The 72,089-nt window shown below is 36.0% G+C and overlaps 2 protein-coding genes, 1 long non-coding RNA gene and 1 other non-coding gene across 14 annotated transcripts; 1 reads left to right on the top strand and 3 right to left on the bottom strand.

Moving 5' to 3' along the window:
* Nucleotides 1-8,679: 8,679 nt before the first annotated feature.
* Nucleotides 8,680-8,787, bottom strand: LOC122293114. The gene has a single exon (XR_006237169.1). It is a non-coding gene; the product is annotated as a small nucleolar RNA R71 (small nucleolar RNA).
* Nucleotides 8,788-26,107: 17,320 nt separating this feature from the next.
* Nucleotides 26,108-28,645, bottom strand: LOC122292000. Its single transcript, XR_006236835.1, has 3 exons — nucleotides 28,260-28,645; nucleotides 28,097-28,175; nucleotides 26,108-26,697 (listed from the first exon to the last, which is right to left on the bottom strand). It is a non-coding gene; the product is annotated as an uncharacterized LOC122292000 (long non-coding RNA).
* Nucleotides 28,646-28,823: 178 nt separating this feature from the next.
* LOC122291999 lies at nucleotides 28,824-49,439 on the top strand. 11 transcript variants are annotated; one of them, XM_043100131.1, is made up of 16 exons: nucleotides 28,834-29,061; nucleotides 30,902-31,015; nucleotides 34,010-34,252; nucleotides 34,667-34,944; nucleotides 37,121-37,288; nucleotides 37,447-38,199; nucleotides 38,310-38,404; nucleotides 38,894-38,956; nucleotides 39,327-39,415; nucleotides 39,507-39,575; nucleotides 39,788-40,414; nucleotides 40,593-40,661; nucleotides 40,919-40,989; nucleotides 41,083-41,141; nucleotides 42,419-42,682; nucleotides 48,605-49,439. In XM_043100131.1, the coding sequence occupies exons 6-15, from the start codon at nucleotides 38,048-38,050 to the stop codon at nucleotides 42,421-42,423; spliced, it is 1,299 nt and encodes a 432-aa protein (XP_042956065.1). In that variant the 5' UTR covers nucleotides 28,834-29,061; nucleotides 30,902-31,015; nucleotides 34,010-34,252; nucleotides 34,667-34,944; nucleotides 37,121-37,288; nucleotides 37,447-38,047; the 3' UTR covers nucleotides 42,424-42,682; nucleotides 48,605-49,439. The 11 variants fall into 11 exon arrangements, with proteins under 11 accessions (XP_042956072.1, XP_042956065.1, XP_042956063.1 ...); XM_043100129.1 differs by lacking the exon at nucleotides 48,605-49,439 and adding an exon at nucleotides 42,941-42,987 and having other exon boundaries at nucleotides 30,902-30,991; XM_043100132.1 differs by lacking the exon at nucleotides 48,605-49,439 and adding an exon at nucleotides 42,941-42,987 and having other exon boundaries at nucleotides 34,010-34,246.
* A 15,138-nt stretch (nucleotides 49,440-64,577) lies between these two features.
* Nucleotides 64,578-65,363, bottom strand: LOC122291087. Its single transcript, XM_043098733.1, has one exon. It carries the CDS (start codon nucleotides 65,361-65,363, stop codon nucleotides 64,578-64,580), a length of 786 nt encoding a protein of 261 aa, XP_042954667.1.
* Between the last annotated feature and the right edge of the window lie 6,726 nt (nucleotides 65,364-72,089).

Genomic DNA, 72,089 nt, shown 5'->3' with positions numbered 1-72,089 from the left:
TCCACTAACTAACCAATTCTCTTCTAGTTTTTAGCTAATTCCGAAAACCACTAGTTCGTTCCATCAGTTACTGCTCACTTCTAATGGCCGAGTTCATTAAGGAGCAACTGGTGACTGACAATAAGAATGAGAAGATAGCAATGATTGCCTTTTTCGATGGGGTATGGCTCAAAAGTCTCCTTATGCTGGAGTTAGCTTGAAAGACATTGATTGCCTTGTAAGAGTTCATGAATCGAGTAGATGGTTTTGTCAGTGTTCAAGATATGCTAAAAGTGTTGACTAATCGACGTAATGCGGAGGTGGACGACGTAAAGAAGAAGGCAAGCAGTCAAAATATAAAGCAACCAATAAACAAATGAGGAAATAGAGAGAAGGAAGCGGACAGGATGAGTGAAGCTAAGAAAAGGCTTTGTACACCTTTAGTCGGCACGTGAATGTGCAAATGGGCGGTGTAGGGCTTCTTTGTGTGAAGCCTAGTTCTAAGTTCAATTTGATGACCCGACTCGACAAGGATCCTTTACAATTTTGTGTAGATTTTCAATGAGGGTTGGGTTATTAATTTGACCCGATCTGCTAATTTGGGTTTACTATATATTGTATTAAACACTTGTACAATTGTCACACTGTATAGTTAATTATCATCTTAAATAAAATAATCATTAGCTTCATTGACGTAGGCATGTTACTAAACCACATAAATTTTATTATTTAGGTTTGGGTTTGAGTAAGAGTTATGGTCGAAGAAGAAGTGAAGGAATCTGAAATCGAGAAGGCTGAGGACACATATTTCATGTATTGGATGATGCAAATCAAGTATTATTACTACGAGGAAAGACTTCATCTTCTTTTGTTGGGGAAAAAGCCAGATAACTTGGAAGATGCAGATTGGAACCTATTAGATCGACACACGTCAGAGGCGTGTGGTGAAGGCTTCATTGTTGCATTTCTCATATATTATACATACTTTAAAATAAATAATTATAGTATCAGATTTTAATATTATTATATATGCTTCCTTGATATAAACTTACTCTTATGCATGAATATTAATATTGATTCCTTAATAAATGATTTATCGTTACATTTTAAGTTACATGCTTATATATACAATATAACCATAATATATAAATATATTATATAGTAGTTAGTGACTTTTACATTGTATTTATTGAATTTATCAGACGACTTATATGTATGTTTCATGCTTTTAGCCCTTAGGTATGTTGTTATATGCATGTCTTTTAATAGGTCTTTTAGGCATTTATATGCATGTGTTAGACTAATTAGTGCATTTTGGCTAATTGTATTTTAGCCTTTATATGGTTATATGATATTTTAGGCTAAAAATAATGTTTTGGACTCTAAAAATCATATTTGGTCTGAAAACATTATATATTTCAGTAAGAAAACTAGCCAACCTGATAAAAATTTCAAAATTGAATCATCATTGTAAAATCACACTGAACCAAAAAATTTGGTAAAGTCAAAAATATCGACTCTTTTGGTGGACCAGTTAGTTTTGGTTTTGATAATTTCAAAACTGAATGAATCAGTTCGGTTTGCCAATACCCATCTAAGGCAAGTAGGTGATTGAGTTTGAAATTCCTACCGCAAACAAGCATCAAGTATAATGCTCGCTCTACAGGATAATGACTGAAGTTACCCCTTCAATGGTTCCCGCCTAAGGCGACCTAACAATCGAGTTCAAAACTACTACATAAAAGTGATCAAGTCAAATATTTAAGCAACTTGTAGACAATTGAGCTCAACACTCATGTTTCAAGCCACCTAAAGTTACCCCAACACAAGACCACCACAATTGCAACTAAGCGCTTGAATTGACACCATCGTGGTAGAGTAACAATTGGTGCAGCCTTTCTCGATCTAAAGCAGCCTAACACTAGCAATATTCCATATAGTTGTGCAAGCGGCGTGCAATCGCTTTGAAAAAAATGAATTAATATGGGATCCATATGAAAAAAAAACTAACTTTTTAATCGTGGACCCTACTCTTTTTCAAAGCGATTGCGCGGTGTTTGCAATTCCACGACTGTATGTAGCATTGCCGAAAAAAATATGAGGAAAAAAATATTGAGAAGGTCACCAAGACAAAAAGCGCCAACTGAAAAATGACAGACATTAAAAAACAAACACCATAATGTAAAAGGAGAGAAAATTCATACCAAATCTAATTATCAATGATCCAGTACAAAGGAATGAAAACAATTACAAAATAAGAAGCTCAAGCTTAAAAGTAAGCCCTAAGGTCATCATCGGGTGGTGGTGGAAGTTGTTGAGCAGAGAAAGTATGGGTATCACATGTACCCTAAAAGAATCCAAGTTGCCAAAGTAGCTTTTTTTAGGGAGAAGACCGTGCAAATCAAAAGCCCCCATATCTGTCCCAGGGTTAAGTAGCAAGAATCTCCTTAGTGTTCAAAGACCAATGTTGCAACCGATTTTCCAACTCAATTATGAACCTGAAGGGTTGTGGATAGTTGGGATAAAGGCGGGTTGCCTCATCCCTTGCCTCCTGTAGCTAATCTGTGACTTCATTAGCCCATTAAGCATCTTTTACGAGCTTCCTCCACGACAATTGGTGAACTTTGCCAACTTAAGGTGATTGGTGTCGGCTTTGCAAAACTTGTTCTAGATGGACTAATACTTAGCCGTAAGTACCTTCAGCTCGCTCTGGTTAGTGTCATTCTTAATGTGGCATTTTGGCTCTCAACTTCTCACTTGAAGTCAACATCTGCACATAGGTACAGCAGCAATCCTTCTCAGCTTGTGTCACTATGTACCTCTTCTAGCTGAACCCGTAGCTCTCTGGTAGCTTGAGCTCGGTGTCCAGTTCCTCCTCATGCTCCAGAGCTTGATCTAATTCATTTTTGGTCTTTATGAACGAAGACCATTCTAAGGCCAAATAATGTTTTAACTCCATACCCCATCCTTTAGGATGGTAATTTTAGCATTCTTCACGCGTGAGTGTTTGCCCAAGCAAGAATAAGCTTCTTCTTATCACTACTTCTCCTTCAATGCTTGGGACACAGCTTGAACTCCCTCCTCCATAAATGAATGAGAGGTTTGTACATTCTCTTTCAGGTTAGACAAGATTTGGGGGACTCACCTAGCTAGAGTGGATAAGCCCTACAGAGAATGACTGTTAGATCTATCAAGTAAAGGAGAAAAGTTTAGTTAAATGGGCAAGTATCGATCTTGGCAACTAGAGGTCAGAGGCCTTTCCCGCCTTATATTCAAATGGTGGTATCCCGCTCATGTTGGATGTTTTGGGATGGGGTAGCGTAACCTGAGGGATGACTTTGGAGGAGAGAGGTACCCTTAAGTTGCAAGGAAGCACCTTGAACCTACAAGGAGGCTTTCAACCCAACGACATTCCTTCACGAGGGACTTCCCTTGGGGGACAAATCATGGGAGAAGACACTCTCCTAGGCAGAGAAATTACCTTCCCTAGTAGGATTAGAGGTGAAAATTTAAACCAAAAAACTGAAGAACCGGCCCGAACTAGACTGGACTAGTTCCCAAATGTATACTGGTTCGATTCCAAAATTTGTACAAAACCGGACTGGTTACACCCTTAAGTAGGACCAACACCCTCACCCACCAGATCAGTTGATGCAACATCATTACCTTAGCTAGCAATAGAGGTGCCACGCATGTCAGAACTAGCGTCAATCAAGATCGTAGCTGCCAACACTACCCTTTCTTCCACTTTGGCACTTGCAACGGAGGCTATTTCTTCTTTAGGCGTCACTTCCCCTCCTACATCGGTACTGGTGCCCAATAGAAATGTTAGAATTGCAATTCTTCCATTAGGGGTAGCTGAATGCATCTGCACCTTAGCATCCTTGCCATGCCCCTTGGGAGCATCTAGGGTATTCCCTTCATTGTTCTCCTAATTGCGATGGAAATAATAGAGTTTGAAAATAACGAGGTCGATCGATGGAGAAGATCTCACGAACACAGAATCAGGAAGGGAGAGCAAAATTTCGAAAGTGCTTTCCACCTCGGCGAACACCTTGGAAGGCAAAGTGCTTGCCCCCCACTAGGGCACCTTGGAGAGCAAAAGTGCTTCCCACCATGGCGAGTACCATGAAGGAGAAACTCTCCACTTAGGTAATCATGATGAACAACAAATATGCCACCTAGGCGAGCACCACGGAGGCAAAGTGCTTGCCCCTCAAGCGAGCACCATGGGAAGCAAAATGTTTGTCATTATGGTGAGCACCATGGGAGGAAAAGTGCACGTCATTGTAGCGAGCAATGTGAAGGAGCATGAAGCTCGCCACCTCAGTAAGCATCATGCAAATGAGAACAAAAGTGGTCGCCCCCCATGCCAGCACCAAAGAGAGTAAAAATACTTGTCACCTAGGCAAGCATCATGGGAAGCAAAGAGCAAAAGTGATTGCCACCCCAAGTGAGCATCATGGAGAGCAAAAGTGCTCTCTACCTTAGTGAGCACCATGGGAGGCAAAATGCTACTCAATCTAGAAAAATGGTCAATCCTTGGGTCGATCTAGATGCACAACAATGTCATGGTCCATCCCTAAGTTGATCTAGACACACGACGGTGTAGGGGTCAGTCTCTTGGTCGATTTGGATGCACGGGAGTGTAATGATCCATCCTTGGGTCGACCTATAACCACAATGGCACCGCGGGTCGATATTGCATCGTTGTGGGTCATAGGTTGGATCTTGATTGTCTAGTTTGTTTTTTATAAGGGATATTCCTATCCAATTTGATCTGTTGTAAGGATATTTTAGTCAAGTTAAATATGTAGCAGTGGTATTTTAGCCTAACTTAGGAGAACAAGGGATTTGTGAGTGGCATTCTGGTACAAGCCATCACGTGAATTCCTACGCCTTACTCTCTAAACTCGCTCTTTTATTATATATAGATTTTCTTTTTTTCAAAAGTTTACATAACAATCTAAAAATTCATAAAAGGAGTTAATTACTAAAATAGTTATAAAAAAAAAAAAAACATTCTTCTCATTGAAGGACTTCAAGAGATTGATAGAAACCCATAAAGTAGGCCCTACATTTATCATCGTCTGTGTAGACGTTTATAGAACATTGATAAATATTCAGTAAGAGATGAGACTCCCAATTGAAACCTACCTAGTCTTTGTCAATTGGCTCTATTTCACTTTTGATTTGTTGGAATCAAGCTTTAAATTGATTGAAAATTCCTTTGAGATCAATGTGCAGCTAAAATCTTTGGAGGTAGCACAAACACCCACTTTCAAATTTTTGAGTTCAAAACTTCAATGTGGAGACATAGGAATTAACTAGTTGGGTATTCTTAAAAGACTACTTAGTGAACTGCCATCCACACACTTCAATCAGGAGCCTCTTAGGTTGGCCTCATCTTACAAACTAACCTGTGACTGGTGTAATGATCTTTTAAGGGGATTAAAATTACAGAAATGATAGTATGTTGCCCCAAGTGTATCGCTCCAGTTGACCGCTCATCAATTTTATTTTATTTTTTAATTTTTTTAATTTAATAGTTAATGAAGTGACTATTTGTGTATTAATATATTTTATATATTTTTAAAATGATAAAAAAATATGAATAAAAAATTAGAAAAAAATGAAAAGTTGATTTTAGCCTAACAGTAACTTATAGCAGGCAGCGGCAAGCGGTAGAGTAGCGTTGCTCTTAAAATTATCTGTAAGGTCTGTTTGATGAGCACAATGGTACCTACATTTTCATGTTGAACTTGTTTCTCCCTCAATTGCATAATTAATTATAATACCTCTCATTATCCCATGTTGTATTGAGCTGTCCCTATTCTTAATATATGTTTCTTCTATATTTTTATTTTGTTTTTAAATAATTTTTACTTCAATTTTTAGTGTTTCTATTTCTATAACTTCTAATATATATATATATATATATATATATATATATATATATATATATATTATTTTATATTTTCTTAGACACGTGAAACAGCATGTGCATACGACTACACGAAACTCACAAAGATATTTTTGTAAACATGAAATTCAAGAATCAAAAATATTTTTTTCCTAAATACAATGTCAAAGGTGTTAGTTCAAGAACTAACTTTGATTTTTAAAAAAAAAATTATAAACCTAAAATATAAAAATATAACTTTTTCATTCTTCGGTCCTTATTAAAATTTTCACAATCATCATTAATAAAGGATCAAGCTATTTGACATCTCATTTAAAATCACTTTTCACAATCATCAATAATAATATTTTTCGTTTATTTTAATTTTCCTTTAGAATATTTTTGACAAATGTTAATAAAATTATTTTTGTTTAACGAAAATATTATGGATGTAACCGGTTCAGTTAGGTCTGGTTTTGTACAATTTTTTGAACATAATAGGTTATACTGATTTTACATTTTCAAAAACAGATTCCGCACCGATTACCCACCTAAACCAGTACTTCCGGTTTTACTAGTTCCGGTCTGGTTTTTCAATTTTAGTATAACTATATTATTATAAGTTAAAGTGATTTAATATAGTATTAGTATTACTATATAAAATTGATTTAATATAGTACTAGTATTAATATTAAATCACTAAGTACTAATATAGTATAGTACTAGTACAAGTATCATATTAATATTAATGTAGTACTAATATTAATATTACTATATAAAAGTGATTTAATATTAATAAGTTATAGTGATTGATGAGTGCATGAAAGTGCACTCGAAATACCTTACTATTAGATTAAAATGCTAAAATGTGAAGAGAAATAACAGAAATTAATGTGTATTCTTTAATTGAGTTTCTATTTACTTTGAAATACTCTTAAGTAGATTTTTATGTTTAATTTCATAGTTTATAAAAAAAAACAAGTCAAAGCCTAGTAAAATTCAAATGAGAACTTTCATGGGGTTTGAGAGCAATTTGAATCAAGAAAGAAAAGAAAAGAAATCACAAAAGAAAATTACAAGAAGTCAAAGTCTGAAATTCACAAGGAGACAGCCTTGATATATTTTAGTATTTTAATCGTAACTTTTCACTTACATGTAGGATTGATGTGATTCTTGTTACGTTGGAAACATATCTTAAAAAGCTATAAATTTGTTTCTAATAAGGATTTTCAAATTCAAATCCTGAAGCACATACGTGACTGTCAAGATTAGTACTAAAATTTAGGTAATTTTTTTACACAGGAATCATGAAAACATTAGGGTTTCTTTTCTACCCTATATAAGTATATCATTAGTATGAAATTGAGAGGAGGAGAGAGGAGAGACACAAGAGGACGGACTGAAGAATGAAGAGATTAAATTAATTCCCATGGATGTCGTTTGCTTTATTTTTCTCTTGACATTTTTGTTGTCCATTATATTAATGGATAACTAAATTCTCAAGTAGGGTTAGGGATGAACTTCCACATTAGATGGTATTCTTAATTTATGTATTTGATTTTCAATTCTCAACTCATTATTGATGTTTTCTTCTCTGAATAATCATAAAAGTTATTCTTTTTATGGATTCAGTCATACTTTTTCTATTAAATGGATTAGTTCTTTAATTATATTTGGATCAATTATTTATCTATATTGATTTAATTCTTTACTGCAATATTGCTCCCTCAATATATTGTCATCGTTGGATTTTTTCAATAGTGATAATAATTTACGTATTTTAAAAGTGGTGAATGATTTTTCAAAGGGTTACATTTAATTTATAATTGTATACCTTCCAATTGGGAATTGAGTTCTCAATTGAGTTATTCAATGAATTAAAAGTAATTAAAATAACGAATTTGTGCAAGAAATTCACAACGCTTTACTGCTCGTCAAATTTGAGTACTTTTTCCGTTAGTCATTTTGTTTCACTTTAATTTATATTTAAAATTAATCTTTATTCTCCATTAATCATTTAAAAATTTTCTTTAGTTTCTTTGTTCTTTTTGCTATTCTTTTAATTTGTCTCTCTGTGGAATCAACACCCCAAAACTGTGCTACAACTACCGTATTATTCTTTAGACGTAATCAAATTTTGGCACCATTGTCGGGGAGACAATAGAAGAATTGTTAAATATTTTTTCTTTTTAGCAGTTTGTAAAGGCGATAAATTCGTTCCCTTTTTTAGCTTGCTGCATCTTTATTTTCTTTTCTTTTTCTTTTTGTAGTTTTTTTTTGGTATTGCATTTTTCTCTACCTTGCATGCACAGATATAGAAATGCCTTGGATCGGTTTGCTGGTAGACCTATGTTATAGTCAGAATCAGAGTCTAATTTTTCTAATTATTTGTTTGATAATTCTTCTAATTCTGAGAAAATGAGTGAACATGGAGATCAACCCACTAGGACCATTCAGAATTACCTCCACCTTACACGCACAGACACACCATCTTGCATCATGTTTCCAGCTAATACTTGCCAACTAGATTTTAAAACAATGATAATACAGTTACTTCTTACTTTTCATGACTTAAAAAATGAAAATTCATATGTGCACATTAGGGAGTTTGTGGAAGTAGTTGTGATTTTTCATAGTCAAAATGCAATTGATGACGTTGTGAAACTTAATTTCTTTTCTTTCTCTTTGAAGGATAGAGCTAAGAGTTGGCTCTATTCGCTGAGACCACAATCTACTGAGTCATGGAATGAGATGACTCAAGTCTTTTTTAATAAATACTTTCCCTAACATAAGACCAAAGTTTCAAAAAGGAAAATTTCCATATTTGCACAAAAGGATAGTGAGACTTTGTATCAATCTTATGAGAGATTTAAGGAGTTGTTGAGTATATGTCCTCACCATGGGTATGAGAATTGGCGTTTAGTGAGCTATTTTTATGAGGGACCTACACCTAGAAAGTGCCAATTTGTAGAGATGATGTGTAATAGTTAGTTCTTACAGGAAGATCCTGATGAGGCCATAGAATACCTCAATGAGTTTGCTGAAAAAGCTCACACTTAGACTGGATCTAATGTTGCTAAGAGCACAAATAGGTCATGACCTGCAGGAAACCCAAATGATGATAGAATTTACCATCTTAGGGAAGAAGATAACCTCAAGGCTAAGGTTGAATGCTCACTAAGAGCTAGAGGTGTTAAAGACTAAGGACTTAAAGCCAACACAAGTGGCTAATCATGCAGTCTTTTTGACCGTGTTTTTTGTGTGGCGGGGTAGATCACCTTGCCCAAGAGTGTCCCACATTTGCTGAGGTGAGATGGATGTATGAGGAACAATATAATGCCTTAGGTATGTACAATAAGCCTTTTACACATTTCTTCGATACCTATAATCTGGGATGGCGCAATCACCCTAATTTTAACTAGTAGTCTAAAAACCAGCCTCCTGTATAACCCCCTAGATCATATCCTGCACCATATCATGCATCTTCATCTTCTAGGAGTCTTTTAGAAGATACTTTGCATGCTTTAATTGAGGCATAAGGTAAGACTAATCAAAAGTTTGAATTTTTGATTACATAGGTTGTTGAAGAAAACAAGGAGATAAAGAGCCAAGTGTCTAAATTAATGAGCTCCTTGAGTGTGAATAAGTGAGGTAAGTTCCCTTCTCAAACTCAGTCCACACCCCATGGTCAACACATGGCACAAGAGAATTTGAAGGATGTGAATGCCATTGTGACACGATGGTAAGTCATTACACATCCCAACAATGAACAAATAAGAGGATGTGGAAAAGAATTAAGATAGTAGTGATCCCGAGCTGCCTAAGGAACCTGAGGTGACAAAGAGTCCTGTTAAGGTACCATTCCCTCAAACTTTAAAATAAAGCAAACGAACTCTAGATCCTAACAATGAAATCCTAGAGAATATAAGGCAAGTAAAAATCATACTTCCTCTTTTGCATGTGATTAAACAAGTTCCTACTTATGCAAAACTTTTCAAGGATTTGTGTTCAGTTAAGAGAAAACACCATGTGAAGAAGACTCCGTTCTTGACAGAGCAAGTTAGTGCTATAATTAAGCAATGGATTCCTCCCAAGTACAATGATCCTGATTGTCCAACCATTGCATGCAGTATTTGAAATAATGAGTTTGTGCAAGTTTTGCTAGATTTAGGAGTTAACGTGAACCTAATGCCATATTCTATTTATTTGCAGTTGGAGTTGGGAGAAATCAAACCAATCACTGTGGTATTGCAATTAGCTAACTGTTCAGTCAAAGTACCCCAAGGTGTGGTAGTGGATGTTTTAATTCAAATTGACAAATTTTATTATTCTGTTGATTTCCTAATCCTTGACACTAGCTTTGCTGTTGATACTACTTCTAAAATTCCTTTGATTTTAGGTAGGTCTTTCCTTACCACTGCTAATATTCTTACTAATTGTAGGAATGAGCTTATGAAGCTATCTTTTGAAAACATGACTCTCGAGGTGAATATCTTCCATATTGCACAACAACCAGAAGATGCTGACGAGAGACACCAAACATACATGATTGACTCACTCATGGATATGGGAATTTCTATAGCTCATGATTTTGATCCCCTTGAGTATTTTCTTGTTAATTCTTAGTTTGGTTCTATCAGTGATCTATCTGATATAGTTGATATTTGTGCTAGTTTTTATAGAACTCAGGATTATGGCACTCAGGCATCACAACTGAAGTTTGAGGAGTTGCTTGAGAAAAGTAAAAATAAATTCCTTCAAGTGTGGAAGCACCCAAAGTTGAATTGAAGCATTTGCCTAAGGGTTTAAAGCATGCTTTCCTTGGTCAGGATGATACTTTTCCTATTATTATCTCAACTGAATTGTCTGAGTCTCAAGGTGAAAAGTTAATTTGGACCCTAAGGTATGGTTTGGTAGTAAGATGAGAATTTTGAGTTTTAAGATAAAATATTAAAATATTATATTTTAATATTATTATTGTTTTGGGATTTGAAAGAGTTAAGAAAAAGTTGAATTATTTATTATATTTTATATGGAGATTTGAAAAATTTGTAATAATGAGATGAGAACTTTAAGTTTGAGATGAAAGTTTCGATGGGTCAAACCGAACCTAAGTGAGCATAAATCAGCCTTCGGTTAGAGCATTGCTGATATAAAATGTGTGAGTCCCTTGGTCTGTTCTCATAAAATTAATTTGGAGGAAGGAACTAGCCCTCACAGAGACCTCCAGTGTAGACTTAATCCCACTATGAAAGAAGTAGTGAAGAATGAAATGTTGAAACTATTACATGTAGGAATCATATATCCTATTGTTGATAATTAATGGGTAAGTCCTACGTAGTTTGTTCCTAAAAAATCAGGTGTTACTGTGGTGAAGAATGACCTGGGGTATTTACTGCTCTAATTTTGTCTTTAAGGTTTATATCAATTGCTAACTATTTTGCTATTGGTGCTGTAAAAATTATTTGGATTTTTATTTTATTTCCAATTATGTAGGACTTGAGTACAAATAAGGAACATTTGTACATTTCCAACATATAGTCGGTCAATTTGGTGATTCACAAAGAACAATTGAAGAGACTTGAGTGTGGCTATCATGACATTTGGGTGATGCATATCTCACCACTTTCAATATTGGTTCATGTGTTCATGGTTGATGACCATAAGAATTTCCTTATTCACATTCTCCATTGCCAATCTTGCCACCTACGATTTCTTAGAGAGTTTCTTCTCAAGCCTAGAGTAACTATTTCCATCTCTTCTCTCAACAATATATATATATATATATATTTCCGTCTTTTCTTTTGTTAAATTATTTCTAGGATGCAAGCTACGAGGTATTGGGGTATATGCTATAACAAAAGGTTTAGAAAGTTTGTGTTGCTCATGACGGCAGAAATCCCAGTTTCTCATAAATATTTTGTTTGTGTGTTTTCCCTGCATGCATCCCAGTTTCTTTGGTGTTTAATTTACTTCAAATATGATGATATGTATTAATGTATTTGCCTTTATGGATAATATTTTTCCCAAATTAAAGTAGACAAGCTCTTTATGTGCTCTCTGCTTGTTGCTCTTTGTTACCCTCCAAAATACAGAGTGCAAATCTCCCTTCCTAAACTCGAAGTAGTTTGAAACAGTGATACAACTTTCATATTTATTTTAATACGAAGATAATGTTTGTTGAAATCATTAACGATAAATAATCCTGCATTTAATTACCTAGAATGATTGCAATAGACCACACTCATGTAGAACTCATTTGAGCCATACATATATTTTATATACATTTCTCTGTGTGCGTGTGTCCAGGTGTACATATTCCATTCATTAACAATGAATAATCCTGCATTTAACTGCATGTAATGATTGCAATTGGGCCACACTGCATTTAGTTACATTGCAAAAGGATATATAAATATATTAGAACCTTTCAATTAGAAAAGATCCTATAGTTGAAGGATATATTGTGTTTTTAATTAATTAGAGTTTCCTGCTTGTAAAAAAATTGTTAAATTAATAATTCCTTCCTAATAGTTCGTGTTGCATATCAGGAACGTATCTCCCCTTCTTGACTTCCTTGTTCCCATTCTCTTTCTATATGGTTTGCAGCTGCAAATTCCTGCTTCGTGTGTATGATAAGTGTCATGATTAATATATATTTTTTAGTTTCCTTGCTTGTGACACAAACAGCCACATTAAAATTTAATTGTCCATTCTCAGCATTTTCAGCATTTTCACAGGGCCATGGGAGGCATGTAACATTGTAGTAAAAAATGCAGTTTCAATTCTGTAGTTATATTTTGGGAGGTTGCTCCCAAAAGGGAAGAAAAGTTTCCACTGGATTTTGGTGAATATGCATATAATTTTGTTTAACTTGTGTTGGTGATTTAGCTAAGAGCTGCAAGATTTGGAGGTCCTGGTGGTGGACCATTTTACTAGATAGGGCTCTTATAAGCCTGTAGTTATGTTTTGTTGATCGGTCTCTCTTTTCTTCATCATCATGTAATATAGCCATTTTTTCAAAGATTTTTAGGCCTTATTTATCAACTTAGGCATTAATATATTTTTAAATGCCCAAAATATAAGCTTCGTAATTTAGCACTTTAGTACTTGTAATTAGCTAGTCTTCTTAAGATTGGTATTTACAAATCTGAAATGAAAAGATTCTGTTTTAGTATTTACAAATCTAAACTTGTGATTAGTTTTTCAGAATAACGCATGGCATCAACCCAATCATCATCTTATAAAATAACGCATGGCATCAACCCAATCGTCATCTTATAAGAGAGAATAAAGTTTGGAAGATGTGGGATGATGTATTGCTTTGTGAGCATGTAGTTAATAAAATGGAAGATAAAGTACGAGAGAGAGAGAGAGAGAGAGAGAGAGAGAGAGAGAGAGAGAGAGAGAGAGAGAGAGAGAGAGAGAGAGAGAGAGAGAGAGAGAGAGAGAGAGAGAGAGAGAGAGAGAGAGAACTCTACAAAATGAAAAGAAAAATTATCGTGTTTGTACTTGATTGTCATAATTATAATAGTTTTGACTTGGTTTTGATAAATTGTATGTAAATATCACGTTGGAGTATATTGATTTTGAATAGATCAATTGTAATGGTACTCTCCCTATGTAGGTTCATTAAATTAAACCTTTATGATGAAAAGTTGTGTAATGAAAATAGCTTGTGCACATCTCATGAATGATTAAAGTTTTGATTCCATTGTTGCTAATGGTGCAATATGAAGCTTGAGTATGAGTGTTGCTGCAGCAACCAAAGTCATTTTTCTTTTAAAGCAAGAACAAGATTAATAGTTTTGTATCATAAGAAATAGGACTGTTCAGCCGGGCTAGAACCCGAGTTCCGATTCTGGGTTTCGGCCCTGGTTGAATTTGGGCCGAAACCTGTATTGCAAAACCCAGACCTGTCCAGGTACGGGTTATCTAACCCAAGTACCAGTTTTAAAATCTGATACCTGGGTTTATTTAAAAACCATCCATTTTCTTACAATTTAGGGTTTTCAAGATTCCGCTGCCCTCTCGTTTCAACTCTCTCTCTCTGTGTCGAAACCTAGCTTCGTCTGTTGATCAAAGCGTCGTCCTCATCCTTGTGCCGTCGTCTTCATCGTCTTGCCGTCATCTTGTTTTGTGGTCTCTGTTTGTTTTATTCCTTTTTTGTGCCATCATGTTTGTTTCGTGGCTCTGTCTTCATTGTCGTCTCACTCTCTCTTCTCTCTCTCTCATCTTTGGCATTTAGTGTCCAATTTATTGACAGTGTCAATGTGCAAGGGTTTATTATTATCATAGATGTGGAAGGTGGATATCAAGGATCCGGGATGTAGCTCCCAAATTTCTATGGGAGGTCAAATCACACCCAGCAGAAACCAAAGAAAAGAAGATGGAAACTCCTTGAAGTTGTTACTTGGTGGAATTATTTTGTAATTTATATCTTGTAATTTGTATTTTGTATTGAATGCCCTTTGTCTGTGTATGCATTTTGTTTCTAATATAACTTTTATTTGGTTATTGATACAGATAATTCAGACAAGGCCTTTTACAAGGAGTTTATGAAGATTCATTGAAGCATCATATGTTAGTTTTGGAGGTTCTTGATGCCCATGAATCTTGATCCCATGAGTACTCTTGTTGACATGGAGAAGTTGGTGATAAAATATGGCCCTAATAATTATCAGATTTTATAATTAATATAATTGTAATTTTGTAATTTTTGTGTTTTATAATATAATGTATAAATTAAAAATAATGTAATATGTAGTGAATTGAATTGTGGGTTGCATGCATTTTACATGATAAATATTGTATATATTTTCTTTTGCATGCATTTAGTTAAAATGGTAATTAGTTTCTAACTTTAGTTATTTTTTACATATAATTTAGTTATTTGATACATTTTTATTATTATGGACAATGTTCACTGCATTAGAATTATGCTTTTTAACAGTATTTCCCTTCTTGAAATATAGGTTTTTAGATTTTTAAAAAAAAAATTATACTTTTCAACATTACCCTTAGTTAATAACAAATACGTTTTTTGTTAAAAAAAATAGTAGACCTGGAACTCGGATTTCCAGGTTTTAAAAATCCGGATTCATCTTGGTTTCGGTCCGAGTCATAACTCGGATATATCTAAGCCGAAACTCAGTCCGGATCTGAAACCCAAGTTCCTAGTCGGGTACCCCAAAGTATCTGATCCAAAACCCGGTTGAACACCCCTAATAAGAAGGAAAGGAAATCCAACTCCAATATTGAACCAAATTGATGAATTCTCAATAATTAAACTGAGAATGGAAGATTTTTTTCACATCTCGCGATGAATAGTTTGTTAACGAAAACAAAAACTGAGAATGGAAGTGAACATATTTCACTACAAAGACGTAATTCTTAGTAATGTCCAAAATAGAGATATGAGCATATCCTAAGAGTAACACATGCTTCTACATTATCATGGAAGACACACAACTCAACAAAAACTAGGAGCCCACTGCCTGGTTGCATCACCCATTCTTCACAATCGAATCTTTCTCTTTCCGCATTACATCGAGGAGTTCTGCAACTCGAGATGGGGCAATGAGCCCATCTTTCATCTCAATCAAAGTAAAGAAGTTCTTCAGTGTCATCCTACTTCAAATACTGAGTTTCTAAGCATCCAAGAAGTCCTTGACATGATGATGCTTTTTCTCCCATTGAACTTGCTACACGATTGCAAGACAATATTTGCCAAATGACCCGCATAGCATAAAATTACAAAAAGACTAAACATACAGTACTTTTATATTAGCATAACTCCTATATAAGCATAATTCCTACAACCTACAACAATAAGTCATCCAAAATACTTTAATATGGATGAACCAAGGGGAGGAACAAGAAACCTAAACAGAATTTGTACAAACAAATTCAACCAAGTAGGTTCTGGTGGCACACAATTAAGTTTATATGACAAGACTCGAAGTTGGAAAAATACTCTAACTTTGACTAAAGTGCATTTTCAGCATTTACAGATTAACTGGAAACAACAAACACAATGCATTAACAATTTGGAGTAAAACATATACGACTAGATATAAAGCCTTAGCCATGATAAATAAATTACAAAAATTCAATATCTTTATATATAAAAAGTGGTTATCAAACAGATTTTTGTTGTTTTAACAGATTTTATTTTTTTCTGTTAAAGTTAACGCCATCCATACAGTCAAAAAGTTAATGCTTCATATCCATATACGGTAAAAACAACTTCTTAACTCGAGACTCTTTAATTCCTTGGAAACCAAAACGACAGGAACCGAATACAAAGAGTTTAATTCCTCAGTTTTCCAAGCAATCAAATGTTTGCTTAACAAAGACTATAAGAAAAACATGAAAACGGAAAGAACCCAAACTCTAAACTGGTTTGTAGAAAACCAGAGAAATTGGTTTGCAGAGAAGCATATGGCATTCATGTAGAAATTCATTTTATACCTTAGCTTTTCTTTCATTTGCTCATAGTTTTACCAATGCTATTGTTATTGTTGTACAGAACAGAGTTTGCAAACAAAATGGCTTAGTTACAACGTCGAGTGATGGTAGCTAGAAGCGTGGGTGGTGGCTGAGAGATAGGAGAAATAGAAGGAGAATGACAATAGAGAGAGATCAGAGGGATGCTCACCACGACATGACAGGGTGGTGGCGAGCGGCTGGGTTTCCATACCCGATTAGGTTTTTGTGATTGGAGAGAGAAGAAAAACAGGATGGGATGCTACGGCGAGAAGGTGCAAAGGGACGCACGGCCACGCAGAGCTGAGGTTGTGGCGAGCAACTCACGGGCGGCACACCAGGGGAAGAGGATGAACCAGGCCAAACAACCAAGAAGAGGAAAAGAAAACAAAGAAATGGGAGAGGGAAAAAGTGGCTGCAGCAACAAGCAGCAGGAGAGAAAAATAAAATAAAAATAAAAAAGAAAGAAAGAAGGGAAGACCACGGGCTGGTTTGCTCAAGAGGAAACAGATGGCAAAGAAAATTTTCAAAATGGAGGAGGGGTTGAGCGACGTAACATGAGGGGAGAGGGAAAGAGATGATGACCTATAGTTTTCATCCCATTTGACTCAAGAATGTGACCCTTTTGCACATATTGGAGTAAGCCTTTGAAAGAGTCATGTCAACGTTCTCGGAGATCCCTTTGGGCTTCTCCGCCAGCTCCTACCTCTTGCTCCACATGTACGCCACAAGGCCCTTGTTCTCAATGCACACCACCACGCGCCTCTGCATGTCCATTCCAAGCACTAATTTCAGTTATATGGGCAAAAGAGGTGAAAACTTTCATCAAAATTGTGAGGAAAAACAATTTAACCTGAATTACTTATGGATTTTTGCAGGAGAGTGGTGTTGGTGGACTCGAAGAGAGAGCGAGAAGCGAGGGTGGATTCAATCATAGGGAGATGGGTTTTGGACAGAGAGGTAGGTTTGTTCCGTGGGTTATTGTTGGTTATGAAATAGGAGCCGAATAGATGGAACGAGAGGGAGAATCAAATGACCCATTTGTAGTACCTGTAAAACAAGCTCTTCTCTTAGGGCCTGCCATTTTTGTTGTTTAAAAGCCTCATCCTCACATAGAAACCTTGGTTCTTCAAGGGTTGCTTCGACTCCGCCATCTCATTTAAAACCTAGAAAAAACCCATGATGTCGCTTTGGCAAGTGAAAAGTTTAGCAATTGGGATAGGGCTTTCAATTCTTGGTATGCGAAGAGGTGGCAATGAAGCAACAGTGATTGAAGAAGAAGAAGAATCAAGAGAGGTTTTTGGTACTTCGTTTTTGTGACCAAAACTAAACAAGTATAAAACATTAAAAAAATGATAAATGGATTGGTTTGGGATGTCTATTTGCATTTGGTTCAGTGATTCGATAATAATATAAAAAATCACTATATTTCTGCAGGAATTGTTCACCCACGGAGAGAAAGAGTCTGTGTGTGGGGTTTTAGATGGTCACATAGTGATGCAACAAAATTAGAAATTAAAAACAATGAAACATGGGGAGCTGGTCTTCTTTTTTATGCTTATTTTGATCCTTTAGAAATAAAGGCTCGAAGCAATGAGTGTGGAAGACTCATGTCTTTTCTTCCTAGGCATATATGTTCTACAAACATGGGGGGCTTAGAACATGGTATAACCCAGTACTCGGTGTGAAGGAAGAATTGGACAATTACTCAGATGAGGACTACTTGGTTTTTAACTGGCCTAATGTGAAAATTATATATTCCAGGAATAGTGATGACAAATCTTCTTCTATAGCAATGAAGAAATGGACCTATATTGATTATGTGAAAGCTCATACACATGATGTCAGGTATTTGACACTGGCAATTTCTATCAGCAGGGAAGAACCTTTTTAGGATGAAAAGTGAAAAGAATACGCCATAAGGAGAAGCCAGTTGAATTTAGTTACCACAAGTGGGCCCACATGAGAGTTCAAATAGTGCTCAGAAAGAAGCATCAATTGGTTGGACTAACAATAATTTTTTAGCCTGCCAGTATGAGGAGATTTGTGTCACTCTTGTGGAGGATCTTGTTCTGTTAACAGATAAGGCATATACAACTAATACAAGGGAAGAAGTTATCGATATGGAGAGATTAATGGCTAAGAAACACTTTGCTTCCCAGTTTCTTGATGTATTGCCCCTTAAAATTGTTTTCAGTCCTTTTGGAAGAGGAAGAGGAGGAAATCATTTGAGGTCTTGGAATGCTATAATTTTATGGACGAAGACTACGAATGTCTTCGTAGTCTCACCATGCATCAAGTGAGGTATATACTAGGAAAATATTACTAAAATAATGGGCTGTGGCAACCCAATTGCAAATAGTCTCTTCAAATATTATTGAAACAAGTTCTCCTTTTCTATGGTGATGAACTTGCCTCTTCAAACAGTTCAATCAATGTGTCATAGTTTGTCTCTCTGCATTATAAATGAAAAATACAGCAGTGAGGACTAGAGCTGAGCTAGGTTCAATTGTTGAAGACCTTAAATTGCATTTGATGCGCCATTGGTACAATTTCTACTGTTCTTAAAGACAAATCACTTGCAAACAATTTATTATTATTAAGTATCTGCATTTTTTTTAAAGTAAAATTTATTATTTGAAAATTAAATTTATTATTTAAATATTATATTTGTTATTAATTTTTCTAAAATAATACTCAACAACTGTAAATATAATTTCAAATATAAAAATTTTAAATGCTAATAAAAAAAAACTTTGATGTCCAAGAAAAAAAGGGCACGTAAAAGGATGTTAAAAAAATTTTTGAATGTTAATAAAAGAACTTTGTTCTCCAAGAAAAAAGAGCACTCACAAAGGGTGTTAAAAATGCACATCAGTAAAAGCTAGCTAAAAACATATTGATTTCTACGTTCATTAAAGAGAATAATTATGGATCTTTTAATGAGCGTGACAATTCCTATTTAAAAGTTTTCTTTTAATACTTTTCTTTAAACCTAAAGATGTTTTGTTTTTTGTACTTTGCGCTAATTACTATTTTTATATTATAAATGATATATATAATCTCAGTAGTAATGTTACTATTTGTTTAATTCACAAAAAATGTTACTTATAATTTCATATCATATATTTTATATATTTTAATATTATTTATTATTTTATTTTATTTTTATTAAACTATTAAGTTGTTCTACTTATTATTTATATACTACATATTTATTATAAAAAAATAAATAAAATAAGTATGGTGTATAGAAATGATAAGTAGAAATTATCATTGATTAATCTGCTATTCAAAATTTATTTTATAGGAACATCGACTATATGTTAAAAGCGTTGTGGAGAAATTATCAAAAAAAATTTGGAAGATTCAAGTTTATATAGATCCAGATAAATTGAATGAGAAAAAATATAGCCATTTTAATGTCCTCTCTATTGAAATAATGCAAGATAAAGAAAATGTTAGATCGTCATCCTAGAATTAAAATTATCTCAAATAGCTTTTATAAAACTATGGACGATGTTTCTTTATAGGACCGTACTATAGATTCTATTAATGTTATTCTTTTATAATATATCACAATGTGTAATTATTTATTAATTATATAAACATTACATCGTTAGTTATTTAATTAACCAAAAACATTACGTTTTTATTAATAAAAAATTATTTATTAACAAAAAAAATTAAATTTAAACTAAACAAATGTGCATTGTATGTTGCTTTCATCTAGTGTTTTAAAAAAGGACCACCAACCAGAAAAGATAAATTAGCAAATTATCTTTCAATAAACTACAGTATTCATAGTGACAAAGTCTTAACTTGACAACTGGCAAAAACAATGACAAGATTTTAAAAGATAGAATCAACTTCAAATTAGGCACGGTTAACTAAACTAATTAGAAATTGAACAAAAAGAAAGAAAATCAATTTCAATACCCTAATATGTCAAAAAAATTTCAGTATAAACTCGAAAAGAAAGGCTTGCTCTCCACAGGACTACTAGTTGCGCTTTAGAACTTTAGGGGTGGTTCTTAGCCAACAAACTGAATTAGAACCGAGGCAACATTCAGGGAGACAAAGTTTCTATTTTTGACAATTCAAGCTACATATGCTATTTTTTTTTCGAGAAAAATGCTATATAGTACAAAGTTGGGTTGAAACATCCATAAGAAGACGATAATTAGAGAGAGAGAATTTTGAGGGATTACAGGAAAGACATGGGGCTTCTAGTGCTGGACCTATCCACAATTTCTAGAGCCATCGATTAGTAGCAGAGGAGACTATAGACTAGCAGAGGACCTATCCACACACATAGCAGCACTGTCATAAGTTTATTAATTAACCCTTACTTGTGGGGGAAGAATACTATGGTAATATTGTTGAGTTTGGCTTGATTTCCTGCTGAAAATGTTTTTTTTTTTTGGGGCTTGGCTTGACTGTTGCTTGACCCTGGCTTGACTGTGGCTCGACTGTGGCTCGACCCTGGCTCAAGCTAAGGTTAGCTTGACCCTCCGCTCGACAGTCCGCTCGAGTGAACTCATCCAGAGAGTTCCGCTCGACAGTCCGCTCGAGTGAACTCATCCAGAGAGTTCTGTTCAACCTCCGCTCGACTGTCCGCTCGAGCGAAAACTTCCAGAGAGTTCCGCTCGACTGTCCGCTCGAGCGAGAAAGTAACCCTAACGTGCGCTCGACACTTCGCTCGACGTCCGCTCGAGCGAATGTTCTGAATTAGCGCCATGTGCTATAAATACATCATTTTCTCTTCATTTTGAGGTGTGTTCAGCAGCCAGGAAAGAGAGAGTTTTGATAATCCTTTTGTATACAATCCTAAGAGTCCATTGAGTATATTGGGGCTTTAGGATTGAGGATTTGTGATCAATACTCTTGTACTCCATCTTTGTTCATAGTGAAATCATTGAAACTGACCCCGACAGTGGACGTAGGCACATTGAGCTGAACTACTTAAATCTTGGTGTTCTTTGTGTGATTGTTGTTTATTTTGTTGCTTCCGCTATTATTTACTTCAACTTAACCTTTGTTTGTTCGGTCCATTCCCAAAAAACTGGTATCAGAGCGTCAAGCTCTTTGCAAAGTCTTGAGGAATGGCTATGGCAAAGTTTGAAGTGGAGAAATTCGACAGTCAAAACAACTTTAGTTTGTGGCGCAGCAAGATGAAGGCTTTGTTACGACAACAAGGCTTGTCAAAAGTATTGGAAGGGAAGGTATCCGAAGGTTCTCCTGCACCGTCAAGAGAAGAAGATGAGAAGGCACATAGTGTCATTTTGTTGTCACTATCGGATGGAGTTTTGAGGGAGGTTGCCGATGAGGAGACCACTTTCGGTCTTTGGTCCAAGCTTGAGAGCTTGTATATGAAAAAGTCGCTCACCAACCGTTTGTATTTGAAGCAACGGTTATACACGCTCAAAATGAAGGAAGATACTCCTATCTCTGAACACTTAGATGAATTTAATAAGATTATCATGGATTTGAGGAATATCGATATTAAGCTTGATGATCAGGATCAAGCATTACTTGTGTTGTGTTGGTTGCCGGTATCATTTGAAAATTTTGTAAACTCGATGTTTTATGGTAGAGACACTATCTCTTTGATAGGTGTAAAACCTGCTTTGAACTCTAAGGAGTTGAGAACAAAATTGGGTGTACAAGGCACGGATAATCAAGCTAGTGGTTTGTTTGTTAAGGGTTCATCTAGCAGGGGTAGATCACATGAGAGAAGTTCAGAGAAGAACAAGAGTAAATCCAGGGGCAGTTCACAGTCAAAATTTAACAAGAAAAATGTTAAATGTCATTACTGCCATAAATTTGGTCATTACAAAAATGAGTGTTCTAAATTGAAAAATAGAGAGGAAGGCACTAGTTCCTTTAATGCTGTTAGCGTTGCTGATGAAAAGTCTAACGGCGTAGATATTGTTCTAGCAATTAGTGGCTCAAATAGTCGTTATGGTGACAAGTGGGTCATGGACTCAGCTTGTACCTTTCATATGTGTCCCAAAAGGGACTAGTTCACTACCTATGAGTCAGTCAACGGTGGCTCTGTTTTGATGGGAAATGATATGGCGTGTAAAATTGTTGGGATTGGTTTAGTTAGGATTAAGATGTTTGATGGGATTGTCAGGACATTGTTTATGTTCAACACATCCCAGATTTGAAGAAAAATCTTATTTCCTTGGGCACTCTTGATTCTTTAGGTTTCCGGTACACCGGTGAAGGTGGAGCTATTAAAGTCAGTAAGGGCTCCATGATTGTAATGAGAAGAGATATGACAGATGGTCTTTATTTCCTTCAGGGTAGTACATTGACAGGTACAGTTGCAGTGTCTGTTTTAGATAATCCAGACTCAGACAACACCCGTCTATGGCACATGTGTTTGGGTCACATGAGTGAAAAGGGGATGTCTATCCTGAGTAAGCAGGATTTGTTATGCAATCAGAAGATAGGAAAACTTGAATTCTGTGAACATTGTGTGTTTGGAAAACAGTGCAGGGTTCAGTTTACTACAGGAGTTCACAGAACTAAAAGTACTGTGGACTATATTCATTCTAATCTTTGGGGTCCATCTTCAGTTCCATCGAAAGGTGGAGCCCAGTATTTGCTTACCTTTATTGATGATTACTCACGAAAGGTTTGGACTTATTTTCTGAAACATAAGAGCAATGTATTTGCTAACTTTAAACAATGGAAGGTTTTGATTGAAAATTAGACAGGCAAGAAGGTTAAGCGACTCCGAACCGATAATGGTATGGAATTTTGCGGAGGTGATTTTGATGAATTCTGCAAAAATGAAGGCATAGTGAGGCACCGCATAGTGAGACATACTCCACAACAAAATGGAGTAGCTGAGCGGATGAATAGGACTCTCTTGGAGAGAGCCCGTAGTATGCTTTCAAATGCCGGCTTGTCTAAAGATTTTTGGGCTGAAGCAGTCAACACAGCTTGCTATTTGGTTAACCACTCTCCAGCCACAGCTATTGGTTTAAAAACTCCAAATGAGGTATGGTCAAGTACTCCCTCTGATTAATCAAATTTGAAAGTTTTTGGTTGTCCTGCATATTTCCATGTTAATGATGGAAAACTTGAGCCAAGGGCAAAGAAGGGCATATTCATTGGATATGCTAGTGGGGTGAAAGGATTCAGTTTATGGTGTACTGATTCCAAATCACCTAAGTTTGTAGTTAGTAGGGATGTAGTATTTGATGAACAATCCATGCTTAATCCGAGGAAGGAGTTTACTGTGTCTACAAGTGAAGAGCAGAGTAATGGCAAGAAGGTGGAGTCACAGGTTGAGGCTTCAAAAGGGATGCCAGACGACACCCAAGATCATGTCACTTCAGATGAGCATGATCCTGATTTTGATGATGGCGCACAGGGTGAGCAAGATTACAGTATTGCTACTGGTAGACAAAGGAGGCAGATCAGGCCACCTCAAAGATATGCTCATGCAGATATGGTGATGTATGCACTTACTATAGCAGAGGAAATAGATGGTCAAGAGCCTTCCAGTTATTCAGAAGCTGTCAAAAGTAAGGAGTGTGCACAATGGTGCGTAGGAATGACTGAAGAGATTGAGTCCCTTCACAAGAACCAAACTTTGGATTTGGTTAAGTTGCCTAAGAAGACGAAGACTGTTGGTTGCAAATGGAAAGAGGGAATCCAAGATGTTGCAGATGCAAGGTACAAGGCACGCTTGGTTGTAAAAGGCTATAGTCAGAGAGAAGGCATCGACTTCAATGAAGTTTTCTCTCCAGTTGTGAAACACAATTCGATCAGGGTGTTGCTTGCCATAGTGGCAGCACATGACTTAGAGCTTCAACAACTTGATGTTAAAACAGCGTTCCTGCATGGTGACCTGGAGGAGACCATTTACATGCATCAGCCGGACGGATTCATTGTTCAAGGCAAATAAGATCATTTGTGCAGATTGAAGAAGTCATTGTATGGTTTAAAACAGTCTCCGAGGCAATGGTATAAACGCTTTGACTCTTTTATGATAGATCATGGTTATGTGAGGAGTAGCCATGATTGTTGTATTTATTATAGGCAGTTATTTGATGGGTCTTTCATCTATTTGCTACTTTATGTTGATGATATGTTTATTGCTGCTAAAAGCATATCTGACATTAGTTTGCTGAAAACCCAACTTAGAAATGAGTTTGAAATGAAAGACTTAGGTGCTGCAAAGAAGATTTTGGGGATGGAGATCCACAGAGATAGGAAAGCTGGAAAGTTGTATTTGTCCTAGGGAAAGTACATTGAGAAAGTTCTTTGGAGGTTTGGAATGTCTGATTCCAAACCAGTAAGTACACCACTTGCTACACATTTTAAACTTTCAGCATCCCTATCTCCTTAGACAGATGAGGAGGAACGCTTCATGGCTAGTGTTCATTATTCCAGTGCAGTTGGCAGTATTATGTATGCAATGGTTTGTACTCGTCCAGATATTTCACAGGCAATGAGTGTTGTTAGCAGGTACATGGCTAACCCGGGTAGAGCTCATTGGCAGGTCGTGAAATGGATACTCAGGTATCTGAAAGGTACTTCAAACCTTGGTTTAATATTTGATAGAGAAACTGACTACAATTCAAGGGTGGTTGGTTATGTTGATTTTGATTATGCTGGGGACTTGGATAAGAGAAGATCATTAACATGGTATGTTTTCACTTTGTGTGGCTCTGCTATTAGTTGGAAAGCAACACTACAATCTACTGTTGCTTTATCAACTACAGAAGTAGAGTATATGGCAGCAGCTGAGGCTGTTAAGGAGGCCATTTGGTTGAAAGGTTTGATCAGTGATTTGGGATTACAGCAGGATGCAATTTCAGTATTTTGTGACAGCCAGAGTGCAATACATTTGACCAAAAATCAAATATATCATGAGAGGACAAAACATATTGATGTCAGGTATCATTTCCTTTGGGAAGTTGTTACAAAGGGCGTGTTAGAAATTCAGAAGATTGCTACTACTGAGAATCCAGCAGATATGATGACAAAGCCAGTTCCAGTATACAAGTTCAAACTTTGCTTGGACTTGATTGGTGTTCGGGGTATGTGATTCCCTTAGGGGATTTGGTGGAGGGGTTTGGTTTCTTGGTTAATGGTTTTTTGTTTAGGCTTGACGAAATTCAAGCCAAGGTGGAGATTTGTTGAGTTTGGCTTGATTTCCTGCTGAAAATGTTTTTTTTTTTTAGGCTTGGCTTGACTGTTGCTTGACCCTGGCTCGACTGTGGCTGGACCCTGGCTCGAGCTAAGGTTAGCTCGACCCTCTGCTCGACAGTCCGCTCGAGCGAACTCATCCAGAGAGTTCCGCTTGACGAGCGCTCGACCTCCGCTCGATTGTCTGCTCGAGCGAGAAAGTAACCTTAACTTGCGCTCGACGTCCGCTCGAGCGGTTCTGAATTAGCGCCATGTGCTATAAATACATCATTTTCTCTTCATTTTGAGATATGTTCAGTAGCCAAGAAAGAGAGAGTTTTGAGAATCCTTTTGTATACAATCCTAAGAGTCCATTTAGTGTATTGGGGTTTTAGGATTGAGGATTTTGTGATCAATACTCTTGTACTCCATCTTTGTTCATAGTGAAATCATTGAAACCAACCCCGATAGTGGACGTAGGCTCACATTGAGCTGAACCACTTAAATCTTGGTGTTCTTTGTGTGATTGTTGTTTATTTTGTTGCTTTCGCTATTATTTACTTCAACTTAACCTTTGTTTCTTCGGTCCATTCCCAACAAATATTCGTACACTTGAGGGTTTACAAGATAGAACCCTATAAACTATCCCAAAACCAAGTGTCAAAAAACAAATCAACAAACAAATAAATGCAACTAACAAGCCTAACTATAGGCTATAGCACTGATATTACTAGCATCATCTTAAATGATCCTACTACCATATTTCAACAACGGACTTCCCGCATAATGTTAAAAGGCAACCAAAGATAAGTGCCTCCTCCATTGCCAATCTGATGCTCAAGAGAAAATCTGGGGAAAAAAAACTTCGTAGAAAGCATAATGGTCTTGCTTAAAAAAAGAAAGTTCACATAAAAGAAAAAAAAAAAAAGGAAAAAAGAAAAAGGCTTGCAAAGAAACCACCTCACAGCATCAAACTCGATCAATAGTAGGATATATCTAACAATGTATATAATTAATCTATAAATGTGATCTCACTGGCATTCCTAGAAGTTGGCTCAGCTGCAGAGTTGCTGGGTTGAGCATCATCTTGGGTAGTGCCATCATTTCCATCACCACCATTACCATCAACACAAACTTCTTGAAATTCGGATAGATCAATCTCACTAGACTCCAAGCTGCATGGCAAAGCAATTAACATTATGGCCATTACAACTATTAAGAGATTAATAAAGAGGATCATTGACACATTTCATCATTCTCTTGCTTGATTATGAGTGGCCTGATAATATAACGATATCGCATGGTGAACAACTTCCTAATTTTAAAGAGCACACATCCTTTCCATTAGTGGCAACTAAGAAATAAACCATAGGAAGCACAACCAATCCAAGTCGATAAGAAATGAATTAAAGGATTAGATGGACCTGCTTGTGATGCCTAAACAACCAGCAAAAAAGAAAATTTAGACTTGAAGAATACCATCATAATCTCATCATCAGGAAAGGAACACAAAACACTGTAAACTTTGCGATGTTAATATTCAAAATACTCCATCACTACACCAATCTGCACATAACATAGCTCAACCAAACTATAACTCCCCATCCTATTAGCCTCCAATGTTTGCATGATATAATTTTTGTCAACATGCCAGTAGCAATCAAATAATACAGAGTTGGTTTACTAAATATTGGCCCCATCAGCTCAAAGAATAACAAAATCCAAAATAGAGAACAACTTTTCTCAAGCAGGAAATGAGACGTGACACCAAGTAACGATTGTCAAGATTTCAGTACCCATCACATTCTTGCTTTCTTTCTTCTTATATTACTCTTAGTTCCCTTACTAAATTAAACATTGGAGAATTCCTTGGTCGGCAGCTTAGGCAAAGCCTCCAATTATCCATAAAAAGGAATATGGATCCTTCCCCATCCATTTGGTAGCACAAATATGCTATTATGCATAATTCAAAAGCTGTCACATATTATGTTAAATCCATCACTAACACATTTAAAAGAACAAAAGGAGGAGTTCGGATTCTAGATTGCTCTTAGCAGAAGCTAATCAACAATGTTACTGTAAATTACTATATGAAACTTCTTGTTTTTTCTATAAGTACCATTTGAAAATTGACTCATTGAAGGAACTCACGAACAAACCAAAATCTAGTGACTAACTTTTAGACTCATTTGAGTTTGGAAGTCTAGACAATTGAGACTTCAATGAAAATAATCAAGAAGCACGACTTATTTGTAGTCATAGAAAGCCAGTTGCAAACGTTATTAATCCCCTGTTCTTCTATGAAAATTTATGAAGTCCTTATAAATTTTCATAGAAGAACAGGGGATTAATTATAAAGCCCAAGAAATAAAGTTACCCACTTATTGGTAGTAATAGAAACCAAACCATAAGCATGCATCAAAATCTGAATATAAAAAGTTAAGTACAAATTTATTTATAAGAAACATAAATTGCATGAACCGATTATGTACAGTAACTCACGGTTCAAAATTTACATCTTGAAGATATAACATGGTATACACTACCAAAGGATTGGAGATTTATATATCTTACAAAGAAAATCCAAGTGGATGTGAAATGCCAACACATCACCAAAGAACAATATTTTTCTCCATGCCCTAAGCCGCAATACCTATTTCACAAAACCCATGCATTACCTCTCTCAGTACAGAAGAAGAATATAATAGTATGGAAGGAAAAATGGTACAACATTTACCTACGAAGCTGAGCAGGAGCGGCGGCAAAATAGAGCTCCACCGGAGTAGTGTTGCTGGTTTGGTGAGTTAAATGAGCTCGTAGGGAGGAGCGGCGTTGGGCAGACAGATGAGTTTTGATGGGTGGCATTGAACAAAAGGATAGCGTCTTGAGGTGGTGCTGGGCAGAGGGCGGGCGACATGGGTTACTTGCAAAGGGAGGAGGGGGGTCTTCGCGGGATTCAAAGCTTAGCTACTCTATTCAATGAGTTTGTGAGGAGTGGCGGTGCTAGGCAGATGGAGGAGCGTCACTCAATGGCGCTGAACAGAGAGACAACGTCACGTGGGTGGTGCTGGGCATAGGAATATGATTCGGGCGAGGGAAGAGGTTCGTGCGGCTAAGAAATTTCGAATGGGGAAAAGCTAAGTTCAAACCGACTTTCAAGAATCAGTACTCCACAAAATGCTCGTTTAGTTAAAAAAAATAATAATAAGAAAAAGAGCAGCCCGTAGGGTGTGCATTGTGTGCACTGTTACAATGACTACTCTATAGTTTAACACATACAAATTTATAAAGTTAAATATTTGGACGTGATCTGATGACAAGAATAACTATAGTTCAAACCGGATATTTCACTGTAGAAAGGAGGTCAATTACCTCTGGGGAGGATTCCTGCCATTATCGCCCCCGCCTCCCCCGCCCTTTTAAAAAATAAAAAAATAATACAAATTTATAAAGTGGGATTCGTCCCTCCCGCTTCATTACTTTAGTTTTCTGTCTGAAATTGAGAAGTTTGATCTGAACACGACCTCGTTGAATCTCAGGTACTGCTCCCACACTTCGCTCTCATTTTGACGTTTTTCATCTAATCTCACTTGCATTTCGATTCCAACTTATCCCCCCCTGTCAACCTCAATTTTGTTTGCCTACACGCAGGGTTTCGAACCCTATTGATCTTGTCCATTAATTTTTCCCATAAATAATGTTTGTATTTAAATATTTGTTGCTGAAAGCGCTCAATTTTATTTAGTTTCATCTGTTTAGTTTCCCGGAAAGCCGAGGAAAAGAAAAGTCCAGATTGTATGCTCAAAAAATTTCGAAAAAAAAGCGCGAAAATGCTTTTCTAAGCTGTCGTAAATTTTAGAGATATTAAAAGTTCAATTTTGAATAATTTTATAATTGCCTTTTGTCTTTGTTCTTTTTTTTTTTTTCGGTTCCTTGGCAATAGAGTTAGAGCTAGTTATGGTTATTAGGTTGTCCGATATTCATGTTCGTTCCAGTATCAATTGGGCTTTATCTCATCTTGTATAATGCACTGAGGTTTGATCTCTGATGAAACAAGCTTCATGCTTGAGGAAACGACAAGATGGGCAGTCGGGCGGAGTTGTCTTGGATTCTCTGTTATTTTTGTTCCTGAATATGAAAAACTCAACGAACTCAACCAAGCCTAGAGATTGTAATTGTTTAATGCTCAATTGAGTTTGCTTTCTTTATTTCTCAAGATCTGAGCATTTTTTCCGTTTTAACTTTCTCATCAATCATACCTGGTGCTAGATTTCTTCATTGGTATTCCTAGTGTTAGATTGAAGCAAAGAGTACTCTTTCCTAGCATTCTGAAGTACTCCTTGTGGTTATTGCTTCCCCATCTGATTTGTGCAACCAAGTCTACTTTGTTGCAACTCTATATTTTCTCGCACATCATTGGACCCTGATGTCAAATACAAAGTGTCAGCTCTCTTTCCACGTGTCAAGATCAACGCACTCTTTGTGACCTTTCATGCTCCTCCTGAAAACGCTACTGAATGATCGCTGTTGTCAAGTTGTCCCATAGAGATCAAGTTTTTCTTCAGCTCTAAAATGTGTCTGACTTGCTACAAAGTCCACACGTTCCTGTTTGGGAGTATAATGCAGACATCTACCACTCCTAGTGCATCCAGTGCTTCTCTAGCAGTTGTGTACATCTTACCATCAACATAGTTCTGCATGATCTCTTGATATGAAGTGGTATGGAACGAAGTCCCTTAATCCAATACCCAATCATCAACTAGACTGTGCACTGCAAGAAATAGAGCATCCTATATTTCTTCAGCCACCGCGTTCACAGCGTCATCCTTAGTTTTCTTCTGATTTCGGCTATCTCTTTTGATGTGGCCAGGCTTGCCACAATCCCAGCAGTTGATATGTTGCCCAGATCTCAACTTGCTTTTGCCCCTATTCTTTGAACTTGACCTGTGATGTCTCTTGCCCCGATCGTCAACATTCAGGGTAGAACTTGAACTCGAGAATTTACCAGAATCTCTTATGCGCACCTCCTCAACAAGGATGAAATCTCGGATATCATCACATTTTAATTTCATTTTACTAGTAGAATTACTAAACCATTCTCATGGCATCCCAACTATTTGGCAATGATGCCAACAGAATCAACGCTCTAATCACATCATCAAACTCAATTTCAACAGATGACAATTCATTTGTGATAGTGTTAAATTCATTCAGATATTGGGCCACATATGTATCTTTTGCCATTTTCAGATTGAACAATTTTTTCATTAGATGCATCTTGTTATTTGATGTTGGCTTTTCATACATACTTGACAAAACCTCCATGAGATCTATTGTGGTTCTCTCCTTGATAACGTTGTGCGCCACTGATCTTGACAGGATGAGCAGTAAAACTACCAGAACTTGTCGAGCTAACAAGTTCCAATCAACATCATCTATGCTATCCGGCTTTTGTCTCAATAGAGAAAGGTGGAGCCTCTTACTGTAGAGATGGTATTTGATCTACATCCTTTAATATCCAAAATTTGTGCCATTGAACTTTTCGATTCCGAACTTTACTTTTCTCCAGCCATCATTCTCTTTCAGCCCCAAACTCCAAACCTTGGAGCTTTGATACCAGTTGTTGGGGGAATAACACACCCACAAACAACAATAGCTAGAAAGACAGGGAAACGATAAATGCAGAAACATAGGAATCAATCACACACAATCACATGACACAGGATATACGTGGTTCGGTAACATGTTTACGTCCACAAAGTTGTAAGGGATTTTATTTAGAGGAGATTTACAACACACAATCAGTTATAAGAGCTTCCCTCTACTCACAATCTCAACTCTCTCTTTACTGCATCTTTCTCTCTCTCGTGCTCACAAAATTGCTGTTTTCTATATTTTCTGCCTAATATAATACTCAAGCCACATTTTTCTGCTTTTAAACGTTACATACATATCATGGTGCCAAAAGCCCTAAGACGCAACTTTCTAGGTTATTCACTTGAGCGGAGTGTCGAGCACACCTCAAGTGAACTCTCTTTCCAACATTTACTCAAACAGCCTATCGAGTGAGTTTCGAGCAAACTCTCTATCCGATATTTGCTCGAGCCAACCATCGAGTGCACCGAGAACGAACTCTCGGGTTGAGCTTTACTCGAGCCCAATGTCGAACACCACTCGAGCGAACTCTCTGCCTGAGTTTCGCTCGAGTGACATGTCAAGTGAGAGTTGGGTGAACTCTTGACTTGACTTCTTCTCAGCTCACAACTAGGTTCCACATAGTCCAACATGCACCATTCTGTAATAAAGGAACATTCCACTAAGGGGTGCGACCGGAGAACTTTAGCAAACCAGCCACTAAAGCCTGCAATGCATGTGCAATACTACACATCTGTGAGAAAGCTACCTTGAGGTCCTTGCTATGACACCATAAACTAGGCTAGAATTAATTCTAGAGTTGTCACCCACCTTCAGTCTAGTATGACTAGAAATTCATCCTTTCTTGAGATTTTCCATAACCCCACCCCATATGGCTCATCTACTTTGTTAGCATACCAAGATTTAGACCTTATTTGTTTTCATAGATGAGAGGAGATGAGTTGAGATAAAAATTGAAAATTGAATAAAATATTGTTAGAATATATTTTTTTAATATTATTTTTTTTGAATTTAAAAAAGTTTAATTGTTTATTTTATTTTGTGTAGGAATTTGGGAAAGTTGTAATGATTAGGTGAGATGAGATGAGATAAGATATGTTGTGAAAACAAACGAGGCTAGAATCCGTCATGGCTTTCCACTAGGCTTCCCTCTCACTTTGGTTCCAAGATAGCAAAAGCCAAGTTCTAGTAGGGCACGGTTGAATAAAAGCAAGTTTTGAACTCCCAAATCACAATGGAAACCGAAGAGGACATCTTGACTCGGTTTACTGAGAGAAATTTGAACTATTTACGTGGTCCACTCCTGAAAAACTCCTGCTGCAGCTTCTCTATTCGATTATCCATGCTAATGGGGAGGGAAAAACAGAGACACGGAATTCATAGGCAAATTGGAGAGAATATTCTTGATCTAGGGGATCCTACTACCTTTGGGCAAATATGTCTTCTTCCAATCAGCCAATCAACTCTCAATCTTCCTTATCACACCATCCTGAATAGAGTTTTCCTTGAAAGAGGCATCCAAGAGGAGGCCAAGATTATCATAGCAAGATTATCCACACTAGGGACATTACCTACCAGAACCAGCTTTGACTTAATCTGCATTTGTTTTGATGTAAAATGAGGAAAATGACTTACGACCTTGGACAGGGTAATTCATTCTTTATTTTCCTATTGATCCGCTATTCCTTTTCCGTTGACCTCCTTTTTCTGCCCTTTCTAAACAAGGCAAGAGATGAAAATGTTTTCCCCAAAAATAACTTTCATTGAAACAAACACAACCTTAGCTAAATTGACTTTCAATCCAAAGGCAACTTCAAACCATGGAAAAGGGCCTCAAAAAGCGGAGATGAGCCTGGTTTGCCTCACAAAATATCAGGATATCATTTGTGAACAACAGATGTGAAATGCTAAGCACATTGAGATAACTTGCTCTCATTGAAAAGCCAGAGATAAAACTGACTGTAGTTGATAACATTTTTCTTAGAGGTTCCATAAAATTAACGAGTAGAGTGAGGTCTCTTTTTCACGAGAGTTGTTGAAAAAGCTAGTGGGATGCCATTCACCAATAAAAGGCGCACTGGAGAAATATAATGTGCTATTCAAGATCTATATCTCTTTCCAAATCGGTATCTCCTAAGCAAACAATGAAGAAACTCCCCATTCACATGATCATATGCCTTCTCAATTTCTAATTTGCAAAGTTGAGCACCTGTGTTTCTCCTAAGCTGAGTGTACTATCTAGGGGTGTAACCGGTCCAGTTTTGGAAATTTTGTAAAACCAAACCAGTATCCACCGGTTTTAGAAATTTAAGAAACGATACTAGACTGATTAACCACTGAAACCAAAACTTCCAGTTTTCTGGTTTTGGTCAGGTCTGGTATGGTAATTTCATGTTATATTAATTAGCAATGTAACATATAATATATAAAATAATATACAAAATTATATAAATAATTTTTTATATATAATATAAAAAATTAAAATTAAAAATATATATATTTACGGGTACCGGACCGGTTTAGAATTGGTTATGGACTGGACCGGTTACGAACTGGACCGAACACACCAGTTTGGTCAAGTTCAACCGGTTTATTGGTTTTTTTACACCCCTAGTACTATCTAGATATTCATTAGTGATTATTTGGTGTACATTTTATATTTGTATGTTCCTTTTAGGAATAAAAGAGAACCTTATTTTCCTGTAGGTCTTTTTTTTTTGCGTGCTAGATAGTAAGTTATATGTAAAGTTGTGTATCTATATTATAATGCTATGAAAGAGTTATATAGTATACATTGTATTGTGTTAATGAGGCTGCAATGGTGTCTGCCAGGGATAGAACAAAATTATTTTTGAATCAATTCTCAAAATAGACAAATATAAGGATGCCTTAATATACAAGAAGCGACAGCGTAGTGATCTTTCATCAAGTGAGAGGTCCAGTGGAGTACACTTAGCGAAGATGCGAAACCAGATATACAGAAACACCATTGACACTGTGACTTGAACAGTGGAGGATAAATCAAAGAGTTTTGGGATGAATAAGCATGTTCGTTCGTCAGTGTTGGATGTGCGGGTTTGTATTTGGATACTAATACTCAAGTTTCATCTTTTTCTCTAATATTCAACCTTCAAATTTTTTCTGAAAATTATTTTAACAGGAGTGACATAATATATGGAATACTTTTAAGTCTGTTTTTCTTACTCTACTGTCCTTTCATTTTGATCTCCTTTAGAGTCATTGAGTAATGAAGATAATATTCTCTCTCAAGTCTTCTTTCAATTTGAGGGGTATGTTTTTTGCATATTTAAATGCTAATTTTTTGTACACATAAACACAACTGGAGATTTTCCCAACCCCCTGCCGCAAGTAATGTAAGAGTCAGGAACATTTATGTTTCTAGCCTTTGTGCTTTCTGAAGGGATCACTACAAGTTGCTTTTGCTCTTTAGTTTATTAAGATTCTTTTCTGTTTTGTTAATACTACCAGGTGGATAGTAGGCCTTCTGCAACCTCTAGGCAGCAGATGGTCACAGAAAAGAATGGAGATATGCTCCAGGCAGTTAGCGGGGGTTCTGTATGGATTGAGGAAAAGACTCGACGACTGCTTGCTGGTGGTGAAGGATTGGATGAAAAAATAAAGAAGAAACGTTCTGTTGGAGCTGTAGGAAATAGAATGGTGACTGGTGGCCGGGAGACAAAATGAACTGCACATCCAAAGCTGAATGCTGATTCTAAGTTACGATCTTGTGACACTCATGGTTTCAGGTATTTTGTTCTATAAGGAATAATTCTTCAATCTGATATAGCTGGCAAGTGGCTAAAGTCTTTCTTGGGCTAAAATTGGTCTCTGTTTTTAGATTTATTGGTTGTGCTGTGGTTTCTTTTTCACTTACTTCAGCTGCTTTTTGGAATTGAGTTGTTTCTTTTTCTCTAAGTTTTGTTTGCACAATCTTTTTTTCATTTTATTATTATTCTTTGATCGTTTTAGTTTAATTCATTATGCTTTGCTAATTTATGAGAAAAAATGTCTACGTTTATTTGCTGCTGACAGAACCTTTGGAAAAAGCATTTTTTCTTCTTTTTGTTATGAGACTGGTACACTTTGTCCATAGTTCATGAATGATTGTTTAGAAATGTAAAATTATTGATATATTCTTGTAGAATTTTGGTAAGGACACATTCTTGTCAAATTAATGCGACAAATTTTAATTATCAAAATATTGGTCCACTAACTTCTTCAACAGCTCCCATGAACTACAATAGGGTGATCAATTATCCCCTCTCTAGTCTGTTACGTTGATGGAGGCATTCGGTAGGATGATCTTGGCCTTGGTGATGGGGGTTTCATTACCAGGTTTTTCAGTAGGGAGTGATAATGTTGAAGGACTTCTTATCTTGCATCTTCTTAGTGTAGTGAACCCTGAATACATGCATTTCAAGTGGACAAAGTGGGTGACTAGATGGCTTGGTGGTAATTCTTGGATGTAACATGGCCTCATTGCTTGCGATGTGTATACACATCACTGAAAGTTCGGCAGCATAGAATGAGGAAAAGAGATCCTTCTTTTAATCTTGTGCAGTTCTAATAAATTCTATCTCCCATTGAATGGTGTCATTTGAAGTTTGTAAATATCTACCAACGAGGTTTTGAAAAAGCTGGTATTCCAAGTCTATGTTGCAATGTTTAGCTTGTTCTTTCTAAGTATAGAGTTTATATGTTTCTTCTTTTCTTCTTCCTTTTTCCTTTTTTTTTTTTTTTTTTTTTTTTTTTTTTTTTTTTTAATTTAAGAAGGGGAAAAATATAGAGTTTATATGTTTCTTGTTTTATACTTTATCCCACAAGTTTTTGTCATAAAAAAAAAATGTTTCTTTTTTTCTTTTGCCATTTTGGTTTTTGGATTTTCACCAAGGTGGCATACTGTTGGCACGGTTTCTCACCATAAGTGAGACCTATTAATAAAACTCTTATCTTTTGGTTATACACACACACGCCACCAAAACACCCTTAACCCATGCAATATTGAGCAAGACTAGGAAGAACCCTTGAGAGGTTGTTATCCACACAATACATTGTGCTAGAACTTGATTTGGGAGCAAGTTTCCACCTTGAATATGATCAATTTAGAGATTTCCAACGTCTGCGAATGTTTTTGCATAGACAGATCCCATAATCCCCATCAATCTCCCTAAAGTTGCGGATTGAGATGTCTTGGATTTGAGTCTGCAATAGTTCTCCTGGATTACTTAATACACAGTTCTAATGAATAGGGTCATGCCGCCAAGGATGGGTCTGGAAGGCCCTGTCTAGGTGAGGTTCCAGGTCATAAAACCTCACTAGCTCCAAATCTCCCAGCATACTTCAAAGGTTTTCTCTCCCATTAACATATGGTTAAAAGGGATTAATTTTAAAATCCCTAGACCTCCCTCTGATATGGCGGCACATGCCTTGGACAAAGTTACTAGGTGGAATTTTTTCTCTTCCATCCTCCACATAAGAAATCCCTCTGTATTCGTTCCATCTGGTTGGCATGCCAGATGGGAGGGGAATGAAGGACAAGCTATCCAAGAATTTTGTTATGTGGGTATTCTTGGATAATCTTATTTTTTTTCCTTCATCCCTCCCCATCTGGATATGCTTCATGTGGTGCATTTGAGGGAGCAGAATGATTGGGGCTTTGAGGATTGTGAGAATATTGTGGAGAAGCTTAAGGACTTCTTTTGTTGCATTTTTCTTTTGTTTGTAGTCACTGGTAAATGGTGAGAGTTTTGCTACTGCAATCTGTGCTCAGAAGTCACAATTGTTCCTGTGTACTGCTTGTTGAGGCTTTGTTGTGCTGTTAGTCAAAATCGTTCCATATAATTCTCCAGTATTGAAATAAATAATGAGTGAAAGGAATGGAAACAAATGAACATCTGTACTTGGTCTTTTCATCTGTTACAGATTGAGATCTTCCCCTGGAGTTAGTGGAATCAACAAGTTGGATGGTTCTTTTGGGGCTGCTAGTTCAGATGCTTGCACGGTAGTCAGGAATGAGCTGGAGCGTGCCCCTCTTCCAAGAGACCGTGCAGTTATATTGGAACAGAGACTTTTAGCAAAAGGAAATAAAAAGTTTGTATTTTCTTTTCTAGCGGAGTTGTAGAATCAGAATTCCATAATTAGTGAAGGCTATTGTGATCTGGATCTGATTGCATTGACATATTTAATATTCATGCTCCCATTCTGGTGGTTATGGTGATGTTGATTTGTTTGTGGCTTTATTTTGTTAGGTCAAATATTCAGGAGGATATTCCAGCTAGCAGTCCTAATACTATGGTAAAAGGAAAGGTTTCTAGGGCACCACGAACTGGTTCTGTCATGGGGCTAGATTCATCTCCTAGTGTTTACCATTCATCTGGAGCCTTATCAGCTTGGAAACAGACTGCAGCTTTAAATAAAGGTCCAGTTGTAGGTGTGACCAATAACCAAAGGCGTACAATATCCACAGGTCCATCGATGCATCCCATGGCCTAGTGGGTAGGCCAGAGACCGCATAAAAGTTCACGCACAAGGAGATCAACTTTAGTTCCAACTGCCTCAAACGAAGCTGCAGCTCAGATTTCATCTCAAGGCCTTGCTAATGCTAATTTTTGTGCAAAAACTTCGTCTCTTGGGACCAAGGGATCACCACAGGCCTGCAGTGTTGATAACGATACCGTAAAAGTTAAGAAGGAACCTGCAAGTGTTTCATCTCCATTTGGACTTTCTGAAAGTGAAGAATCAGGTGGTATTGAAAACAAATTGGAAGAGAAAGGGTTTGATAATGGCAACATTGCCTTGGTTGGAATCCATAAAACTGGTGCCTTTGTATTGCCCACAAAAAAGAATAAAATGCCAAATAATGATATTGGAGATAATGTGCAGAGACATGGAAGGAGTCGAAGGGGTTCATCCTTAACAAGGCCAGGAATTCCTCCAGCTGTGGAGAAATTGGAGACTCTAACAATGACAAAGCCACTGCCTGGTTCCGAAAAGAACAGAAGGTTCATTCAATTTTTCACTTTTGTGCAATAAAGATTTGGGAATATGAATTGTCTATATAATTTGTGAGGAATCTCATTGTTGAATCAATCACTGCTTTCTTGGATCTCAGTAAATCAGGTCGTCCACCTTCGAAAAAGTTGAAAGACCGCAAGGCTTTAATTCGTGTTGGGCCAATAGTAAACAGTAATTCTTTGAATTATACAGGTAACATTGAATTAAACCATGAATCTTCATCTTGCTTGTGTAAAGAAGTTGTGATTTCTGTTTTTCATAGGATCTAAATCTATTCAAAACGTTTTCTAATATTTCAAAGGTTTTCTAGACATTACAAATATCAAAGTTTGGTTGCAAGATCAGATTTATGTTAACCTGTCTGGCTGTATTTGACATATTTTCGCATCTTGTTACTGCAGTTATTGCATTTCAATGTAATGCATTTTAGACGAGCTTTCATGATTGTAGTCTAGCTAACCTAGCAAACCTCTATTTTTTTTGTTCTTCTTATCATTTCTATGCATTCATAGGTTTTTGGCTTATCTTTCGATTGTTCCATTTTCAATAGTATATGCATAAGTGCTGAGTGTCTGAGTAATTTAGTTCTATGTGAGATATTGTAGGCTAATTTTATATCTCCTTGATTTAAAATTACCACAGTTATACATGGTTTTAATTGTTGGTGGTATAATTTTCCAGGAGAATTTAATGACAACTGTGAAGAACTATTCGTAGCTGCAAATGCTGCTTGTAATGCTAGTAGTATGGCTCCTGACTTTATTCATTTATTTATCCTAATTCTAGGTCTTCTCCGGTGTTAAGAATATAAATATTAAAATCTAATTCTTTCCATTAGTTTAAGCTTTTGGGACAAATGGTGATTTCACATGTATCAAAGCAGAGTTGCTAAGTTCAAACCAGGACTCTACACTTCATCCCATTAATTAAATATTCTATGTGTTGGACCCACTTAATAAGGAGGAGTCTGATCCACACGTGAGGATAATATAAATATTGAAATCTAACTCTTCCCATCGGCTTAAGCTTTTGGGATCAATAGTGATTTCACTTTTGAAAAGTAGTATTTTTGTATTTTTTGTACTTATCACATATGCTAGCTTTGCTTATGCAGGTCTTGCTTGTTCTGGTCCATTTTGGAATAAAATGGAAGCTATTTTTGCTTCTGTCAGCTCTGAGGATTTGTCCTACTTGAAGCAACAGGCAATTGTTGTGACACAGATGAATTTGAGACTTTAAAGTATCTTTGGGACTGAGGCTTATAATTTTCTTTCTTCTGGTTATATTGTATCAGCTAAGTTTTGCAGAGGAGCTTGACGAGAATATGCCTCAGATGTTTGGCATTGCATATAATAATGTCTCGGTAAGCAATTAGTAGTATATTTCCTCAACTTATCGTTTTTATTATTAAAAAAAAAAAACTATTTTTGCTAAAATAGTAAGGCTTTCATGTTGATACCTTACACCTCCGATGACTGATATAAATCTTATGTCAATTTCAACGTAACTAAAACAAATAACTGGAGCCAAAATCTTTGAATATTGATGGATTGCCAATTTCTTCCAATCTTGCAGGGTGTTGGTGAGCTTAAAGAAGTCAATGAATTTTCTGGTGGAAGACAGAGAAGCCAATCCCATCAAGAATCAGCTGAGACAGATTCTTTAAATGGAAGATTTGACACTAGAAAGTCGGACAAGTTTACTCCATTGTACCAAAGAGTTCTTTCTGCTTTGATAGAAGAAGATGAAATTGAAGAATTTTACCACCATGGTGAAGGAAAAACTTTGTCTCTGCAGTATGCTAGTGATGATTCTCATCGTGGTTCATGTTACCAGATTGATATTGAACCCAAAGACTGGGACAAAATGGAATCTGAGGTTGAGTCGAAAGTGGATTCTCAGACTCAGAGTAATTACTTAGACAGACTCTCTTGTGACAGTAGTATCAGATCTAACTCACAAAGAAACCCAACCGTATCCAGTTCTTTACATAGCAATGAACGGTGGTGGGGAGATTATGAATTCGCACATTTTGATCTGGGACCCACCAGCGAAATTTGTTTAGATAATCTTGGTCAGCTGCAGGCTGGGGAATTAAGTGCTGGCAACCTGTCTCCCTATACTTGCCATTATCAGCTGTTAAGCCTGGATGATAGACTTCTCTTGGAACTGCAGAGTATTGGCTTGTATCCAGAAATATTGGTAGGGTTTTTTGATATCTTATATTAATTCATTTTAGAGGCTTCGTGGAAGAATTGTGTTTGATACATTTTAAAAGTTCCCTTGATGAATTTATTGGCACTAATTCCTGATGTTACATATGTTTATGTTCCTATTTTTATTTCTTTCTCTGTGGGTGCTTCTTTCTTGTTGATTGCAGCCTAATCTGGCTGAGGGAGAAGTGATTAATCAGGACATCATGGAACTTAATGAAGGACTGTACCAACAGGTTGGCCTGTTCAATATATATATATATATATATTTCTTCTGCGTATACACTTATAAAAAAAATATATATTTCTTCAGCGTATATTATTAAACATATTTAAGCATATGTTAGGGTGTTTTTCATAAGAATGTGTCTTAAAGATTCTTTGTTTTCTTTATTTTTCAGTTTGTGTCTTGATTAACTTGAATTTTCCCCCAATTTCTATTTACTCCTGGGCTCCTCATTTGTTTTTAATAATGCTTTTGACTAAATGGTAGATTGGGATAAGGAAGAAAAACTTGGGAAAAATAAATGATGCTGTTCAAAAGGGGAGAGATGTTGAAAGAAGGTAAGACTCGAATTGATGTTATATGTTCGTAAAACTATTTCTTCTTTCAATATTGAGAGAAACCCAACGCCACCACCCCCACCTCATTCACAGGATAATGGAGGAAGTTGCACTGGACCAACTGATTGAGTTAGCTTACAAAAAAAAGAATGGTAATTGGTTCTGTCCCTTTATTATTCTATCATCATTTATATTGATAAAATTTTTAAGTCTAGAAAATATGAGTTAATTTTTTGTGGGTTTTTAAGATATAGACATCTAGAATTGCTTTCTAATTGGGAGATTAATTTTGCATTTGATGTTTTTTCTGTTTGTGTGTGTGTGTGTTGGAACAAACGGTCGGGTTGTAATAGCATTTACCGTGAGAAGAAGTCTTGTTGCAGTCTTGTTGTAACTCTTTCTCTATCCGTGGCCTGAAGGGGTGTAGCAGTAGCATTGTGATGATAACGGAATGTAGTGGGGGTAGTTTGGGGGTTTTTTTTCGCCACTTCATGGGCATGGTGGTCTATTATAGTGTTTGTGTGCCTGGAGTCATGAAGCATATTTTGATTTTGGACCTTTTGTATTATTTTCCACTCTGGGTCCAAATTGGGTGTTCAGAAAATATCAAGTTGGACTGTGTTCAATATTTAGGTTCATCTGAATTCAACATGGGTGTGTAAAGCAGGGGATGTATCTGTGTTCAACATGGGTAAATGATGTACATGTGTTCAACATGGATGTGTACATCTTATTGCTGCCTTCAACATGGGCGTGTACATCATTTACAAAGGCATTTATTGCTGCCTTAGTAAATGATGTACAACCCACTTCATGTGTTTCTCGCTTTCTCACTATATGCCTTGAACTCTAGGGGATCTAAAACCTAATGGTATTATACTAGGTTATCTGATCAGATAAGTATGTGATCTAGGGTGTAAATCGGTCTGGTCCCCCGCGGCCCCGGGGGGGGGGGGTGATGGACTGAAATTTTCGATCCATCATTTTCCTGAGACCGGACTGGTAATAAAAAATTTTATTGAAATTATTAAATTAAAATTAAATGAATTATTAATGTAGATTATGTAACTAACTCATTAAAAAAAATATTTTATATGGTCAATGATAATAAATTAGATGAAAATTACATCATTAACTTATATAATTTCTATATAAAAATAATATATTAAATTATTAAAAATAATTTTAAAAAATATATAGGAGTTTGGTCCGGTCCGGTCCGGACCAAAATTTATATACCCTAGGACCGGACCGAATGGTTTCGGTCCACAATTTATGGGATCGAGACTGACCGGTCTAGAGTTCGGTCTGGTCCAAATGTGTTGGCCTGGGTAGTTTTTCCGGTCCAGACCGACTAGCTTACACCCCTGATCCAGTGGTGTTTCATGGATTTTGAACCATTAATTTCTGTAAAATTGATCTATTACAGGCTAGCAGGAGGAATTATGTTTCAAAAAATGCAGTCCAGAAGGTTTCAAACAAGTTGCATTAGCTTTTGTCAAGCGCACTCTTGCTAGATGTAAAAAATTTGAAGATACTGGCAATAGTTGCTTTAGTGAGCCCGCACTCAAGGAAGTCATCTTCTATGTACCTCCATGCAATAATGACACACAATCAGTCGACTGTGTTGGTTCAGGAACTGCCAGTAATACATGCAATGAAGCTCCCCACCAAGCTGAAGCTAGGGGATCGGGTATGTCAAGTTAAATTTACACATGATCTTTTGGAATTCCATTAATGCTTTCCTCATAATTTATTTTAGGTAAGAATACATCCTAATAGCTTCACTGCAATATATACATGAATGTGACATCTGACCTTTTCTTTTATTTTGAGCAACTTTTCCTTTTTAAGAAAAACCTGTTTCAACTGTAGCATATGCAATTTTGTTTGTTTGTTTGTCAGTGTCAGTTTAATGACAATGAGCTGTTGATCTGTTGTGCTGCGACAGGAGCTGTTACTAGCGCTTTGGGGAGATATGATTCCCTTAGTGATAATGTCAAAAATGGATTTTATTCAATATCCTTTCTGAGGATTTTATCCCCTTATATAGAACATCAGTACATGACTATGTACTGTCTAATTTGAGCGGGAAGAGCCCCTACAATTACGCCTGATATTTAGGCCGCAGCGCCGTATGTAGCCTCCCCCTATTTAGCAGCTTTGACTAGCCTACCTATATATATAAACTAAACTACTACAATTGTATAGTATTACAGATATTACAAATAAAAGCTGGACTGTTATACGTTGACAGCCCCCCTCAAATTGATGCCCGTAGATCAACAAGCATCAATTTGCTACTTAGGAAGCAATGTCGATGACGAGTGAGAGCCTTGGTGAAAATATCAGCAATTTGTAGTTCAGTAGAAACATGTGGAAGAGTGATAACACGAGCTTCAAATGCTTCACGGATAGAGTGACAATCGACTTCAATATGTTTCGTGCGTTCATGATAGACAGGATTGGCAGTGATCTGAATAGCACTCGTATTATCGGCATGTAGAGGTGTGGGATCGGTCTCAGAAAAATCTAGCTTAGCAAGCATACCTTGAAGCCAAATAATTTCAAAACAAGCTAAAGACATCGCTTGGTATTCAGATTCCGTAGAAGACTTAGAAACTCGGTCTTGTTTCTTACTCTTCCAAGAGACCAATGCATTACCTAAGAACACACACCAACCAGTGATGGAACGACGTGTATCCGCACAACCAGCCCAATCAGCATCGCTATAAGCAGCAAGACGAGTCGAGTTGCCGGCTGGGAAGAATAAACCACGAGCAGAAGTGCCATTAACATATCGTATGATCCTACGAACAGCAGCCAGATGAAGATGACGAGGAGTTTGAAGAAACTGACTGACTTGCTGTACAGCAAAAGAAATGTCTGGTCTAGTAATAGTGAGATAGACAAGACTACCCACTAACTTTCGATATAAACTGGGATCAGAAAGTAAGTCACCCTCCTCTTTGCGAAGCTTGACATTTAATTCCATAGGAGTATCTACAAAAGTAGCCTCCTGTAGACCAGCTGTAGCCACCAAGTCACTAGCATACTTATGTTGATTGAGTGAAATACCAGAGGGACTACGATGCACCTCAAGACCAAGAAAATATGTGAGAGATCCAAGATCTTTCATATGAAAGGACTCTAAGAGATGAGTCTTGAGCTGGCCAAGTAAGACAGAATCGGAACCAGTGATCACAATATCATCAACATAGACTAAAAGAACAACAATACCCATGTCTGATTTCCGAAGAAACAATGAAGTATCATACTTGCTCTGCTTGAATGAAAATTGTAATAAAGTTGTGCGGAATTTATCAAACCAAGCCCTCGGAGCCTGTTTGAGACCATAAAGAGAGCGACGAAGCTTACACACATGTGAAGTCGAAGAGGTGAACAATCCCGGGGGTGGCTTCATATAAATACACTCTTTAAGATCTCCATGAAGGAAAGCATTCTTAACATCCATCTGATGTAGTGGCCAATCACTGGAAGCAGTAAGAGCTAAAATTATACGAACAGTAGTCATCTTAGCCACAGGAGCAAAGGTCTCTTCATAATTGACACCATATTCTTGATTATTCCCGAGTGCAACAAGCCGAGCTTTGTAACGATCTAAACTTCCATCAGATTGGATTTTGACTGAATAAACCCATTTGCAACCCAGAGGAACAATGGTAGGAGGACACGGTCAATGTCCCAGGTGTGGTTGGCCTTTAAAGCGTCAATTTCTTCCTGCATAGCTTGTCGCCAACAATCATGCTTGACAGCTTGTGAGTAGCATGTGGGAATATCAAAATTGGATAATGTAGTAGTAAGAGCAGAAGCAAACCACCCATACCTATCCGGAGGTACTGATATTCGAGAAGAGCGACGTACCAAGTGCTCTGAAGGTGCTGCAACTGATTGATCCTGGAGCATGGTAGGATCAGATATTGGTTGAGCCACCGGAAGAGACTGTGAGTGGGAGCGTCTTGTATACACAATACCTGGTTTAAAACGGGAGCTGACTGGATGAAGATCTGAGACCTGCTGTTCAAAAGATGGGAGGACCACAGTAGAAGAAGAAGGTATAGAAGACACAGGAAAGAAATGTTGATTTTCAAAGAAAATAACATTCCGAGAAATGCGCGTACGATGTAAAGTGGGATCATAGCAAACAAATCCCTTTTGACACACATTATATCCCAAGAATGCACATTTAACAGATTGAGCAGATAATTTATGTCGCTCATGAGGAGGTAAATGGACAAAACATACACAACCAAAGATACGAAGATTATCATAACTCGGTTGTTTAGCAAACAAGCGAAAATAGGGAGACTCCATGTGTAAGACTTGGGAAGGTAAACGATTAATCAAGTGAGTAGCAGTTTTCAGAGCCTCGACCCAGAACATGGATGGAACAAATGATTCTAACAAGAGTGTACGTACCACATCAAGAAGATGCCGATTTTTGCGTTCGGCTACTCCATTTTGTTGGGGAGTAGCAGCACATGAACGTTGATGAATAATACCTTTAGAAGCCAAGAATGCCTGAAACTTTGCAGACAAATATTCACCACCAGAATCTGTGCGTAATGTCTTAATAGTCGCAGAGAATTGATTGTCAATATACGCAAAAAACTCAGTGAAAGTACGAAAAACCTCAGATTTAGAGCGAAGAAAATAAACCCAAGTGAATCTGCTATAATCATCAATGAAAGTCACATAATATTTAAATTTTTCATGTGAACTAACCGGGGAAGGTCCCCAAACATCACTATGGATAAGATCAAAACAGTGAGAAGCTCTACTAGCATGTAACGGGAATGGAAGAATTTTACTTTTACCAAGTTTACAAGAATCACATTGAAGAGATAAAGAAGAACGTTCTTCATTATCAAGAAAACCCGAGTGCAATACATGAGATAAAATCTGAGCATTGGGATGGCCTAAACGACGATGCCACATCATACTCAAAGCTGGAACATTATGACAAGTAAATGACTTAATAGAAGAAACTGAAGAAAGTAGTGGAACAGGTAAAAATAGTGGAAATAGACGCCCCACTTTAGGTCCCTTTGCGATCGGCTTCCCCGTTACCTGGTCCTGCACAACACATCCATCACCAGAAAAATGAACAGCATAATTTTTATCAACTAATTGACCAACAGAAATAAGATTGGTGGAAAGTTGAGGAGCAAGAAACACATCAGTAAATTGAGAAGAGGCATCTCCGATAGCGGCTATTGGCAAAGCACTACCATTGGCAGTCTGAATGGCAGATTGACCAGCATAGGGCCGAACATGACATAAAGCAGCAGGAGTATTCGTCATATGATTAGAAGCACCCGAGTCTACATACCAAAGTTTAGTTGTATTTTTACCTTGAAACCCCATTGCAGATAATGCCGAAACTAGCATTTGTTGCACCATTTCTGGTGTGCAGTAATTTGTTGCAGGAGGTGCAAGATCTGAGGAAGCACCTGAGGAAGAGCCGTGTGCTACAGAAGTTTGAAATGCTTGAGCCTGACGATTCTGAGGGCGTATACGACAGTCTTTGATAATGTGACCATTCTTCTTGCAATAAGAACAGTATTTCTTAGGACAATTAGCAGCAATATGCCCATATTCCTTGTAGCAGAAACACTGTAAGGTGCGAGAATGAACAGGTGGTCCTCGTCGTTGAGCAGCATAAGCCATAGGAGGGAACCTTGAACTACCATGAGATTGTTCCAGAGAGGCTTGAGTACTGAGCCTTTGTTCTCCACGAAGTAACTCACCAAAAAAACATCAAGAGAAGGAACAGGCGAGCGATTCAGCAGAGAAGAGCGAACAGATTCATACTCGGGGCGGAGTTTCATAAGAAATTGATCACGACGACGAGTCTCGTGAAGACTTTGAATAGTGGAAAGAGAGGCAACAGGAACATCCGCAATAACCAAATCAGAATATTCGTTCCAAAGAGTCAGAAACGCTGAATAATAGTCTTGGATGGAACGATTGTCATGTGAAAACAGGGCAATTGTATGCTCTAACTGAAAACGACGAGCACCATTATCTTGATGATATACTTTCTTTAAGTAAGTCCACATGAAATGAGCAGTACGATGAGGCCGTAAGTGGGTGATAATATGTGGCTCAACTGAGCCAAGAAGCCAAGACATAATTCGAGCATCAAGCACATCCCAATCCTTGGATTTATCAGGATTAGATGCACAATCAGTGCCATCAATATGCCCCCAAAGATCTTTTCCTTTAAGAAAAAGTTCAAATTGAAATGCCCACGTAGAATAATTATTTCCCGAAAACTTGGTACATACAGGTACAGTGTTCATGTTAAAGGTCGAAAAAATTAAATCTGAGAAGAAGATTAAATAGAACCCGAGACAAGACTAATAAACTATAATACCCACGATAGAATATTATATCCGAAGGCAAACCCACAAAAAATTGACCACGGTTAAAAAAAAAAAGGCTGAGAAACTAGAAAGGTGAAATAAAAAAAAAAAAAATTGTGGCCGACCAACTGATAATGACAGAAAAAAAATAACCGAGAATGATAAATAAAGGAAGGCACCGAGAACCTGAGAGCTGAGACCGAAAGAAAAAAAATTGACTGAAACCGTGTTACTACAGAAAGAAAAAAATAACCGAGAATTATAAGCAAAGGACCGTGATTAACCGAGAATTATAAGCAAGTTGACCGAAACCTGAAGGACCGTGAAAGTAAAAGTGATAAACCGAAACTGAGACAATAAAGCTGGAAATCACTCAGCAGATTGTCGATGTGAAGAGATTAGAATGCTTTTTTGCAAGAAAAGAATGAGTTAGAAACCATGTGGGGGTATGGAGGAAGTCAAAGAAGTCAACCAACCAAAAGCAACCAAAAGCAAGCCACGTGAAAGAGTACCAACCAAAAGCAACCAAAAACAAGCCACGTGAAAGAGTACCAACCAAAAGCAAGTCACGTGAAAGTGAGGTACCAAAAGAAATAATACCTCCAGAAGCTGTGCCGACAGCTACCTTGGGTGCAGAGCACTGACTGTTGAGCTGATGGTGCCGTAACTGGAATCTATGGAAGAACAGAGAGCGCGCACAAGAGAGAGAATAGGTTGGGTCTTGTACAGAGAACCGGGAGGAGAAGGAAAAAAAGAGACCGAAACTTTCTGAAGAGCTGGATTTCTGAAGAGCTTATACAGAGAACCGGGAGGAGAAGGAAAAAGAAGAGATCGAAGCTTTCTGAAGAGCTGGATTTCTGAAGAGCTTCAGCGGTTCGGTGAGAATTTCTGTAAAAAAAAAAAAATTTCTGTAGGACCACAACAATAGAGATAGACCGAAAAAATTTCAAGAAAGCTCTGATACCATGTCAAAAATGGATTTTATTCAATATCCTTTCTGAGGATTTTATCCCCTTATATAGAACATCAGTACATGACTATGTACTGTCTAATTTGAGCGGGAAGAGCCCCTACAATTACGCCTGATATTTAGGCCGCATCGCCGTATGTAGCCTCCCCCTATTTAGCAGCTTTGACTAGCCTACCTATATATATAAACTAAACTACTACAATTGTATAGTATTACAGATATTACAAATAAAAGCTGGACTGTTATACGTTGACAGATAATATTGACCGGGGTTCTTCAGATGCTCCCCAAAGTGTCATTCACACTTTTGAACAAGCTTCTTCGAAGCATAGCTGTATGCTCGTTAGGGAAAAGAAGAGGGAAATGCGGATTGATGATGTTGTTGGGAGTGCTTCCTCAAGGGTGACATCAGCTATTGACAGCCCTGTTCTTGGTGGATCAAAGGGAAAGAGAAGTGAGAGAGAGAGGGATTGGAAATGAGATAATTTAAATAACTGTGTCTCTGGAGCAGGTCGTTCCTCACTGGACAGCTTCCACAGTGAACGCAAAACAAAAGCAAAGCCCAGGCAAAAGAACAATCATCTGTCATTAATGGAAGTGATAGATCCTGCTTGTCCGCCAGTTCACGGATCTAGTCAACCAGCGGCTATGATTGGCCACAAACTGAGCAAAGAAGTAGGTTCACTCTTGCCCGGTAATATTCCTCAGGAATCACGTAAAGAGGCTGCGGAATCCCTTTCCCCAAACTTGCAACCTAATGAACTTGACTCAATGGATGTACTGGGTGTAGATGGATATCAAGATTTCAGTTCTTGGTTAGACTTTGACGAAGATGCCTTGCAAGACCATGATTCCATAGGTCTTGAAATACTCATGGATGATCTCTCAGATTTGAAAATGCTTATCTGAAAACAATTATTCGATCAATCCCTTTCTGATTGGTCATTAGATTATCATTCTAGAACCGAATTTGAGAGGGAAGGTCAAGACTGCTCTAGCTCAAGGAAGCTGATAAAAAATTGTAATTACAGATTGAACTATAACTGTTCCTTCCTAGTACCAAAAGTATATAACATTTAATCTCTCTCCAAGGCACATATCTCCCCTTCCCCTAGTTTCTCGTTCATATAAATGGTCGTACTATCAACTTTTGTCAGTAGGGTCAATACCTCATTCTTCAAAGAAACATTTGAGTTGTTAATTTGCAGAAACATGGCTGAAAAGAAACCGAGTTTAAACACTGTAAATTGCAACCAACTGGAAAAAAGTTTTTTTTTTTTTTTTTTTTTTAGAGAAGATAGAAATTTGAGAGTGGCAATATGTCAGTGTAAATGTCCATTGATGCTCTGTGGAAACAGTTTACGCTCTTGATAAATCTATACATGAGTGACTTTATAAGGCAAATAAAATAAAATGATAATGTTAAGGGTCCTGTCAATTGGTAACTCTTCCGTGGTTGGGTTTTCAAAGTGTCAAAACTGATCCTTGGATTCTTTGTTGTGGGCCCTTTTTTTTTTGGGGGGGGGGGGGGGGGGGGGGGGGGAGGGTTAATACTAAATTGGTCATTGGATTTTCACAAAAAGCTCCTTAGAATTTTAACAATGTCCAAAGTGATTATCATGTTTTTTCTAGGTTTTGGAAACTTTTACCTGAGATAATTGAACAATTGAACAAGGGACGATACTTTTTTCCACTGATGGATTATGATATACAAATCAGAATTATTTGGTCCCCCAAATATCTCAACTTGCAGTGGGCTACAGTTCACAATCAAAACTTTACCAAACACATTGGCATTGTCCCTCAGTCATGCCAACAAGTTGTAATTCCTTATCATCTCTCAAGAACATCTTTGACATCCATTACAATGATGTAATAGGGCTCTTGCATTTGCGCAACATCTGGATTTTTGCTTCCAAACAGAAAGGGAAAAAAAAAACAGAATTGAATCTGAAGTTCCAATAGAAGATATATTATTGCATTTACTTGGACATGTATGATGAAGCATCAAGCACGGAAACATTTATACGGCCATCAAAAATTGGGTGAAAGATAAGGCTTGAAAAAGATGGTTTTGATGTGTTTTATTTTATCGATTTCCTTAATAGTGAATGCACACGTAATTCATCATTTACGTCAACAACGACGGGGGAGGAAGAGTTAGAGAGACTGAGAAAGGAAAGAGAGGGAAAAGAAAGAGATAGGGGGAGAGGGGAGGCGGAGGGTTACCTCAACAACTTCGTTTATGTCACCTTTATTTAAAAATAAAAACTAAAATCTAAGCAAAATGATGCCGTTTTATTAAGGAAAATTGTTTTTTAAACATATATGCATACATATATGGGTTGGGCGGACAAGAAAAACCCTAGGTGGGCTTGGGCCCAACCCAAGCCCCGCCCTCGGCCCCCAGCTACATGCAAGCATCCACCTACATGCCCCATGTCACTGTCTACTAATGGGGCCCCCGCCTCAGCTAGGTGGATGCGGAAAAGAGTGGGGTAGGGTGGCGGTGCCATGACACCCAGCCCTAATCTTGGGGACAATAATATGTGACTTCAAAACTATGGAATAACCTTAGGAAGTTAGCTTGACAACTGTTCTGTTCATGACTCTGGAAAATTTAGATTTTGGGATGAAAACAAAATATATATATATATATATATGGAAAACCCTGCTGGTCAGATCAATTTATTATAGTACCCTAATTGTAGTCGATTGTATGTGAGAGCTAGCATGAAGTCTAATATTACTAGAATTCAAGATAGACTATTGCGGTGGAAAACTATCATGTGGTGGCTGGGTTACATAGTCAAACTCATATCGACCCATGTACATGATCATGTACTACAAGTCAACCAATAACTTACCACTATGGACCATTATACACATAATCAAGGTCATCCAATAAAAACTTGCTTCTTTTTTATACCATATACTCTACGTACGTCCGGTCCCAAGTGTGGTTCCGAAGTTTGCTTCCCTATTTAGGAGCTAAATTGTGCTGAACGAGAAGAAAACCTAATTCATCATTTCATGTGAGAGGAAAGGAGACATTATTTTATGTGAGGAGATTATTGTGGGTTTTAGTCGTTGTGCATGAGTTTAATTAGGGTTCATCAACTAGATTAGTTTGTGATAGATGTCTCATTAATAGACTAATTTAGATCACCAACCTCAAAGAATTCTTGATCTATATGTCACTAGGAGTTTCGAAAAGCAAGTTTTGAAGACACTAATTAAGAGATCAATAAGTAGTGTGCTAGTTAGAATAGAAGAGTGAAATGGATTTAAGAAAAGCATGCAAGATCTAGAACTCTATCAAATTTCAGAGTCCGAAAAAATATTTAACGAAAACAAGCATGCATACATGTCATGATTTCACTTACCAATACAACAAATGTCAGTTTTCTGATCAAGTCTTTTATGGCGAGATGATTTTGGTTGCATCATGATATCGTCCCATTAATGGGTGGAACAAATATCTCAGTCGATGGTTTGTTTGTTTGTTTGTTTGTTTTTTTTTTAGTATTTGCGATAATTCATATCATATATAAAGATAGTTCCAAGTTTTTACGATGAGTATTACCATTTATGGATATATTTTGTTTTCTATTAACATTTGTGACCACTAGATGATAAAAAAAAAAAAGGGAATATATATGATAGTTGCCGCGAAAACCCATGATACTTGTGGCAAGCTCTACCCACAGTACATCTAGAGGTTGTCCTTGTGTCTAGCCAGTTAGGTTTGTCTTATATGTTGGGTAGGGTTCAGATTTCTTGGCTTTTGCAACTGAGATCTGCTAATTGTACGTCTTCTCGTTCCAACAAAAACATTTTTTTAGGACAAAATTTGTAGGGATTTCGTCTTAAAAAAATATTTTTAGATAAAAAAAATAGTCTTAAGGTTATCCCTACATTATTATTCCAGAAGATATGTTGTGAAGAAAATCACTATTTCATCTCAAAATATATCTTTAAAGACGATTTTGAAATTGACAGTTCGATATCGTTCGAACGGTTTATTCTTTTGTCACGGTTTAATTTTGTTTTAGAATTCTGTTGGAATGGTTACTATTGTATGTTCGAATGAAATTAAATTAGTTGAACATTTATGAAAATATGTTCAAATGATCACACATTTTGATAACGTTCGAACGGTATAAAATAGATTTCCTTTCAAACGTTAAAGAAACATATCGAACAGTAAAAGGGTTTGAACGGTGTTGAGTTATGTTTGAACGGTACGATAATAAATTGCGTTTGAATGTTTTTTGATCATCTGATGTCATTCGAACGGATTAATCAATAATGTTCGAAATTACATGGTCGTTCGAATGAATACTATTTTATTAAAAATCCATAATAATAAAAAACCAAATTGACATTCATAATATTTGAAAAACATATATTAGAAACTGTTTAATACTCTCGAAAGTTTTATAATAAGTGCGAACTAATAAATAACCGTGAGACTGGTATTGTTCATACATAATTAGATAATATCATAATCTATACGTAAAAAACCATCAGTTGTTTGGAGGCCTATACTATTGCATAAGCTGCTGCATTTGGAGTTGCATTTCTCTCCTGAACTCTTCTTGTTGTTCTTCATGTTCTTTGAGGCGTGTTGCCATCTCTCCTTGTTTCGCCAATTGAGCCTCTAACTCATGCTACCTTGCAACCAATTTTTCGATTATGTGATTCGAATTCTCTTGCGCTATAGAGGCTATAGAGGTAGACCCGAAAGAAGAGAAAGAGGGAGAAGGTTTTACACAGCGACCCAAACCCCTCAAATATCCTGAACGTTGATTCAGAACTTGTGTGAAAATCCCAATATTATTTATTGAGGAATTTTGATCTGACGCAGATTCAGCATATATGGCAACCATTTTATCCTACACATAAGATAAAGAGTTAATATCATCATAAATATTCATTAGTATCGGGATGACTCCATTCTCCATTACGATTAGTATGTGATGCAGCATATAATTTTGTCAGATTATAATTGGCATCTGAAGCTTGTTATAATAAATATTTGTTAAGTTATAAAGTCATTAGGATTCATATATTCAGTTAACTATATACAAATAAAAAAAATAGTAATACGAATTTCTTAGAGAGGCGATGGAAAGATCTTGAGCTTGCATAATGAGTAATCTTCAATTTCGATCTATTTGTTTTGTTTATAGAACTTTGGTCCTACATAGGAATTGAAAATATTAGAAAGCGAAATTAAAATAGGAAGACTAAAATAATTAATTTAATTATACCTTATATGATGGATCCTCAAACATGTCATAAAGTTTTTCTTAATCAGAAGGTTGGACATCTTGAAAAGGATATTGGCGTGCATCTTTCATATTCTCAAACTTATTATAATGCTTATGACACCTCGTCTTATATTTGCGAAATGCATTACTGCTCTTTCACAGTCTTACGCTCCTCTCTCTGAACAAAATTTAATTCAAAATCATCCTGTAAAAAAAAATTTAGACAAATATATTATCATTTATAATATTCTAACTTTAAGTAAAATATAAAAATTTACCAACTAAATAAATGTTTTAAACATTACCAAACAACACTTCTTGATAAGCTTTTTAACATCTTGGGAGACTTTCTTCCATGAACTTATTGCCAAAGGTGCATAAGTTAGTGTAAGAGCACCCACATGCGATGCAAGCCAAGCTGCTGGTTGTTCTTCGCTTCCGGTATATTCGTCAAGAATGTTAACTTTGATCTTACTCACCCTACGATATTTTTCCAACGTCACGCTTTTAGTAGTGCCTTGACCTTGAAGAGATTGTACTGTGAACTTATCATAATATATAACATTGTAATCAATTTTCTATTATAACATTAATTAATAACTTTTATGACTATTAGAATTTTATCTTGTTCTGTATAGTCAATCTCTAATAGTGAGTTTGAAGGCGAGCTAGGAACAGGTGGAGATGGGATGCGAACTTCCTTTCTCTTCGGAGGCATAATTTCAGAAAACTGATACAATATTCATTAAGTAAAATAGTGGTCATCATCACGTAATATGAAAATATAATTGGTCAATCACTATTTATATCAGTATCATTGACAATTTAGTCTCATCATCTGTAGATACTTCAGATGAATCTACATTTTGCTCTAGTGTTGCATCAACAATTTCAGCATCAATATCTTCTCTATTTAATGGAATCATCTCATACTGGCTCAAATCCACAAATAAATTAAAGATGGGTTGACTTTCTTGGTATGCTTCTTGAGTAGATGCATCATCTTCTTCTTCATCTCGCTCTTCCGCCTGAGGGATAACATCATATATATTTCTTGGAGAATATTTTTGTACTACTTGCCATTGATTTCCTAATTTTGGGTCATCTAAGTAGAATACTTGAGATGTTTGAGAAGTTAAAATAAAAAGATCATCTTCGTACTATTTTTTTGATGTATTAATACTTAAAAAATATTCATCATTACGGACTCCAATTTGAGGATTGCTTAAATCCCACCAATCACACTTAAACAGATACACTGCAAGCTCCCCCAAATATTTTATTCCAATTATATCAACAATAAGTCCATAGAAATCAATATTTTCTCCATCATGACTTCCCTCGACTAGGATACCACTATTTTGTGTTTTCCTATAATAATCTTGATCTATTGTGTGATATCCACTTTCTCGAGAAATACATACAGAATATCTTGTAGTGCGTCTCAATGGGTCATGCGCTAATGCATATAGTTCATCCGATATATCATTTGGACTATTCGCATGCATTTGTACAACCTACATATTAAGTAACACTTCTATTATATCAATAATAAACAATCAATCTTTTCTGAGCTATTAGATGAGTAAAGCATATGTAATGTCATTACCCGTTGTTCAAACCATCTCGAGAACTCCTCTTCATGTTTCTGATTTATATCATTTACTCCGAATTCCTTGAGCATGTTAATATGATCACTGAAATTGATGATTACCACAAGTATTTTATATTCTTAGAATTTTGTGAAAGTAAATGAGCGAATATTAAATTAAGAAAAGCTTAGAACTTACTTCAAGTGGTTCTCTATCTCAGGGCAATTGTTTAGCACGTACTATTGAGTTTTCTCAAACTCTTTTTCATATAAATCATAACCACGCACTGCACCAAATGGACGTACTTGTTGGGAAAATACAAAAAACATATTTAGTTTTCTTGCTCGATCAACGTCAAAGTTTCTTTCCGGCCAATCAAACCTATTGTCAACTTCATGGAAATATTTGGAACAGAAGGTATGCCACTCATTATCAATATATGCTTCTGCAATTGATCCTTATGGGAGAGCCTTGTTACCAACTGTACGTTTCAACTTCCTAAGAAATTGTTCAATTGAATACATCCATCTATACTGAATTGGTCCTGCAAGTCGAGCCTCACATGGCAAATGGACGGCTAGGTGAACCATGACATTGAAAAATGACAGTGGGTGAATACTTTTTAGCTTACACAATATTATGGGAATTTTCCATTTCATTCAATCCAAAGCTTCTACATTTAATTTCCTAGCATACAAGTCTTTAAAAAATAAACCCAACTCAGTCAAAGCCACGCACACGTCTTTGGTCAAGTACCCACAGATACCAATAGGCAAAATACGGTGTAAAAGGACATGACAATCATGACGCTTTAACCCAATTATTTTCCAGTCATTTGTTTGCACACACCTTGTCAAATTCGAGGCATAACTGTCCGATAATTTAATTTTCATTATCCACTCACAAAAAGTCCCTTTAATTCCTTGACAATGTATACCACCCAATCGGCATGTAAACGGATGAACCATTTTCTTGCAATTGCATTTCCGGTCTTATTCCCAACCGCTTCAAATCATTCTTTGAGTTTAATGTATCTTTCATTTTTCCTTCAATTGATATCAATGTTTCTAATATAGATTCGCATATATTTTTTTAATATGCATAACATCAAGACTATGCCGTAATTTTAACTTTGACCAGTATAGAAGATCGAAAAATATACTCTTCGTAGTCCAATTCAACTCTGATGTAGCTCGTTTTCTCTTTCAATATTTTTTATCAAATTCATTACAACCAACATCTATAAATTGTGCAAGTACATCTTCACCAGACAAATATGGTGGAGGTTGGCCCCATTCAATAGTATCATCAAACATTTGTGAATTTTTCCGCCATCTATAATCATCAAGTAGAAATTGACGATGACCCATGAAACATAATTTCCTCCTGTAAGTGAGCCATTCATATTTAGTATGTTTGTTATAAGTTGGACATGCTATTTTCCCCTTAGTACTCCAACCTGACAAATTTTTATAATCTGAAAAATCATTTATTGTCCATAACATGGCAACATGCATCTTGAACGACTTGTCTGTTGATGAATTAAATGTGATAACCCAATTATCTCACAAATCTTTCAATTCTGCAATCAATGGCTGTAAGTATATGTCTATATCATTTCCCAGTGATCTCGGACCTGGAATGAGCAAAATCATCATGAAATATGGATCTTTCATACACTTTCATGGTGGTAGATTATACGGCATAAGTACAATTGGCCAAGTACTATGACTAGTACTCATGTTCTCAAATCGATTAAATCCATCTGTTGCCAACCCAAGTCGCACATTACGTGGTTCTTCAGCAAACGATAAGTGTCCTGATCAAATTCCTTCCACACCTGGGAGTCAGCAGGATGTGATAAAATATCATCATTCTTAACTCTGGCTGATGAGTGCCATATCATGTCTACATTCGTTGCACGTGACATATATAATCGTTGTAATCTAGGTGTCAATGGAAAGTGTCATACTACCTTTTGCGGCACATGTTGTTTGTCAGATGTCCATCTTGATTCGTGGTATATAGGACACTCGTTCAACTGCTCATTCTCTTGCCAAAATAATATGCAATTATTCTTACATGCATGTATTACGTTATAATCAAATCCAAGTCCTCGTTTCAATTTTTTTGTTTCATAGAAGTTACGAGGTAAAGTATTATCTGATGGCAGTGCTTCCTTAAACAACTCGAGTAACATATTAACAACCTTAATTGATAATCGGCACATTGATTTTATGTGAAACAGTCAACCTACTATGTCTTCTGCATCATGGATATAGCTCACGTTGTAAATCATTCCACAATTGTGCAAAAGTGTTATGACCCCCATCATTTGAACTTGATGCGTTCGTGTGACCTTCATTCGTAAACATTTTCGCACCGATGTCACCTAACATCTACTCTATATCCTCATCATATTTATCTCCAACAGCATCTGGTTGTACATCTTCATCGATCTCTTCTTCTTCATGTGGAACCTAGAATGAAGTTGGATATGGTTCGCCGTGTAAGACCCAATCAGTATAACCCTTGTCAATACCTTTCACAAATAGATGCTCTCTCACCAAGTCTATCTTATGAGAATGCAAATTCTTTCATTCTTTACATGGCCATCTAATATGCCCATCACTATCACATGTACTCAATGCAAACTTTAAAAATTTCTTAACACTTTTAGCATATACGTCTTAATTCTGACCCAATCGATCGCTAACTCGCATCCAACTCTTATCCATGCCAACTATCTTTATTACAAACAATCACTTGTGCATCAACAAACAAACATGTATCATGTATCAATCAAGGAGTATGCCACCTTATACTGGGTAATTGGTCCTGTCCCATTCGGAAATGTAAGATCATAGTTGCAAACCTATCTTTTATAATCTGTCACGTCCAACAAAATTTCGGCAGTATCTCCCATAGTTCTTCAAATATGCTCATCTGGTTGTGTGTATCGATGATTAACACGTCCATACACCATCACCAAATATGCATATCCGGAGAACAAGGGATGAATCTACCAAAATCTTAATGCTGGACGTATAACATATATAGTTTGATAGTTTGCGAGAATAATTTTACAATTTCAAACTGTCCACTCTGGACAATTCAAGAGTAATCGATCTTTTAATTCATTCAGATTGATAACTCTCGAACGGGTCTAAGGTTTATTTTGATGAACAAGCAATACAAGATATGCTAACATGTATCAAACAAACAATATAAGATATGCTAATTAAAATTCAATTGATTAATTAAAATATTTAGTATTTAAGTATTATTAAATCTTAACTATTTGTATTTTAAATAAAATTAATATTATTAATTTAAATATTAAGTATTATTAAATCTTAACTATTTGTATTTTAATTAACCTTCAATTCATTAATTAAAATATTTAGAATTTAAGTATTATTAAATCTTAACTATTTGTATTTTAAATAAAATTAATATTATTAATTTAAATATTAAGTATTATTAAATCTTAACTATTTGTATTTTAATTAACCTTCAATTCATTAATTTAAATATTAAGTATTTAAGTATTATTAAATCTTAACTATTTGTATTTTAATTAAAATTCATTTGATTAATGAAAATTTTAAGTATTTAAGTATTATTAAATCTTAATTATTTGTATTTTAATTAAAATTCATTTGATTAATTTAAATTTTAAGTATACTAAACTAAATTCATTTTATTAATTTAAAAATTAGGTATTTAAGTATTATTAAATCTTAATTATTTATAGTTTAATTAATATTGAAACTGAAAGATTTAAAGATTCAGTACTATTCTAATTTCTAATTAAAATTTTAACACTAACCAACATAACGTTCAAACGGTGAACATAAGTGTTCGAACATACTATTAACGTTCGAACAGTAATCATGTACCATTCGAACGCGTCTATTCTAGATTCCAGTCATATTCAATCTCCGAAAACCCTAACAATGACTAACTCATTACATCAAACAAAAACACACAATGTCACGAACTCAGTACAACAAAAGAAAACACTAATATTCAAACTAAAATGAGTCGAAGATAGAATAAATATATGGTTTTAAGAGATGAAATTGCAAGAGACTGTACGTTATGCCCAAAACCTTGAAAATACTCTTCAAAAAGCAGTAAAAATAACCTCTTAATCAAAAAATATATGAGATGGATGAAAACTATTAATATTTGGGGGTTGGATTGAGGGAGAATGGTGCTGGTTGGAAGATATTGAACCTGGGAGCGACATTGGGAGCGGTGAGACAAGCGTGAGATTGTGAGGTTCTGCCGTATAAATATAGAGCATTTACGTTCGAATGGTTACTTACTAAACGTTTGAATGTGAAAATATTTTGTAGAAAAAATTTTCCCTGTGAATTTAACGTTTGAACGTGTAATAGTACGTTCGAACGTTAATATCCTTTTATCAAAATGTTCAAATGCTTATTAGTAAGAGTTCGAACGAGTAGACTATGTTGGTCAGTGTATTTTTTTTGCACTATATCTTTAAATAAAATAACAACATTAATATCTAACATAGTAATATGCTATAGTTTAGTAACATAGTAATATTTGATTATAATATCTAATCAAGCATATATGTTAATTATATTATAGTTTACTATAATATAATATTTTTTTTTTTTTGAATCAAAGAATCCTTTATTCAATATAATCAATCAAATAAAAGGGAGAATACATAAATGACTATCCTCCAATCTAACTTCATCCTCATCACTACTTAACCCATACTTAGCTAAAACATGGGCAGCCACATTTACTTGTCTCTTGACATGAACAACATCCCAATAATCAAACTGATATAGAATATGCTTGGCATCCCATAACAGAACACCTGAAAAGTGAGACTCAGAAGAATCAGTTTTTAAAGCCTTCACAACATTTAGTGCATCCCCTTCTAAAATGATCCTCCTCAAGCCTATCTCCTTTGCAAAGCATACAGCTTGTAAAGCTCCTTGAGTCTCAGCTGTGAATGAATCAGTGAACATGAATTTCTGCAAGCTTCGAGATGCAACTAGCCCTCCCTCAAAGTCCCTTATGACAATGCCAATTCCAACTTTACCATCTTCTTCCTTAATTACAGCATCCCAATTAACTTTATACACACCTGCAGGAGGAGGAAACCAAGTCAAGTTACTACTTGCAGATGAATCTTTGAGGACCTGCTGATTAACTTGACTGTCTTGGAAGTCTGTCAACAGTTGTTGAGCCTGCTGCATTACCTGCTTAGGATGAATGAAGACTTCTTCAAAGATGAACAGGTTCCTTCTCTGCCATATCTTCTTTGCTGTCATTAGGAACCTTTCCAACATCTCATTCTCTAATAAACCATCCATATAAATTAACAAATGCAGAAAAACAGAACAAGTGAAACTACTTTTCTGAACTTGCCTTGAAAACTCACTCCACACATCCTGAGCTGCTGGGCACTCCCACAGTACATGAACAACAGTTTCTGTATTGATCAAACACAATGGACAAGCAGAAGACTCCACAATTTTCCTTTTAAACAAATTCTCATTGGTAGACAAAGATTCAAAACAAGCCCTCTAGACAAATACTTTTGCTGCATTAGGGATGTTCAACTTTCACAGCTTGATCCATATTCTTCTATTGGCATTTGAAATTGACCCCTGTCCTCTTTCCCTTTCAACCATCTCCATGTGCAAATGGTATGCACTCTTAACAGAGAACATACCATTATTTGAGCATCTCCAAATAATTCTATCAGGACAATTAAAGGTGCTAAAGGAAATCTTCTTAACCAATTCTGCTTCAGTACAGCTTAGAATAGCATCAATTAATGGTGAGTTCCAACTCCTTAGGTTTGGGTCAATCAAGTCAGCAACAACAGCATTACTATCGAGTACCTGTACTGGACTTTGAATTCGATAAGAAGATGGTTTGGGAACCCATCTATCTTTCCATAGTCTTATCTGAGAAACATCACCTACTCTCCATAAGGACCCTTCCTCTACCAGACTTTTTGCAGTATGAATACTCCTCCATATATAAGATGGATTAGTACCAATCTTAGAATCAAGAAAGGAGGAATGGGGGAAGTATTTGAGTTTTAATATCCTACTTGCCAAAGCTTCAGGTCTTTGAAGGATTCTGAACCCTTGTTTAGCAAGCAAAGCCATATTAAAACTTCCCAATTCTTGAAATCCCAATTCTCCAGCAGACTTAGCCTTTCCCATCTGTCTCCATGAAACCCAATTAACACTGCCCTCCCTTTGGTTTTGACTCCACCAAAACTACTTCATAACTGTATTGATATCTCTGAGTAAGGAAGTTGGTAGTCTGAACACTCCCATACAATAAGTTGGAAGTGATTGAATAATAGCTTTCAGCAAGATTTCCTTCCCAGCTTGAGACAGGAGCCGCATCTTCCAGTTGCTAATTCTGCTTCTCACCCTATCTAGAATGTTGCTAAAAGCTCTCCTTTTTGATCTACCTACAATGGCAAGTAAGCCAAGATAGGTTTCAGAAGAATTAGAAGCCCTTACTCCTGCTATGCTTAGAATGAATCTCTTTGCCTCCTCCTTGGTGTTTTTGCTAAAGTGAACAGAAGTCTTATCCAGATTAAGCCTTTGTCCAGAAGCTTGTTCATAAAGACCAAGAAGCTCTTTTATTCGACTCCATTCCACTACATTTGCTTTACAGGATAACAAACTATCATCTGCAAAAAACAAATGGTTAATAGACATTTTACCACTAGCTATTGGGATACCAGTGATCAATTTAGATTCCTTAGCTTGATTAAGAAGAGAACTTAATGCTTCTGAGCATAGGATAAATAAGTAAGGTGACAATGGGTCACCTTGCCTAATACCCCTTGAAGCTTGGAAAGAGGTTTGAGGAGAGCCATTAATGAGAATGGAATAAGTTATTGAGTTAATGCACTTCATAATTAACTTTATCCAATCTGAATGAAACCCCATCTTCACCATAACAGCTTGCAAAAAATCCCACTCCACTCTATCATAAGCTTTGCTCATATCAAGCTTTAGAGCCATAAAACCTTCTCGGCCTTTAAGTTTTTTATCCATTGTGTGCATAGCTTCATAGGCCACAATCACATTATCCATAATGAGCCTCCCAAGAACAAAAGCACTCTAAATTGGAGCTATAATTTCTTGTAATACCCCTTTCAACCTGTTAGCCAGCACCTTAGAGATTATTTTGTAGAGGACATTGCATAGGGAGATTGGTCTAAAATCAGCAACCTTTCTTGCATTTCTCTTCTTAGGAATGAGAACAATATAGGTGCTGTTGATTGGCCTAACATCACCATCGAAATTAAGCACCTCAAGCACTGCTCTACTGACCTCCCTACCAACTGTATCCCAATGAGTTTGATAAAATGCAGCTGGGAAATCATCAGGTCCAGGTGAACTCATTGGATTCATTTGACAAAGTGCTACTTTCACTTCATCCTCAGAAAACCTCCTGATCAAGCCCTCATTCATTTCTTCAGTTATCTGAATCTTCAGAGACCCAACACAATCAAATATATTCATAGGACTAGAAGTAGTAAACAGTCCCTGGTAGTGTCTTAAAAACAAGCCAGCAATTTCCTCAGTTGAGCTTGTAACATAACCATCTTCTCTTTCTACAAATTTTATGGCATTTATCCTTCTCCTTTGGTTAGCACAAGCATGAAAAAACTTAGTATTTTTATCACTTGCTTGCAACCACTTCTGTTTAGCTCTTTATTTCCATTTTAGGTTGTCTTCTTCCAATAACCTCTCCACCTCTTTTTGTTTTTCCTTAATGCACTCAATTAAGCCACTTGTATTAGCAGCCTGCAAGTTGGAAATGTCTTTCAGTTTATTCAGAATAGCCCCTTTCCCCTTCCTGGCTTCTTTTCTACTCCACTTAAGCAAAGACTCTTTACATAACTGTAAACCTTTAGTAACTGACTCGAGCCTTGAACTGCACAGAGTAGTATTCCTCCAATTATCTTCAATCAACTTCTTGCATGCTTCATGTTTGTCCCAACTTACTTCATATCGAAAAGGCCTAATTGTATTAAGCCTTTCTTGCCATGCCTTCCTAACCTCAACCACCAAAAGACTGTGGTCTGATGATTGAGCTGGAAGAGTGAAAACAGAAATACAAGTAAACCAATCCACTAGCAGTTTATTCCCAAAAACCCTGTCTAGCCTTTCTTTGACAAACATGGAACCTTCTCTATTATTACACCAAGTATATTTATTTCCTATATACCCCATATCACTCAATCCACATTCCTCCACTCCCAATCTAAATTTTTCCATCTGTTGGTAAGGCCTTGGAGCATTCCCATATTTTTCATGTTGGTGGAGAATTTCATTGAAATCTCCCATACAGATCCATGCCATATTCATACTCGGTTTAATAAGCTTGAGCAGGTTCCATCCTTCCTCTCTATTAGCAGTACTTGGAAAACCATAAAACCCTGTAAGTACCACCTGTCTAGCACCATCATCTTCTAAAATTGTAACTGAGATGTGATTCTGACTATATGTATTAAGGCAAACATCCTTGGAGCTATGCCAAAAAAGAGCCAGTCCTCCACTCAAACCCCTACTATTCACCACTATACTACAATCATATCCCAACTTATCTCTCACATAATCCACCCTACCCTTACTACACTTTGTTTCCATGAGGAAAACAAAATGTGGGAACTTAGTTTTCACCCATAAGTGAAGCTCATGAACTGTCTAGGGGTTCCCAAGCCCCCGACAGTTCCAACTCAAGAGATTCGTGATTGGTGGTGGAGCTGCATTGCAGCCTCCACCACTGTATTATTGACAAAAGACAGATCCATACCACTTCCTGATTTGGATTTCTTTGAAACAGGTAGCTCCACCCCATCATACCTGTTATCTTCTTTACTTTTCCTATTCTCAAACTCTGCTCCTGACTTTGACAGGCAAGACACATTCTTTGATCTTGCTCTCTTTTTCCATGAAGATTTCCTATATACCTTATCTGAACCACATCGTTGTCCAAGATATTTTTCTTGTTCAGACTCCAGTTGGCCAACAATGCCAATACTACCCCCAACCACCTCTATAACAGAACCTTCTGCCCCTCTCATCTCCTCCCCCTTATCAGGACTATTCAAAATCATCGGGTAGTTATCCAGTTGGCTCATGTTATCAGGTATTTGAAAAGTACCAGACCTTAACTCATGAGATAAGGGATGTAAACTTTCAAAATTTGAATTACCCGTAAACCCAGGAGAAGAAATCCCCTCAGAAGCCACAAAATCCTCACCCTTATCCTCTCTACCAGATTGGAAAAAAGGATCCTCCATGCCATCCCCCTTACCTGACTGAGACTAATTCCGGTGATCTAAATTGTGCCTACCACCATATTTCTTGGCATCAAAGATATTAGAGTGCATTGGTTGAGCTCTTAGCCAAGGTCCATATTGAAATTTGATGTCAGAAGACTGCCCAGAACAACTCCTTCCCTTATGTTTCAGAACACCACATTTAAAACAAAAGGACTGCAGCCTCTCATACTTAAAATCAACCCAAGCAGACTTGCCCCCTGCTAAAATCCTCTTGCCTCGAACCAAAGGTTTGTATAAGTCCACTTCAACCTGAACTCTCAGACACCTGCCCCATCCCCATCCTTCCTCATCCACATCAACTTTCAGAACCTTACCAATGGTGGCACCAACTTGCCCACCAACCTCCTGGTTCATACTATTTAATGGAAGATTATGAATTTGCACCCAAAAAAGTTCATAATTAAATGCAATCTCATTGAAAGGAATGCTTCCATCAAATAATTGAATAGCCACAATGCTTCTATCAAAAAACCAAGGCCTTCCTAAAATAACTTTCTCCATGTCTAATTGAAATTGGAACTCAATTAGAAACTTGTGATCCCCCATATCTGTAAAGGAAACCCATCCATCCAGTCTCCAAATCTGTGACATGGTATTCTTGAAAGCTTCTTTATTGGCTTCTTTCTCCGTGAGAATCAGAGCAAGAATAAAATGTTTACCTTGACATTTAGCCTCCTTATCTACCTCATTGGCCAGCTCCAAGACTTCATTCTCCACATCTGTTAAGTGAAATCCTTCCCACCTCCTAGTCAATTCCTCTTCCACCATCTTCACTAAAACCAAAAGACACAAACTCTCAGATCAAACTGAGAGACACAATTCTTTGTACTAAGGTACAAAGAAACTCTCACCTCACTCTCACTCTCACAGAGCAAAGAGAAGGACTCTTTTACTCAAATGCCATAATATAATATAATTAACCATACTACATCTAATATTAAAGTATATATATTAGCCTATATATAACATATATATTTATATATATATATATATATGGTATCATGGCGTAGGGGCATCTGTAGTGGCATAGGGGCATCTGTAGTACTAGCCTATATACTGTTAAAATATTAGATTATAACTAAAATATAATATGATAATATAATACTTTCTAGTATTACATGTACATACTATCATATATAGTGTAATCTATAGTAATAGCATTTAGAGTGTATTCTAATTAAACTAAAACTATAATATAATATGTTAATATATTAAACTATATATAACATATATATACTATCATATATAGTGTCATCTATAGTGCTAGAATAGAGAGTGTCATCTAATTAGCTTATTACTAAAATATAATATGTTAATATACTAAACAAGTCATAACATGCATTTACTATAACATATATGCGATTTTTAATATCACATATATGTTATATAATACTATAATATAGAGAGCTCTATATAGTATACTATATTATACTGCATCATATAACTTATACTATATATAATATAGTATAATATAATATAATATAATCTATTAAATGGAAATATAATATATACTATATTAAAAGTAATAAATATAATATATAGTGTTTAATATAATATAATTATATATATTATATTATATTAAATTATAATGATAATAAAGATTATGTTTAATAATAACTGTAATTGGGCAATAAATTACAATTAATACGTTCGAACGGTATTAACTTACCGTTTGAACGGTGTTGCATATATAAGTTGCCGCGGACGTCACTTTCACAGAAGCCAAACGTGTGCATTTTATTTGTTCTCCTCCGTTAACCGTCTATCTCCGCAGTTCAATGCCGTTTTCGCCGTCGTTAACAGTACCCACTCGAATTCTCTTCCTCTAAGCACCGGTATTTTTTTTTTCAAAACATTTTACCGTTTAGATTTAAGTTTTTGATGGATTATTTGTTTGAATTAAGATAAACCAATTTATCCATCAATTCTCACTATAGATTTGCTTTAATCCTTTGTAAGAATGTTTATTTAGGTTTCTATTTAATTTATTTTGGTTAAAAATCCATGGAATCGAAGGATTCCATGGATTTCAATGGCTGAGTCGACTCGGTTTGGAATCCGAAATCGATTCGAATACCATTTGAACGCTATAAACATCGTTTGAACGGTATTCACTAACCGTTTGAATGTTGTTTTAGGCGTACAAACGTTCAGGCCAAGTCGCACCCGTTCGACCGTTCATGTAAATAGAGTTCGAACGATATTCACTAACCGTTTGAACGTTGTTTTAGACGTTCAAACATTCAGGCCAAGTCGCAACCCGTTCAGCCGTATATGTAAAAGTTCGAACATTACAATGACCATTCGATCACTATGTTGGGTGTTCGAATGGTATTAGTTATACATTCAAACGTTGTTTTACACGTTCAAACTGTATAGTTTTACCGTTCAATCACTATTTTAGACTTTCGAACGGTATAATTAAATTTAGTAATATTTATTAATTATTTTTTTATTCCATATTATAGTTCCATTCAATTTTAATTAAAAATAATTTTTGTATTATAATTAAATTAATGCCGTACTTTACAAATATTTTTTTAATATTAATGTTTCTATTAATATTAATCTAATTAATATTAAATAATGTGATATTATTTATTAAAAGTTATGTTGTTTACAATGTCTCACTTTATTAAATTGCTATTGTTTGAAAGTACTGTGAATAGTTATTTATTGTATTTTTATTGTTAATGTTGTATATCTAATTTTTAATTGTAAATTTTAGGTTGATTATAATATCTTCTTCTAGGGTGGGACGTAAGCGACACAATCCTGATGAGACTAGTAGTGGTCTAGTTAGGGAGATGACTGTTTCACTGGAGCGACCAGTGAAAATTTCTAATTTCCAGAGTCTTGTATAAGATGGTCATTTACTGCCATCAGTCTTCAGCGATCGTGGTTGGGGGCCTATCCTAGATAAGTGGGAGGAAGCATAGGAGCCAGTCTCGTATATTGATATTGTTGCTGAGTTCTATAGAGGGCTCGGTAGTGCTAGCCCCAATGACGGAGGGGCCTATAGGATCTCTGTCTGAGGAGTACCCTTTGTATTTTCACGAGATGGACTTGCTGAGCATCTCAGTATTTCTAGGTTGCCAGATTCGTATTCGAATGTAGTGTCTAGAGAGTCTGATCCTTCAGCTGAGGTGGAGACAGTTGAGGAGGAGGCATCAATTATACTGATGAGGTCGATACCCTTGCTGATCATGAGGTGAGGGATTTGGTTGTTAGTCCAGATGCTCCACCATATGACAGGATGAAGAGCATCAAACCGGTATATTTATCTTCTTTCTTCAAGATTTTTAATTTGATAATTACCAACAACATTGACCCTCAGCAGCACATGACAGAGGTTGACATTGATCGGATGAAATTTATGACACGGGTCGCTCGTGGCATTCCTATCGACTTGGTGGGTATATATTCGATAGGATTCGATCAGAGTCTAGGTACATTTCGATGGATATACTGCCATTTGGAATCCTAATCACTCGATTTCTACTATTTGCTAGTGTTGTGCCTGATGTTGCCGAGCATAAATGGGAGTCGATGGGACCGATAAACAGTACCACCCTCTCACACAGCACGGGACACTCGAGACTGCATTTTCGTAGACATGTTCCAGAACTGGTTGATTCTCAGAGAGATGCACAACTGGGAGATCATGGAGTATCAGCTGCTGAGACATCCACACAAGCCGAAGCATCAGTAAACAATGTTATTAGTGAGGAGATAGCCGAGATCGTGCATGCAGCGATTAGCGAACAAATATTTGCGTTGATCGATGCAGTTTGTATGGAGATTCATTCTAATGTGTATGTGCTTCGTAAACAATTTGATGCCATGTTTGCGACTTAGGTCACCATCAATACTTGATTAACACAAATAGAGGAACGTATAGCTGCAGTCTTGGAAGTGTGCAAAGAATTGGGGTCTTAATTAGTACCTTCTATCTTTTATTTATTTATTTTTTGTTTTAAGCATGGACAATATTTTGTGTTTTGTAAATTTAGTATTTAACTATGAAATATTATTATTATATATTTTTTGAAGTAATTATTAATTTATATTATTCCTATTATTTAATTAACCAATTTCTTATAATTACTAGTATATAAATACAATTCTACAAAAAAAAAAAAAACCCTGGTCACCGTTCGAATCCTTCAAATCAAGTTTGAACCATGCTGATGTATCATTCAAACGGTTAAATTTGAACATTCGAATGATACTTCAATTTCCCTCTAAAAAAATTTATTTAATGTGCCAAAATTAGGTTCGAACAGTACAATTTATATATTCGAATGGTGAATCATTAGTGTTTGAATGGTTAACTTATTTGGGACAAAATATTTCATCTCTAACTAGACTGTTCGAACGCATTTGAACGGTCTAGACATTCCATAGTTTTTTGATTTCATTCCAAAATCTAATTTTTTGGGACGATTTTCATTTTGTCCCAAAGCAAATTCGTCCCAAAATCTATTTTTTGTTGCAGTGTCTTGTTTTTTCTCTAAAACGTATGCAATTAGTAGAAAGCTTAATTTTTTGCTCTGACAAATGGTACACATGTGCGCATGCATATAATCTTTCTCACAACAAACACATGGAAGCATGCGTGTTGTGTTGCTAAGATCATATAAAATTCATAATTTGTGTAAGAATTTGGGACACGCACACACACATATCTATTCTATTATAATAAGTAACAATTTAATTGTAAATAGTAACTTTTGTTATTTTTCCATTAACTTTAATTATTTTTTTCGTTAAATCCTATTTTACTAAAAGGCCCTTAAGACCCTTAACTATTTGATGCGTAGCTTCTTTGTAGAATTTAATTAAAGATCATGTTTTACCAAAAGGTCCTTAAGACCTTTGACCATGTGACGTGTAGCTCCCGTTATAGAATTTAATGAAAAATCATGTTTTACCAAAAGACCCTTAATAGCCTCTTAGCGCACATGAATTGACGACGTCTCTTTTTCATGTTCTTTTTGTTTTGATAGGGTACTCATTTTCCTTTCTTTTTGTTTTAATTTTTTTAAATAAAAAAAATTAAAATAACTTTACTCTTAAGAATAGAAACGCTTTAGAGCATTCTTAAGGTAAAATTCAACTTTAAGTAATTTTAATAAATAAAATACTTAAAACACTTAATATATAATATTAATTATTAATTTAATTAAAATATAATTATTATTAATATTAATATTTAATATTATTAATTTGATTAGAATATAGTTATTATTAATATTTTAATTAGTACAACTATAAAATGTGATAAAAATAAAAATTAAAAAAATATTAAATTATTAATATTTTATTATTATATAAAGAGTAAATAGATAATCCAATATGGATGCAGACTAATGCTTATATTTTGTTGAAGTTTAGATTTTTTTTAACTTTTTGCCATTCTTTAATGTTGTATTTTTTTTCCTAGACAAACAAACTACCAACTTTTTCACTTTTTATTTATTTAAATCATTGTGTTAGATGCACTCTGGGACTAACGCACCCGAACCGTTCCCTAGTTGTGTATATATATATACACACATACGTTATCAATCGTAATTAGTACATAATCTGACTGGATAGCTGTTTGTTTTGAAAAAAAAAAAAATTAGCTAAGTAGAATTGGCAGACCAACCGATATACTAGACTGGCCAAGGGGCTAGTAGCCTAGTATTAACCACCCCATCGTTACGAGGTGACATTTTGGCCAAGTGGGGTGGATCTGCCAAGCCACCTCGATCGGAACAGAATGTCTAGCTAGCTTATGTGCATGCCACCATGGGCCAGATGCCGTCTGTATTATCATAAATATTATTCATTCTTCTCAAGGATCGTGAGGTCAGCTGCAGCAGCTTGTTGAGTGTTTCTGCATACAATTCCCATCATGGGTCGTTAAAACAGATGAATTTAGCTTAATTAATTGTTAAATGCCAATTAGCCTATTATATATATTTAATTTAGTGAAGATCATCAAATTTAAGTACTTTAAATCAACATATATATAATTTATAAAGTAAAAGTAGAAAATTTTAAAACCAATTAAGGACCATGCATGCAATTGATCACCCCAGCCCCACTTGTTTCCATCCGCCTGCTTGGGGTGATCACTGATCAGTATTGACCACACCACCTTTCTTCTGATGGTCGAGGAGGAGGTGGTCGCAAAGGAGCAGGCGCCACAGTTGGGAGAGATGAAAATGGCAGAAGCAGGTTTCTTCTTCGTATGCATTTCATTTCTCTTTTTTCTGTTTTCTTAAATAAATTGGCCTGTCATGTCAGCAGTGGTGCGCTAATTGGTACGCTATTTTCTTGCCTATAGAAGAATTGTTATATTTATATGTTTTTTTTCAACTAATAGTATCAATTTTTCAATTTTGGCGAAACCACCCATATGTTTTATATAAATATATACATAAATTCATCATGTCTATATATTTATATGTATATAAATATTTGACAAATGAGGTCGCTCTAGGAAAATCTTGAATATATGGGCTTTATATATATATATATATATATGCTTGACATCATGTGCTAGCTAGCGCCTGTGCAATGCTTAAGTTTCTTACCTAACATATTGATTAATGTACTGAAAAACCAGTACTATCACATTAATTTGTAGTACTTGATATATATATATATATATATATATATATATATATAAACCCTAATAGTTCATGGAATTACACACTTTAATATAACTGCATTGTCTCAGTAGATATCATGATAGGTTTTTGATGGAAATGTTAATTGAATATAAAGTTAGCTGAATTGTTTTGGGATACATATATATATATATATATGCCACTGCAGTAATACTGCATATGAATATATTATATATAATGTTACTTGATATAGCAGTATTCTGCTGGTATATGCTATAGCAGAATTTTTCTTGGAATATGTCACTTCATGTAAAATGATATACTATCCAATTAAGTTGGTAGATATATATATATATATATATATATAGCGTCCATGACAGATTTAACTGTTGACATTTGGCATTTTACATTAATCACCCTATGTCATAGAAATTATCCCCACAAATCTGTACATGATGTACGTTATAACAATTTCTATATAAGCTTCCCAGCCCATGTCACTTCTTCCACCAATTAAGTATTTTGAGTTCGACATAGTTCAACTAACATTTTCATGTAACATTTAGGACACCATGCTTTGTGGAGTAAGAGGCATTGATGTATTCCAGATCACAGATTGTTTGGAGAAGGGATATTAATACTGCAGCATTTTTTTTTTTTTTTTCGCTTAGAATGTGTCTATATGTCCTGAAATAATCATACATGCAGTTTTAGTGGAACAAGGATTTGTAATTCCCTCCTATCCTTGGATTCTATTTGCAAGCATCATTGTAGGTTTCATGGCCTTAAACTACTTGGTTGACATAATGTGGATAGATTTGTAAATTACAAATGGTATATAATTATGTATAATATGTTGCTTATTTGAAGT

This window comes from Carya illinoinensis, chromosome 13, assembly GCF_018687715.1.
Source record: "Carya illinoinensis cultivar Pawnee chromosome 13, C.illinoinensisPawnee_v1, whole genome shotgun sequence".
In the NCBI taxonomy this organism is placed as follows: domain Eukaryota; kingdom Viridiplantae; phylum Streptophyta; class Magnoliopsida; order Fagales; family Juglandaceae; genus Carya; species Carya illinoinensis.
Note: the sequence above shows the minus strand (reverse complement) of the source record. Positions and strands in the feature narration are given on the sequence as shown.

Coding starts and splice junctions, on each gene's coding strand:
- LOC122291999 (XM_043100131.1), top strand. CDS start 38,048: ATGCCAAATAATGATATTGGAGATAATGTGCAGAGACATGGAAGGAGT. Junction 38,200..38,309: donor GGTTCCGAAAAGAACAGAAG/GTTCATTCAATT, acceptor CTTGGATCTCAG/TAAATCAGGTCGTCCACCTT. Junction 40,415..40,592: donor GCTTGTATCCAGAAATATTG/GTAGGGTTTTTT, acceptor TGTTGATTGCAG/CCTAATCTGGCTGAGGGAGA.
- LOC122291087 (XM_043098733.1), bottom strand. CDS start 65,363: ATGGTGGAAGAGGAATTGACTAGGAGGTGGGAAGGATTTCACTTAACA.